We start from the raw sequence: 72,089 nt of genomic DNA on the forward strand, positions 1-72,089 counted from the left end.
TCTCTGTTGGCCAATTATGTGACCTTGGTTATGAAATTATTTTCTCTTCCTCTGGATGTCGTGTGCAGGATCCACGGACCGGACAACTCATAGGCACTGGGCGTAAGATCGGAAGGCTATACAAGCTCACTGAACTGCATATTCCTATTGAGTCCAACATTTGTGCCGCTACCACAAATTCTTCCATTCAACTTTGGCATCGTCGTCTTGCTCATAGTTTGTTTTATCTTGGTTTTCGGGTGTCAAACATTGATTATGCTTGAACCTTTTAAACCGGTGATATCTTATTTTTTCTTGGGAAGGGAAAAAGTAAGCAAAACCCTTGAGAATCGAGGTCCGGGAGTTGTTTTCGCTACGGGAAGGTGTTAGGCACCCATAACGACTATAGTAACCTATAGGAACCGTCTTTAATTTCTACGCGCGCGCTTTATTTTTAAATGCTATTTGAAAATGTTATTTACACCTAATAAGTTACTAAGTGAAGAATTGAAGGGAGAAGAATGTGTTTGAATTTTTATTTTAGTTGAATTGAAGGAATTTTGTTCCTTGCCTACGTACCCGTTTAAGGGATCAAATCCACCGTAGTTCTCTCTCAAAAAATGCTTTTGTTTTTGTTGGTTGATTTTAAGTTTGAAAATGAAATTTTGAAGAATAGAAAGAGGCCTCAAGGGCATGAGATTGGAAAATAGTGAGGTTGAATTAGTGAATTGCAAAATATGGTCAAAGTAGGATTAGAGTTCATTGAAATTTGATTAAGAAAATGGAAAAGAAAATACAATGGGATGTTGGATCCCAAGGTTTATTTGGAAAAGCTTTGAGTGAAGTTGTTCACATTTGTTTGGAAAATTGGTTTTTTCTAAGTAGAAGTCCTAGGCATTCATCTAAACATACAATCCTAAACATACATCTAAACATGCATATTCTAGCTATATAGTGATGTGTGTGCGTGTGTCGGTGCTTGTGTCGGTGTACATTATTAGAGTCCATTGTCCCTTACATCATACCCTAGATACATTCTATGGCCTCTTTGCCAAGAAATTAAAAGCATAAGAAGAATATTACAAAATTTCCTAAGTGTTTACATTCTAACTTTGGTACAAATTAAATTGCAAGAAGAAATAGAGATGAATATGGGATGGAATGAAGATGCTTATGAAATGATGGAACATGAAATGAAAGGGGTTAGTAGGACATGACAATATCAAAAGGAAATGAAGTAAGAGAAATGCTAGAATATAAAGGATAGAAAATAAGGGCAAAATGAGTGCAAATATGGCTAAAATTTATTCATAGAATGCAAGAACCATATGACCTATAATTCTCACATTCCAATGCATTTTTAAAGGTTTAGAAACAAGTCTTAGAATGGGAATTAAGGCAACATGATTTACTTGGCATTTTAAAACAAATTTTGAGCATATTTACATTATTTAACTATTCAATGGCTTGTAAGCTAAGTAGCCTACCAAAATTCACAATTATGCAACAAAATTAAACACAAACAGTAGCTAAACCCTATGAAATCAAGTGGTATAGGTCACCAATATTCATCAAGCAATTTGGATTAAAACCAAGCAAATTTTCATTCACTTTTAGTACAAAATATCACAACAATAGTAGAAAAAACTAGCCACATTATTTTTACCAATTTTTATTATGTAAAGATCATCACAAAATGCTACAAAAACTATCAAGAAACCTATATGAATTTTTTTTGGGAATTTTCAAGGGTTTTTTAAGCTAAAAATTACAAGAAAATTGCTAATTCTTAGTAAAAATAAAAAAATGTTATGCATATTTTTTTTGTCAATTTTATTATGTAAAAATGTCATGAAAACACCAAGAATATCATCAAAAGCCTATGGAAATTTATTTGGAGTTTCTTAGAGGAATTTTAACATGCAGAAGGTATAAAAGACATGCAACATGGTGCAAATAGCAAGAAAAAGGGAAGAAAAACGAAATTCAGCAACAGAGACCCAGGCCCATGGTCTTTGATGGATCCTGGATCATCCATTGGCTTTACAGCCTTCAGATTGATCCAGGTCCAATTTTGACCAAGATCCAAGGGCTGAAGACGCACCAAGCAAAGTGGATCAAATCAAACACACATCAGGACCATACAAACTCACAACAAGACAGATCTAACGGCCTAAACATGAAAGAACACAGAACGAACACAACACGCGCGCGCGTGGGATCAAATGCACGATATATAAGCAGTTTGCAGAGAGAGAGAGACATAATACACATATACTTCTCTCTCTAACATGAGTTAGAGAGAGAAGCTCTGCAACAACGAGTCTTCTTCTCCGATCTTCTTCCGGCGAGTTCAAACATGCCGGTACGGTGGTCCGACGGTGGCGCCGCCGTACCGGTGGAGTTTTTCAAAGATTTTTACATCCTTGAACTCGTCTTCTCTTCCTCTTTACGGTTTTGAAACTATTTTTCGCAAAGAAGGCTTAGATCGGAGTAGATCTAGATTCGAATCCTATGGTTCTTCAGATTTTCAAAGATTTTCGAAACACCTTGAATTGAAACCCTAATCTACACTATTTTCCTCACTGATTATGATTATGCACTTGAATTTGCGAAATAAACGGCGGATTTTCACAGACTGCATTTCTAGGGTTTCGGTTTCAAATCTTTTCGAATCTTTTTTGGAAATTCTGCTTTGATTCACCGTTTATTCATGCTTATAAACTTTCAATGATGATTTGAAACCTAAACGAGAAAGTTTTTTGAGAGTTTACCTGGAGATTCAAGCGATGGTGTGACGAGGATCTTCGTGAATATTTCCTTTGAGCTTCTGGTGAATGATTTGTTGAACTGAATCAATGAACTTCCTCTTCTCTGATTCGAATCTTCTTTGTTCCTTCTTCTTCGTCCTCAAACTTCTCTGTGATCGTGCAATTCGTCAATCCAATGGCGAAATTGCGCTGGAATTGCAGAGCTAATGGATTCGATGATGATGACTTCGTAAGAAATCTCTGAGAATCTTGCTTCAAATTTGTTGAAATTGTTGGATTCTGTTGTGTGTTGAATTCGTATTCTTGCGAAATCTGAGGAAAATTAGCGTGAATTTGTGAAATATTGACCTGGAATTTGATGTGAATTGATGATTTGGTGTTGGATTGGTACTGGTTTGATATGAATTTCTGAGATTCTGGACAGTTAGGGCTTTGAGATGATGAACTTGTTCATCATTGTTCTTGAGATTTTCAGAGTTTGTTACGGTTTTGATTCATTTTGGGTGGAGAGAGAAATTGTGATGTGTTGGTGATTTTTTTGCTGAGTTGTTAGCATCTCCATGGAATGGCAATGATTGGAGTCTTTTATAGGCTGCCATGTGTAGCTCTGCACCAATGAAATGGTGCCACCTGGACTTGGATTAAAATTCGGACCCAAAGGACTGAAATTGGACCTGGGGACTTCCCTGCAATTACCAAACAAAAATGGACTGGACTGCAAAATTAAAAAGGACTGAAACGTAAAAAACATGACTTTAAGGACTAAAATGCAAAATTAGAAACTTTAGGACTTAAAAAAAAACTAAAATAAAATTGGAATAAAAAATGGTAATTTTGACTAAACGTAAAGTGAAACGAATAAAAAAACACAGAACGGACTAAAACGAACCAATGGCCTAAATGAGGTACTTTAAAGTACCTCTCTGCCGAAATTTCGTGTGAAATGACCAAAATGCCCCTGGGTCTGAAAATGACTCAGATGCAATTGAGAAATAGATTTTTTAACAGAAATTAAATCAAAGACTCATAAAAGCAAAATTAAAAGACTCAGGAACAAATTTTTAGGATTTAAACAGGGTTTTAACACGTGAAAAGACTAAAATGCCCCTAGGGGCAAAGCTGACCCAAAATGACTTCAAATGCAGTTTTTTGAAATGGATTTTGACATAGAATGAAACAGAGGCTTATTCACACTACTTGAAAGGACTCAAACAAAATTTTGAAAGACTGAGAGAAATTTGACAGAGGAAATGACTAAAATACCCTTGCATGTGAATTTTGCAAATAACATTGAAATAAAATGCAGAGAGAGATGTAATTGATCAGAGACAGTTCAAATGACTTATAATGCAAGAAAAGAAAAATTGACTGGTATTTTTAGGTCCAAAATTAGGGTATAACAGCTGCCCCTATTTAAGTTTCTTTGTCCGGAGAGTCAAGAGACGAAGTCTTAGAGTTGACGGGACGAAGATACTTAAATATTAACATTTGCACTGCTTTTGGACATAAAAATACGCTTTCAGAGTTTCAAAGATATGAATGTTATGCAATACTTTGATTATGAATGCAAGACAAACAACTGGAGTCTATGGAACCTATCATGTCACTAGGGATTCAGGTGGACATTGACAGGGTAGACAAACCAGGGAGTAGAAAATAGGGTACAAGTTGTTCTTTGGGTCGAACTAGCCACTTGACCAAGGAATACAAAACAAAAGATAGGTGCAAGCTGCTCTTGGGATTGAACTTGGCACTTGACCGAAAACATAGACATATAGGCAGATACAAGCTGTTCTTTGGATCAAACTTGACACTTGATTGAAAATACAAACAGATAGACAGACACAAACTATTCTTCGGATCGAACTGGCCGTTTGGCTGGAGCTATAGACAAAAGGGTTGATACAAGCTGTTTCTTTGGATCGAACTTGCTTGTTGGATTATCACCACATCATGTGGGAGAGTGCAGACTGTTCTCTTAGAACGAACTTGTCGTTTGACCGATAACAAAGCATAAGCTGGATACAAACTGTTCTTCAGATTGAACTTGTCGTCTGACTGATAACAAAGCATGAGCTGGGTACAAACTGTTCTTCAAATCGAACTTGCCGTTTGTCCGGAAGCATAGGTATACAAGTAGGTACAAGTGGTTCTTTTTGGATCGAACCTGGCACTTGACCAGTAACAAGATACAAATTGAAAGTCTGGTTTAACAAGATACCAATTGAGGGTAAATTGTCATTGACTTAATTCAAAAATAGACATGACCATTTTTGTTGGCCCAAGAGTAAATTGAGAGTGAATTGACATTGGTTTGAATTGAAGATTGCCATTGGAAGAGGGATTGAAAGTTGAGGTTGAACGGAGACATAGACATAGACATTGGATTGGAAAGTTGCAATTGACATTGGAATTGAATTGAAAATTGACATTGACATTGACACTGACATTTGACATTGACATTGGAGATTGTCATTGGAGATTGACCTTGAAATTGGAATTGAAATTGGAGATTGACATTGACATTGACATTGGAGATTGTCATTGAAATTGGAATTGAAATTGGAGACTGACATTGACATTGACATTGGAGATTGTCATTGAAATTGGAATTGGAATTGGAGATTGGAAATTTGGCATTGTCATTGGATACTGACATTGGAATTGGAAATGAGATTGCTTCGAATTTGACAGTTGAAATTGAAATTGAGATTGGAAATTGCTTCGAATTTGACAGTTTGACATTGAAATTGGAAATTGCTTCGAATTTGACAGGTTGAAATTGAATTGAATTTGGAATTGGAATTGAAATTGAAATTGAAATTGAATTTGGCAGTTGGAATTTGGATTGAATTTGACAGTTGACAGTTGAAAGTTGGATATGCAACATGTATGTATGGTATAGCAAGATTATTGGATGTATGAGCACATAGAATGTATGATTATGCATGTATGAATGCTTGAAATGCATGATTGGCTGGCAGTTGGACAGAGAAAGTTTCACAGAGATGGACAAGACATTGGAAGATTGGGCACGTAGTGGCTCGTGCTGCAACATATTCACAGGGGAAAACCTCTTTGGAGAGACCGTCGTTGGGAGACGTATCAAAACCATGGCTGAGGGCAATAAAACTTGTAGAGGAGGGACCCTTGGAAAGTCCTTGGATACAGGTCGCCGTTGCTAGGCGTGTCAGTGCTGGGTAAACATTGGATGTTCGCATCTGTGGTCAATGCTTTTTCAATATTTCATTCTTTCATTTTTCATTTTCAAACCCATTTTTGCCTGAACCGCCCTTTCGGGTTTTCGATTCACCGGGGAATAAGATTCTTTTCATTGCCCCATTTTTGCCTGAATTGCCTTCATAGGTTGTCAATCAGCGGGGTGCTCATTTTTATCTAAGCCGCCCTTTCGGGTTTTCAACTTAGCGAGCTTTTTACTTTCATTTTTTTTCAATTTTTTCATTTTCATTCTGTTTTTTCATTCTTGCCATTGACCACAGATCATCCTGGGGGGTAACCTGCTTGTAACATGTATTGGAATAGACATTGATATTCATTTATTCATGCATGTTTCATTGAAATGTACCCTGTTGCTCAGGTTTGCTTTCAAAATAGACAGGAAAAGATTTTTCAATTTTCAAAAAATGTTTGTTTCAGACATTGACATTATCAAATAGAAAGGAAATGTTTTGTATAAAGCATTGAAAGTAGAGAGAAAATAGAGTTTCAAACAGTAGAAAGGCTCAAATTGATGTAGAAGAGTGAGGGTCAGCCAAAGGCATGACTTCACGGATTTACAAAGCTTGGAAAATGGTAATTTTATTGGTTGGTGATACATTGAACACGATGACTGCTACATTTCATAGAAATTTTGAATTCACAAATACAGAAGCCTCTGATGAAGACGATCATTGACAGTTGCAGATGCCCCGAGGGGTGATGGTGATTTGCCAGATATAGTTACTTGTCTTTTATTGTCAACCTCATTTTTGCATGAACCGCCCTTTCGGGTTTTCGGTTCATCGAGGCGCTCATTCTTGCCTGAGTTGCGTACAATCTCAGCGAGCTTTTTCATATTCATTTTTTTTTTGTCCCTAGCTTTTGCCTGGATCGCCCTTTCGGGTTTTCGATCCACCGGGAAGCGCATTTTTGCCTAGGCCGCCCTTTCGGGTTTTCGACCTACCACGCTGTTCTTTTCTTTCTAGACAAAGTATTTCTTGACTATATCGGCATTAACAGGGTTTGGAAGCTCCACACCATCCATGTGTGTAAGAATCAAAGCACCACCAGAGAAAGCCTTCTTGACAACATAAGGACCTTCATAGTTAGGTGTCCACTTGCCCCTTGGGTCGGGTTGCTGACTAATCCTCCTTTTCAATACAAGTTCGCCTTCCTTGAATTCTCGAGGTCGGACTTTCTTGTCAAAAGCATTCTTCATTCGCACTTGATACAACTGTCCATGAGTCATAGCATTCATACGTTTCTCTTCAATCAGATTCAATTGATCATGACGACTTTGACATCATTCAGCCTCAGTCAATTTTGCTTCCATGATTACTCGAAGAGATGGAATCTCCACTTCCAGAGGGAGAACTGCTTCCATACCATACACAAGAGAGAAAGGGGTTGCCCCGGTTGAACTGCGCACTGTAGTACGGTAACCATGCAAGGCAAACGGTAGCATTTCATGCCAGTCTTTGTAAGTAGTGACCATCTTCTGAACAATCTTCTTGATGTTCTTGTTAGCGGCCTCAACTGCACCATTCATCTGAGGTCTGTAAGGAGAAGAGTTGTGATGTTCAATCTTGAATTCTTCACATAAATCTTGCATCATGCTATTGTTCAGATTAGAACCATTGTCAGTGATAATTTTGTTGGGAACACCATTTCGACAGATGATGTTATTCTTGATAAACTTGACAACCACTTGCTTGGTCACATTTGCATAGGAAGCAGCTTCAACCCACTTGGTGAAATAGTCAATTGCCACTAGAATGAAACGATGTCCATTGGAAGCCTTCGGTTCAATTCTTCCGATCATGTCAATGCCCCACATAGAGAAAGGCCATGGGGAAGATATGACATTGAGGGCATGGGGAGGCACATGAATCTTGTCAGCATAAATTTGACACTTGTGGCATCTCTTAGCATGTTTGTGGCAGTCACGCTCCATAGTTATCCAGTAATAGCCGGCTCTTAACAGTTTTCTTGACATGGTGTGACCCGAAGCGTGGGTCCCAAAAGTACCGTCATGTACATCATGCATCAACTTCTCAGCTTCTTGTTTGTCAACACATCTCAACAAGACCATATCATAGTTCCTCTTGTATAGGATTTCTCCGTCCAGAAAGAATCTGCTAGCCCATCGTCTCAAAGTCTTTTTATCCCTGTTGGAAGCACCAGGTGGATATTCACGATTCTGCAAGAATTGTTTGATGTTGTAATACCAAGGCTTTTTATCATTCACATCTCTATTAGCTTGATCTGGCATGTTTTCAATAGTAAACACATGAGCGGGTCTATCAAGACGCTGCACTTTGATTACAGGCACATCATTCCAGTGGTTGACACGAAACATAGAAGACAAAGTAGCAAGAGCGTCAGCCATCTGGTTTTCATCCCGAGGGATGTGGTGCAGCTCAACCTTGGTAAAGTATGTCAACAGTCGTCTTGCATAGTCACGGTAAGGGATCAGCTTCTCATGATGAGTCTCCCATTCACCCTTTATCTGATTAATAACGAGTGCAGAATCTCCATAGATGTCAAGGTGCTTGATTCTCAGGTCAAGGGCTTCTTCAATGCCCAAGATGCATGCTTCATATTCAGCTATGTTGTTCGTGCATTCAAAAGTTATTCGAGCAGTGAAAGGAATGTGGTGCCCCTGCGGAGTCACAATGATGGCTCCAATTCCTTTACCGTAAGCATTAACAGCACCATCAAACACCAATCCCCATTTGCTATTGGGATCCGGCCCTTCATTGATCAGTGGCTCTTCACAGTCCTTTGCTTTCAGATACATAATCTCTTCATCAGGGAAATCAAACTTAATTGGCTGGTAATCATCAAGAGGTTGGCAAGCAAGATGCTCAGCAAGGACACTTCCTTTGATTGCTTTCCGGGCTTTGTATACAATGTCATATTCAGACAACAACATCTGCCAACGTGCGATCTTTCCAGTAACAGCGGGCTTTTCAAAGATGTACTTGATTGGATCCATTCGGGATATCAACCAAGTTGTATGATTCACCATATAATGACGCAGGCGTTTGGCAGCCCAAGCTAAAGCACAACAAGTCTTCTCAAGCATTGTATACCGAGTCTCGCAGTCGGTGAACTTCTTGCTTAGATAGTAGATAGCATGCTCTTTCTTACCAGTCTCATCTTGTTGATGATGAAGTAATTTTGCATCAAACAAGATAAGTATTTGTGTATCGTCTCCACAGGGAATAGTGCGTTATCAATGACAGTTTAACATCGATTATCATTCAAAGTATTAAGAGTACTTGTTTGTTTGAATTGAAATGTATCTAGCTAAACTAATTGCAAAAAGTAAAAGTTGAGATAAATAAGGATTGAAACTTGTTAGGAGTAGCGTTCCTTAACCAAGCGTCACACGTAACCTAATTGATCCATATGAATTCTAGCTTCATAAGCAACATTATCACAATCAATTCTAAACTATCCTTCGTGTCCAAAGTGATATAATTATTTCTAAGTTATCGTTTAAACATTCGTGTCCAAATTCCTTAAACGATAACAAAGTCGATCGGATAACCTAATCGACCGTGTCCAGCCTGGTTAAGTTATACGAAAGCATTTAGCTCTTGATTATGGTGATTATCGCAAGATTAACAAAGATGTCAAGTAAGTTAACCTAAGATATATTTCTATTCTAGCTCAAGATTCAAGAGTTTGTGTCCAAATCATCTTTGAATCTCATTGAAAGCATTAACACAAGAATAACAACAATATTGAATATAAATTGCTAGAACCATATATTGCAAGATAAAAAGGATTACATGTTTAGCAAGATCAAGTACCTCTCATCCCAACAAAGGGGATTTAGCTACTCATCATCATGGAAGCCATGCAAGGATGGATTGAAAAGGAAGGATTCATTACACTTGTGATGTCTCAACAAAGTATTAAGATCCAACTTCCAAAACCAATCTTACTCAATGAAGAACTACCTTACTTCTCTCTATGAAAATATCTAAACTAAAACCTAAGAGAAGCTAAGAAAATATCAAGCTAAGATATCACAAGACTCTCTCCAAAGAGTAGCAAGTGGCTATATAAAGACTTCTGCCCTGCCTGAACTCGCAGATGCGAGCTACATCACTCGCAGATGCGAGTTGCTTGCCTGGACCAATGATGCGCTGCCACGTCATAACTGAGGGGATCAAACCGCCCTAACTCGCAGTTGCGAGTAAGGGAGCTCGCAGTTGCGAGTTGCTCGCATTGGCACTCGCAGATGCGAGTTTGGGTGCGAGCTGCTTGCTTCCTGGATCAGCTTCTGCCCAAATAGTGTTTTTCCATGGTTTTGGTCTTTAAGCTCTGTCTTGAGGCTTATTTCTGCACAAATGGATAGAGTAATGATAAGTAAAGCGTAATAAGGCATTTAACGCTTATTTCTCGGCTTTTCCTTCAATAACTTGTAAAACAAGTAACAAAAAGTGTATGAAATATAACATGAATTTAACACTTTTATGACATTCATCACTCTCCCCAACTTAACTCTTTGTTTGTCCTCAAACAAAAGATTGAAAATCAAACAAGTAAACGACAAGACACAAGTACACAAGGCTTTGAAAACATCTTCAGATGAATGATTTAAAAGTGAATGCGCGGGCAAGTCTAAGTTTCCAACTAATCTAAAATTCCACTACTAACATGAGTTGAGTCCTAAGTACAAAGTTTATGTCAAACATTTCAAAACAATAATATATTTATTTACGAACCATACCTAACACACTTCTATGAAAGTAGATAAACAATTGAAATCAAATGAATGAGGGTTATGAACACACATCCGGCAATCAAGTTAACATTCCAATCAAGTTATGTGTCCATCCAAATATCGTTTCAAAAGCACAGAAGCACGGATCAAAAGGTCTTTCTAGGGTTATAACTTGGCCGGGCTACAAGAGAAATGTCATATGTGGGGCAATTGAAATCAAAAAGCCTATCAAAGAGGAACATTTCTTGTAACAACAATTGAAATTCAAAATCTTCCCTACCAACCATTACAAACCCTTTGGTGATTAACAATATAACCAATAACCTTGACAACTTATTCTATTTTTGGTTTTTCTTTCTTTTTCTTCTTCTTTTTTTCTTTTCTTTTCTTTTTCTCAAATGTACAAACTAAGTATATACACTTCAATGTTGTCAGGTTATTCAAACAATTTCACCAAGATACTTGACATAAGATTTACATCCACCTTCTCTCCCCAACTTGAATCAAAATACACCCTATTTGAATGTTCCTTTACTCTAAGGCAAAAGGGACAATTTAACAATAAAGGTTAAGGGTTCAACAATTAAAATCATATCAGAGTCCTAAAGTGCATCAAGAATGAACTGGATTTTGAAAACTTCAAGGGCAAATTCATCAAGCATTGTGCTTATGAATTGACAGTTCATAATTGAGGACTCCGATTCATTTGGCTCAAGTGGGTTAGCAAATACTCACTCTTCTCACAAGGTAGGCTATTTTGTGGTCAAGTATGTTTCACTCAAAAACAAAAATGTGCCTTGATCACTTCCATGCCTTCACACAATTTAAACAATTATTGGATTTAACATAACACAAACGAGTTAAACAATGAAAGCCGGTCTCCTTGCATATGTACAAACATTTGAGGTTTCCTCACTTTTGGCTAGTACTACGTGGTTCACAAACGAATAAATTATTGTAAAGAACTAAATGAAATGAAATTTGCGCAAAGTACTCATCCCATATTCGAGTAAAAACCTAGAAAAACTGGAAACTTGTACCTTGGCTTTGCGCTTTAATCACAATTATGAATTGTTATCAATCATCTGAGATTTGAAAATGAAGCAAGAGTGATACAAATGAAACTTCCATGATTTTCAAAACAAAATGAAATACTTAATCAACAAAAAGCGCTAACACATTATTCAACATAAAACAAAGTACTAATAAAACAAAATTTAAGTCAATGTGCTAAAATGAGCAAACAGCAGAAGCAAACAGTCAGAACTGCACTAACTCGCAGTTGCGAGCAGATTTACTCGCAGTTGCGAGTGAATTGGTAGTCAACATGGTCAATGACCAGTTTACTCGCAGTTGCGAGCTGTTTTACTCGCAGTTGCGAGTTAGGACAGTTCAGAATTCTGCTCTCTGTTAAACTTCTGTTTTTGAATGTTTTGGCTTATGCACATGACTCCTAAACTATATTATGCATTTAAAACAGTAAAATAAACTTAAAAAGTTGGGTTGCCTCCCAACAAGCGCTTGTTTAACGTCGTTAGCTCGACGCCTTTTTCGGTAGGGTGGCCAAAATGAGACGGACAACACATCATCCTTTGTGTTCCTTTGCTTTGGGAGGAATTCCATGAACTTTAAGTACAGATGATGTGGAGTCCATAACCTCCCTATCTTGGTTTTGAACAAGGCACAAATTTTATCAATGACCCGGTCAATTTCAGCCTTGCTCACTTTCTTCCCCTTTTGTTCACATGTTTCTTCCTTGCTAAGTAACCGTTCCTGTTTCTCTGCCATCTTCACTTCTTCTCCATTATCAACAGCTTTGGCCTCTACAACATATGACTTTTCTTGAGGAAGTTCTGGTTCATGTGGTGGCTCTATTTCTATTGCATTCTCTAGTACACCACATTCTTCTAATGTTGTGTCTTCCTCAGTTTGAACAACACCTTCTTCAACAATCTCTCCGTCATGAGTGGATTGAATGTTGGATTTGTTCTCCATGATTTGTGCTTGAATCATCTCCAACTGGATTGATAAATTCCTCAATCTTTGGTTGGTATTTTGCATGTTTGTCATGGATTGTTGTATGAAGATATTCAAAGTATTTTCCACATTGGAAATCTGCTCCTCTTCATAAGGATATTGTTGATACTGTTGATATGGCTCAAACTCGGGTGGAGTGTAGAAGTTACTATAACCATGATCAGCCATGATTGTGGCTAGGTGAGGATCCTGAAACGGAAACAACTAACAAGAAATTTTTCTTTGTATATCAAAGAGGGGTTAGTACAAACAACTATCAAATAAAGAAAAAATATTTACAGATTATATACAAATGCTTAAAACGATAAATCAATCGTTCTATCTATGATAACTAAACACCATTCCCCGGCAACGGCGCCATTTTGATGAAGTAATTTTGCATCAAAAAAGATAAGTATTTGTGTATCGTCTCCACAGGGAATAGTGCGTTATCAATGACAGTTTAACATCGATTATCATTCAAAGTATTAAGAGTACTTGTTTGTTTGAATTGAAATGTATCTAGCTAAACTAATTGCAAAAAGTAAAAGTTGAGATAAATAAGGATTGAAACTTGTTAGGAGTAGCGTTCCTTAACCAAGCGTCACACGTAACCTAATTGATCCATATGAATTCTAGCTTCATAAGCAACATTATCACAATCAATTCTAAACTATCCTTCGTGTCCAAAGTGATATAATTATTTCTAAGTTATCGTTTAAACATTCGTGTCCAAATTCCTTAAACGATAACAAAGTCGATCGGATAACCTAATCGACCGTGTCCAGCCTGGTTAAGTTATACGAAAGCATTTAGCTCTTGATTATGGTGATTATCGCAAGATTAACAAAGATGTCAAGTAAGTTAACCTAAGATATATTGCTATTCTAGCTCAAGATTCAAGAGTTTGTGTCCAAATCATCTTTGAATCTCATTGAAAGCATTAACACAAGAATAACAACAATATTGAATATAAATTGCTAGAACCATATATTGCAAGATAAAAAGGATTACATGTTTAGCAAGATCAAGTACCTCTCATCCCAACAAAGGGGATTTAGCTACTCATCATCATGGAAGCCATGCAAGGATGGATTGAAAAGGAAGGATTCATTACACTTGTGATGTCTCAACAAAGTATTAAGATCCAACTTCCAAAACCAATCTTACTCAATGAAGAACTACCTTACTTCTCTCTATGAAAATATCTAAACTAAAACCTAAGAGAAGCTAAGAAAATATCAAGCTAAGATATCACAAGACTCTCTCCAAAGAGTAGCAAGTGGCTATATAAAGACTTCTGCCCTGCCTGAACTCGCAGATGCGAGCTACATCACTCGCAGATGCGAGTTGCTTGCCTGGACCAATGATGCGCTGCCACGTCATAACTGAGGGGATCAAACCGCCCTAACTCGCAGTTGCGAGTAAGGGAGCTCGCAGTTGCGAGTTGCTCGCATTGGCACTCGCAGATGCGAGTTTGGGTGCGAGCTGCTTGCTTCCTGGATCAGCTTCTGCCCAAATAGTGTTTTTCCATGGTTTTGGTCTTTAAGCTCTGTCTTGAGGCTTATTTCTGCACAAATGGATAGAGTAATGATAAGTAAAGCGTAATAAGGCATTTAACGCTTATTTCTCGGCTTTTCCTTCAATAACTTGTAAAACAAGTAACAAAAAGTGTATGAAATATAACATGAATTTAACACTTTTATGACATTCATCAGTTGACCGAGAACACAACCCACTGAATCATCCAATACTGACAGATACATAATCAAAGGCATTCCTTCCACTGGTGGGACAAGGATAGGTGGCTCTAACAGGTATTCTTTAATGCTATCAAAAGCTTCCTGACATTCATCATTCCATACAACAGGCTGATTTTTTCTGAGCAATTTGAAAATTGGTCCACAGGTAGTAGTCATATGGGATATGAATCTTGAAATGTAATTCAGACGTCCGAGGAAACCTTTGACTTGCTTTTCAGTTTGAGGGGCCGACATCTCTCTGATGGCTCGGACTTTGTCAGGATCAACTTCAATGCCTCTTTGACTGACAATGAAGCCAAGCAATTTCCCAGATCGTACACCGAATGTGCACTTGTTAGGATTCAACCGCAGCTTGTACTTTCTCAGTCTTTCAAACATCTTTTTCAAATACACAACATGCTGCTCTTCATCACTTGACTTCACAATCATATCATCAACATATACTTCAATTTCTTTGTGAATCATATCATGAAATAGAGTTGTCATACCCCTTTGATAGGTAGCACCAGCATTTATCAAGCCAAACGGCATCACCTTATAGCAGAATGTTCCCCACGGAGTAATGAAGGACGTCTTTTCTCTATCTTCAGGTGACATTCGTATCTGGTTATAGCCAGAGAAACCATCCATGAAGGAGAATACTTTGGATTGAGCAGTACTGTCAACAAGCACATCAATATGAGGTAGTGGGAAGTTATCCTTTGGACTAGCTTTATTCAGATCTCTGTAATCAACACACATTCGAACTTTCCCATCTTTCTTTGGTACTGGTACGATGTTGGCAATCCACTCAGGGTATTCAGCTGTCATGAGGAAACCCGCATCAATTTGCTTTTGTACTTCAGCCTTGATCTTAAGAGCCATGTCTGGACGAGACCTTCTCAATTTCTGTTTGACAGGAGGACATTCAGGTCTTGTCGGTATCCGATGTTCCACAATCTTGGGATCTAGACCCGGCATATCTTCATAGGACCATGCAAAGACATCTGGATAATCACGGAGAAGCTGAATGATTTTCTTTTTCACCTCTGGCTCGAGTGCAGCACCAATCTTGATCTCTCGCTTGTTCTCTTCAGTACCCAGGTTGACGAGTTCAATCTCTTCCTGATGAGGCTGAATGGCTCTTCTTTCTTGCTCAAGCAGTCGAGTGATCTCATACGGTATCTCTTCATCATCATCCTCATCTTCAGCTTCATATACAGGGAATTCAAAATTTGGAGGAACCATAGGGTCACTGTGTTCAACGGGTTTATTGTGGTTCAATCTGCATAATATGATTGGGATGATTTTAGAAAAAGTTTTTCATGCAGATTTTTGAAATTAATAAGAAAAATACAGATGTTTTGGTTTTTTCTGGCATTACCATTATTTCCAAGAAAAAGGCACTAAAAAAAGTAAAAAACAAAGAGTCGTGAGAAAGACGACCACTTTTTATTGATTAACGGCAATGCCGAAACAAACACGCCCTTACAAAGATATCACTTTCGCATTGGGCAGAGCGAAAGGATTGTTATTTTGAAAACAAGAAACATGAGCAACAAAACACATTACATGGAAGCATGCATGACTAAGGGAACATCAATGGCTTCCCAATTTCTCACAGTGCCTCCTGGTATAACAAATGCAGGCACGTGACCACCTTCAGCAGCATCTTCAGTAATAGCATTGATGAACCCAGCACTGTAGAAAGTTCCCTTTGAAACAGCAGATGTCGGGGAGAACCCAAGGCCCTCTTTACGCTTGTTTTCCAGAATCTGAATCACTTTGCCCCAGCCAGCAGTTTGCCCTGCTTGAACAGCCTTCTGGGCGTCCTTTAGTGAAGCCATGCTAGCACCAGCCCTCCAGGGCTCTGCACCCTCAACAGTCAATCCTTGAAACGACGTCCCTTCAGCGGACCCTGCTTCAACACAAGAGAACGATGATACCTGGCTAACTAGATATGCTTCCTCACCATGCACAGTGACAATCTTACCATTCCTCATGAACTTGAGCTTCTGATGCAAAGTGGAAGTTACCGCTCCAGCGTCGTGGATCCACGGTCTTCCGAGGAGACAGCTGTAAGAGGCATTGATATCCATGACTTGGAAAGTTATTTGAAATGTCTCGGGACCAACGGTGATTGGCAGGTCCACTTCCCCGAGAACATCCTTGCGGGATCCATCAAAAGCTTTAACCAGATAGCTGCTACCCCTCAGGGAAATTCCATGATGGCTCAATTGTCTTAGCGTGGATTCGGGCATTACATTCAGGGATGATCCAGTGTCTACCAATACGTTGGATATCAGGTCAGATCCACAATGTACTGAGATATATAGAGCCAAGTTGTGGCGTTTCCCTGCTTCGGGGAGCTCATCGTCACCGAACCCCAAGTTGTTGCAGGCAGTAATATTACTTACTATCCCATCAAACTGATCCACAGAGACCTCGTGGTCAACATAAGCTTGCTCGAGTATCTTCATTAACACTTTCCTATGAGCCTCAGAGCTCATGAGCAGAGACAGGATGGATATCTTTGAAGGAGTCTGTAGCAGCTGGTCAACAATCTTATAGTCACTTTTCTTGATAAGTCTCAGGATTTCGTCCAGATTGGACTCTTCAATAGATTGGCCTGATGGGCCGGTGTTCTTGTCAACAGGGGGAGCAACTGGTGGAGTTACCGTGGCAATAGGTGTCACCACCTTCTTTTGAAACAAGGGTGGACGGACTTTTCCACTTCTCAGAGTTGTAACTTCACTAGCAACATTATCAACTGTAGCTGGGGATACGAGAGGCACCTCCACTCCGTTCTCAATCATGGTTGCATTGTATTTGTAGGGAATTGCTTTGGTAGAGGTATAAGATACCGGACCAGGTAGCCTGATTACCAAAGGCTCAACATTCTTTACCTGAGATACACTTTCAACAGGAGAGTCATGGAATACTGGCACAATCACACATACATCACTGGCAATCAAGTACTTGTCATCCATCAGGCTCTGGATATCATTTTGCACAACACAACAGCCCATAGGATTCTGCAGACATTCTGAACAAGAATCATGATCATGTTTGAACAGAGAAGCCTGGCAAAGCTTGACATGTAATGGCACCAAGGGAGTAACGACATTGCGGACATCCAACATGGGATCCTCTTGAGGAACGGGAACCCTTTCAAAGGCCTCAATCATATTAACGGCAGCATGGTTCGGAAGCGGATTATCAAGGACATGAGGAACACTGTTCTCAAAAGTCAACCGTCCCTTTTCTATCAGATCTTTCACAATATATTTCAGAGCAAAGCAACCTTCGACATCATGGCCTTGAGCACCCTGATGGAATTCACATGTTAGGTCCTGTCGGAACCTGGGAGGCAATGGATTAGGCGGAGGCTTGCCTGGTCTGGTGACGCAGTGTCCCTTGGCCAGTAGAGTTGGGAGTAGCTCACCATACCGCATTGGTATTGTTGGAAAAGAAGGTTTGGGTCGGGGACCCTGTTGTTGCTGCCGTTGCTGTTGAGCAGGAGGCTGTTGTTGTGTTTGCTGAGGGATAGCATTGACGGGCATTGGTGGTTGACCCGGTGGTAGAGGATATTGCTGATAAAATGGTGGGAAGAAAGGGTGTTGAGAGTATTGCATGTAGTGATAAGGCAGGGGTAATTGTGTAGCAGCTGCAGATGGGTTACCAGACACCATCCCTACGTCAGATTCTTTCCTCTTGTGATGTCCGTTACCGTACTTCTTTGGTGCACTGTTTGAAGATTCACCCTTCTCAAGGACAATAATACCATCTCGGACAGCCTCTTCTAGACGGGTTCCCATTGTAACCATATCAGAGAAGTTGTTAGGAGCAGAGACTATCATTCTCTCCTTATATTCCTTCTTCAGAGTCTTCAGGAATGTCTGTGTTAACTCTTCCTCATCAAGTCGAGGAGAAACACGGGCAGCTGCCCCTCTCCACCTTTGAGCATATTCACGGAAGGTCTCATCTGATTTCTGAGATAGGGCTTTAAGAGAGTCCCTATTTGGCCTTAGACGGGTATTGAACTCATATTGACCTTCGAAAGCAGCAGCGAGTTCCTCAAAAGTATGGATGTTATCTTTGCTCAGACTAGTGTACCAATCTGCTGCATCATCTGTCAAGCTACTCTGAAAGCAGTGGATCATCAGTGCATCATTGTCGGCATAGTTAGCCATCTTTCGGACATACCGGATAACATGGTTATGTGGGCAAGAAGTCCCATTGTACTTGTCAAATTCTGGCTCTTTGAATTTCTTAGGAACCTCAAATCGGGACACCAAGCACAGATCACGAGCTTTAGCAGGAGCACCATTGTTTTCTCGGCTAGCCTTGACCTCACGGAGTTCTCCAGCCAACTCCCTCAACTGTCTCTTCATAGCTTCCATTGCGGGATCTTGTCCACGCGGAGTGTCAATATCAATCACCTGTTGCACAGTGTGTACGATAGGGTCGGTAACAACAGTAGTTACTTGAGGCATAGCAGTAGACACAGGAATCTGTCCTTGACCGGCAACACCAGAAACACCAGCAGCAGTATTAGGAGAGTAGTAAGCTGAGAGGCCATAAGGACGGCCGTTGGGCATAACAAAACGAGCATCAGTAGCCACAGTAGATAGTGGGATAGAGGGAACCACCTCAGTAGTAACTGGAATAGAAGTGGCTGGATGTTCTTGTGAAGCCATCATAGCGGACATAGCGTCATGAGCCTTAGCCAAGTCTTCTTTCATAGCAGCCAATTCGGCACGGAGCTGAGCATTTTCTTCTTCAAAGTTAGCCATTATCCTTCTCTTGTGAAATCTTGTCTGATGAATTCTATCTGGTTGGTAGACTTTGCGAACACGAGCCACTTTTCAGACTGCGGCGGACAAAACCAGGAGGCAATGAGCACGAGAGAAGTTTTTTTGTGGTCAATGAATGCATATGATGCATGAAATGTGTTAATGTATATGCAAAAAAGACTCTTTTTAGGTTATCGAAGGGTTTTAGACAAATTATAAACTCGTAAACATTGCTAAACAACAATTAACATAAGCGGGAAACAAACACCAACATGTAGTTTTACAAGACAATTTTAACATAAACAAAAGGAAATAACAACAGGAAATGGAAATCCTCAAGCATAGGAAGTGGAAGCGTCGTCCTCAGAGTCGGACTCATAGTCGCAGTATCGTGCGTAGAAGTCACGGGCACCCCTAGCTCTCTTGGAGTCCCTCATAAGCAGCCTATCTTTCTCCTCAATCTCTCTCTTAGCCTTAGCTAACTCTTTCTTCAGTGTCAAGACCTCATGAGTCTGCTGCTCACCTTTTCCATCCAAAGTCATGATCAAGTTCTCAGCCTCATAGTATCTAGCCCTCCACTGATGTTTCTCCCGACTCTCCATAGCTAGATGCTCCTGATACATCTCCTGGGTAGGTGGGAGTAGAGGCAAAGGCATGGTAGGAACAGATGCAGACACATATCTCATAGAGGGGTAAGGCATACCAATTTCCTCAGCTTGGTTTATTACCCACTGTGTATAGGCCTCATGAGCAATACCGGACCTTACACCCATATGCTTTACCTCTTTCTTCCGGAGCTTAGTCCAAGCTTCCATGAAATCCTCTCTTATTCCTGTGGGAGCATTGGAGTAGTGAAAGAAGTAAGGAGCTGTAGCAAGATTGATGGGCTTATCTTTCATCGGGAACCCAAATTGTCGCAAAGCAAGCTCCGGGTTATAGTTGATTCCACCTCGGGTACCAAGAAGAGGTACATTAAGAAACTTACCACCACCAAAGATAATTTCCTTAACCCTAGAAGCGGGAGTGAGCCAAACCACTTCATTAGGAGTGAGAGCCATAATCCTCTGTGAAATAGACCAATTCCTCGGATTGTCGTGGAAAGACTGCGGAAGGTGTGAAATAAACCACCTATAGAGAAGAGGCACGCAACAAAGAATGTATCCACGACCTTTGTTGGAACGATCGTGAATAGCATGGTATGTGTCAGCTAGCAAAGTAGGAACCGGATTCTTGGAGTGGAAGATCATAATAGCATTCATGTCCACGAAGCCATCAAGATTCGGAAAGAGAATAAGCCCATAGATGAGAAGTGCAAGAATAGCCTCGAGAGTGTCCTGACAAGTGGTGTTGAGGTTGGCTTTCCCAAGAAGATACTCTGAAGTGAACCCTCGGATGCGTGCCTTAGTGATAAGATTCTTGGAGACATCGGTGGTCTTGAGATAGAGATCCTTAGCAATAACCAATGGAGGAGGAGGATTTTCAGGTCCTGAGAAAGGTATCCCCTTCGCAATAGATAAACCCATCAAGGAAGAATAAGCCTCTAGAGTAGGCACCAACTGAAAGTCTGGGAAAGTGAAGCACCGATACCCCGGATCATAGAATTGCACTAGAGTGTGCACAAGCTTCTCGTCCACATTAGTATGGAGAATAGGAAGTAAAGCCCCGTAACGGTGTCGGAAACCAGTCGGATCCTCAATCTTGAGTGCCAAATCTCTCAAACTAGCCAAATCCACTTCCTTGAACTTGTAGGACTTAGTCATCTTCATCCCTACAATGTTTACAAATTCAACTTGTCTAAGCCCTTCGATAACAATGCATGGAAAAAGTTTATGCATGTATGCATGTATGCATGAATGCATGATTATGTTCAAGTTCGGAGAAAACATGGTGGGTTTGAAGTTGAGGAGTCATGGGTGGACACGGTGTCCGGTGAAACTAAGACTTTAGGATAATAGTAACCGGGTTCTAAAAAGGTTCCCAAGTTGCAACCTCTCCGACGTATATCGTGGTGTCACGAGACAACACTCGCTCCATGATTATACGTGGAAGGTCTAACTTGAGTGTAGTATCGCGTGACGACTAAAACTCGAGACAACACTCGGTTTAGCCTCCGCACTACATCCTAGAAAATGGCCATGGATGGGTTTGGTTATCTACGGTTCATAGCGTCATAGAACAATTAGAAGTAAAGTGCCTAAACGCGACAACACGCGCCGACAACATCACCCCCAAAATGCCTCAGCTATGTGGGATTGATCGCATAATCCAAAACACGAGGCAACCCCCGGAATGAATTGTCGATTATATCCCTCCTAAATCCTAAGTTCACTCAGCCCGGGTGCAGGACTTTTGATATTCTCACCTCACACGTTTGCAAGAAATTAAACATTTATTCACATAAGAAAGCAAGTAAAAGAAGCAAGTAAAAATACAAGCGCAAGCGTGGAAATAAAAGACTAGGCGTAACTCTCGAATGTCCCCAGTGAAGTCGCCAGCTGTTTTATCTTGGTTTTCGGGTGTCAAACATTGATTATGCTTGAACCTTTTAAACCGGTGATATCTTATTTTTTCTTGGGAAGGGAAAAAGTAAGCAAAACCCTTGAGAATCGAGGTCCGGGAGTTGTTTTCGCTACGGGAAGGTGTTAGGCACCCATAACGACTATAGTAACCTATAGGAACCGTCTTTAATTTCTACGCGCGCGCTTTATTTTTAAATGCTATTTGAAAATGTTATTTACACCTAATAAGTTACTAAGTGAAGAATTGAAGGGAGAAGAATGTGTTTGAATTTTTATTTTAGTTGAATTGAAGGAATTTTGTTCCTTGCCTACGTACCCGTTTAAGGGATCAAATCCACCGTAGTTCTCTCTCAAAAAATGCTTTTGTTTTTGTTGGTTGATTTTAAGTTTGAAAATGAAATTTTGAAGAATAGAAAGAGGCCTCAAGGGCATGAGATTGGAAAATAGTGAGGTTGAATTAGTGAATTGCAAAATATGGTCAAAGTAGGATTAGAGTTCATTGAAATTTGATTAAGAAAATGGAAAAGAAAATACAATGGGATGTTGGATCCCAAGGTTTATTTGGAAAAGCTTTGAGTGAAGTTGTTCACATTTGTTTGGAAAATTGGTTTTTTCTAAGTAGAAGTCCTAGGCATTCATCTAAACATACAATCCTAAACATACATCTAAACATGCATATTCTAGCTATATAGTGATGTGTGTGCGTGTGTCGGTGCTTGTGTCGGTGTACATTATTAGAGTCCATTGTCCCTTACATCATACCCTAGATACATTCTATGGCCTCTTTGCCAAGAAATTAAAAGCATAAGAAGAATATTACAAAATTTCCTAAGTGTTTACATTCTAACTTTGGTACAAATTAAATTGCAAGAAGAAATAGAGATGAATATGGGATGGAATGAAGATGCTTATGAAATGATGGAACATGAAATGAAAGGGGTTAGTAGGACATGACAATATCAAAAGGAAATGAAGTAAGAGAAATGCTAGAATATAAAGGATAGAAAATAAGGGCAAAATGAGTGCAAATATGGCTAAAATTTATTCATAGAATGCAAGAACCATATGACCTATAATTCTCACATTCCAATGCATTTTTAAAGGTTTAGAAACAAGTCTTAGAATGGGAATTAAGGCAACATGATTTACTTGGCATTTTAAAACAAATTTTGAGCATATTTACATTATTTAACTATTCAATGGCTTGTAAGCTAAGTAGCCTACCAAAATTCACAATTATGCAACAAAATTAAACACAAACAGTAGCTAAACCCTATGAAATCAAGTGGTATAGGTCACCAATATTCATCAAGCAATTTGGATTAAAACCAAGCAAATTTTCATTCACTTTTAGTACAAAATATCACAACAATAGTAGAAAAAACTAGCCACATTATTTTTACCAATTTTTATTATGTAAAGATCATCACAAAATGCTACAAAAACTATCAAGAAACCTATATGAATTTTTTTTGGGAATTTTCAAGGGTTTTTTAAGCTAAAAATTACAAGAAAATTGCTAATTCTTAGTAAAAATAAAAAAATGTTATGCATATTTTTTTTGTCAATTTTATTATGTAAAAATGTCATGAAAACACCAAGAATATCATCAAAAGCCTATGGAAATTTATTTGGAGTTTCTTAGAGGAATTTTAACATGCAGAAGGTATAAAAGACATGCAACATGGTGCAAATAGCAAGAAAAAGGGAAGAAAAACGAAATTCAGCAACAGAGACCCAGGCCCATGGTCTTTGATGGATCCTGGATCATCCATTGGCTTTACAGCCTTCAGATTGATCCAGGTCCAATTTTGACCAAGATCCAAGGGCTGAAGACGCACCAAGCAAAGTGGATCAAATCAAACACACATCAGGACCATACAAACTCACAACAAGACAGATCTAACGGCCTAAACATGAAAGAACACAGAACGAACACAACACGCGCGCGCGTGGGATCAAAGGCACGATATATAAGCAGTTTGCAGAGAGAGAGAGAGACATAATACACATATACTTCTCTCTCTAACATGAGTTAGAGAGAGAAGCTCTGCAACAACGAGTCTTCTTCTCCGATCTTCTTCCGGCGAGTTCAAACATGCCGGTACGGTGGTCCGACGGTGGCGCCGCCGTACCGGTGGAGTTTTTCAAAGATTTTTACATCCTTGAACTCGTCTTCTCTTCCTCTTTACGGTTTTGAAACTATTTTTCGCAAAGAAGGCTTAGATCGGAGTAGATCTAGATTCGAATCCTATGGTTCTTCAGATTTTCAAAGATTTTCGAAACACCTTGAATTGAAACCCTAATCTACACTATTTTCCTCACTGATTATGATTATGCACTTGAATTTGCGAAATAAACGGCGGATTTTCACAGACTGCATTTCTAGGGTTTCGGTTTCAAATCTTTTCGAATCTTTTTTGGAAATTCTGCTTTGATTCACCGTTTATTCATGCTTATAAACTTTCAATGATGATTTGAAACCTAAACGAGAAAGTTTTTTGAGAGTTTACCTGGAGATTCAAGCGATGGTGTGACGATGATCTTCGTGAATATTTCCTTTGAGCTTCTGGTGAATGATTTGTTGAACTGAATCAATGAACTTCCTCTTCCCTCTCTCTGATTCGAATCTTCTTTGTTCCTTCTTCTTCATCCTCAAACTTCTCTGTGATCGTGCAATTCGTCAATCCAATGGCGAAATTGCGCTGGAATTGCAGAGCTAATGGATTCGATGATGATGACTTCGTAAGAAATCTCTGAGAATCTTGCTTCAAATTTGTTGAAATTGTTGGATTCTGTTGTGTGTTGAATTCGTATTCTTGCGAAATCTGAGGAAAATTAGCGTGAATTTGTGAAATATTGACCTGGAATTTGATGTGAATTGATGATTTGGTGTTGGATTGGTACTGGTTTGATATGAATTTCTGAGATTCCGGACAGTTAGGGCTTTGAGATGATGAACTTGTTCATCATTGTTCTTGAGATTTTCAGAGTTTGTTACGGTTTTGATTCATTTTGGGTGGAGAGAGAAATTGTGATGTGTTGGTGATTTTTTTGCTGAGTTGTTAGCATCTCCATGGAATGGCAATGATTGGAGTCTTTTATAGGCTGCCATGTGTAGCTCTGCACCAATGAAATGGTGCCACCTGGACTTGGATTAAAATTCGGACCCAAAGGACTGAAATTGGACCTGGGGACTTCCCTGCAATTACCAAACAAAAATGGACTGGACTGCAAAATTAAAAAGGACTGAAACGTAAAAAACATGACTTTAAGGACTAAAATGCAAAATTAGAAACTTTAGGACTTAAAAAAAAACTAAAATAAAATTGGAATAAAAAATGGTAATTTTGACTAAACGTAAAGTGAAACGAATAAAAAAACACAGAACGGACTAAAACGAACCAATGACCTAAATGAGGTACTTTAAAGTACCTCTCTGCCGAAATTTCGTGTGAAATGACCAAAATGCCCCTGGGTCTGAAAATGACTCAGATGCAATTGAGAAATAGATTTTTTAACAGAAATTAAATCAAAGACTCATAAAAGCAAAATTAAAAGACTCAGGAACAAATTTTTAGGATTTAAACAGGGTTTTAACACGTGAAAAGACTAAAATGCCCCTAGGGGCAAAGCTGACCCAAAATGACTTCAAATGCAGTTTTTTGAAATGGATTTTGACATAGAATGAAACAGAGGCTTATTCACACTACTTGAAAGGACTCAAACAAAATTTTGAAAGACTGAGAGAAATTTGACACAGGAAATGACTAAAATACCCTTGCATGTGAATTTTGAAAATAACATTGAAATAAAATGCAGAGAGAGATGTAATTGATCAGAGACAGTTCAAATGACTTATAATGCAAGAAAAGAAAAATTGACTGGTATTTTTAGGTCCAAAATTAGGGTATAACATAGTTCTATCGGTAAATTGCGTCCTCTAGTGTCTCAAGGTTATTTAGGATCTGTCACTAATGAGTCTTTTGATTGTACTGCTTGTCAAACTGCTAAACAACCAGCCTTATCTTTCAATAAAAGTACTTCCATTTCAGCTTCACCATTTGATCTAGTGCATTCTGATATTTGGGGCCCTGCTCCCACACCTACCATGGGAGGTTCTCGGTATTTTGTTCTATTTATTGATGATTATTCTCGTTTTACATGGATATATATGATGAAAAATAGGCATGAGCTTCCTCAAACTTACATTAATTTTGCCAAAATGATTCGAACACAATTTTCTAAAGTCATTAAAGTTTTCCGACGAGATAATGCCATGGAATATCGTGATTCTAAACTGTTGTCTTTTCTTAGTGAGCAGGGTACATTGTCTGAATTTTCTTGTCCATACACATCTCAACAAAATGGTCGCGCTGAGAGAAAGCATCGTCACATTCTTGACTCAGTCCGTGCCATGCTTATCTCAGCCTCTTGTCCTGAACGTGCTTGGGGTGAAGCTGCTCTTACTGCTGTCCATATAATCAATCGTCTTCCTTCCTCTGTCATTGGTAATGTCTCTCCTTTTGAGCGTCTTTATTCCACTACACCAGATTATAAATCACTTAAGGTGTTTGGTTGTGCTTGTTTTGTCCTCCTTCAGTCTCATGAGTATACTAAACTTGAACCGCGTGCTCGGCTGTGTTGTTTTCTTGGTTATGGCACTGAACACAAAGGTTATCGATGTTGGGACCCAATATCCCAACGTATTCGCATCTCTCGTCATGTTGTCTTTTGGGAACATATAATGTTCTCTTCCTTATCAAAGTTTAAGTCGATCCCGTCTACTTCCACTCCTCTCTTTACTAACCCTGATGTTGATCTTTTTCCTAGTGACACACATGCAGGTTCTGAGACATATGCATGTTCTTCTGGTGAGCTTCCAACCCCTTCTGATGTTCAATCCACTTCTGATGACGTTGTTCCGACCGTTGATCCTGCACCTCCCACCGTTGAGCTTCCTCCGAGGGTAAGCAATCCACCTCTCCTTATCTTCGTGATTACCATTGTTATTCCACTATGCTTCATCATCATGAACCAGAATCCTATAAGGAAGCCTCCACAGATCCTCGTTGGCAGCAAGCTATGCAGGAAGAATTATTGGCATTGGAGAAAACCCACACATGGGACCTTGTTGATCCTCCTTCTGATAAGACTCTTGTAGGATGCAAATGGGTGTACAAAATAAAGACTCTTTCTGATGGATCAATCGAGCGTTACAAAGCTCGTCTTGTAGCAAAAGGGTTCACTCTGGAGTATGGAATTGATTATGAAGAAACATTGGCCCCTGTTGCCCGCATCAACTCTGTTCGAACTCTTCTTGCAATTGCTGCCACTCGCAAATGGAAACTCACTCAAATGGATGTTAAAAATGCCTTTCTCAATGGCGAGTTAGAAGAAGAGGTTTACATGCGTCCTCCTCCAGGATATACATGTCAGGAAAACAAGGTATGTCGACTTCGCAAGGCTCTTTATGGTCTCAAACAGGCCCCTAGAGCTTGGTTTGCTAAATTTCACAAGACTATCAATCAGCTGAATTTCTCTTCCAGTGCTCATGACTCTGCTCTTTTTACTCGAAAAACTGAAAATGGCACCGTTGTCTTACTTCTTTATGTCGATGACATGATTATCACTGGTGATGACTCCATTGGAATTGAAGAACTCAAGCAATTCTTATGTCAACATTTTGAGATGAAGGATCTTGGGCCATTAAGTTACTTTTTGGGGCTTGAAGTATTATCTTCGAGTGATGGTTTGTTTCTCTCGCAGGCTAAGTATGCTTCTGATCTTGTCTCCCGAGCAGGTCTCACTGACTGTAAAATCGAACATACTCCTCTAGAACCAAATGTTCGATTTACTCCTCAAGATGGTAATTTACTTAATGATGCTACTCTTTATCGGCAACTTGTAGGTAGTCTAATATACCTCACTATTACTCGTCCGGATATTTCATATGCTGTTCATCTTGTTAGTCAATTCATGACTTCTCCACGCACCACACATTATGCAGCCGTCCTTCGGATTATTCGATATATCAAGGGTACTTTATTTTATGGTCTTCATTACTCAACTACATCCCCATTAATTCTTAGAGCCTACTCTGATGCTGATTGGGCCGGTGATCCTAGTGATCGTCGTTCCACCACTGGTTTTTGTATTTTTCTTGGAGATTCTCTTATATCTTGGCGTAGCAAGAAACAAACATTGGTGGCTCGCTCTAGCACTGAAGCTGAATATCGTGCTCTTGCTGATACTACTTCTGAGATATTGTGGCTTCGTTGGCTTCTTGCTGATTTAGAGACATCACAATCTTCACCGACTGATCTATATTGTGACAATCGAAGTGCGATTCAAATTGCCCACAATGACGTTTTCCACGAGCGAACCAAACATATTGAAATTGATTGTCACTTCATTCGTCAGCATCTTCTCCGTGGTGAACTTCATCTTATCTCCATTGGCACTCTTGATCAACCGGCTGATTTGTTCACAAAATCTCATTCTCCAGGACGTTTCCGCACTTTAGTTTTCAAACTCAAGTTGGTTGAAGCTCCGCCCACTTGAGTTTGAGGGGGGATGTTAAGATATATAATAATTCTATATTTATTGTAATTATATTGTAATTATGTTAGGAGTAATTAGTCTTTATGTGTAATTATTCCTTGTGTTTCTTTGTCTCCATTCCTATAATATAAATAGGACAATTTCCTTGTACTTGAAACACACAATGAATATACAAACATTTTCTTGTATCTTCCTGAGTTTCTACACCTTGATTCTGATCATAGAGAAACTTGTGATCCAACTGTCCACTTCCATCAATTTCAGCTGTGCGTTTGTTTCAAGTTAGTATTGTAGATTCTCGGAAATAAAATGATAGAAATAAAGTTCCCATGAAGATGAAAATAAATTGATACATAACTATCTTTTAACCTCACTGTTATAATTGTTTATGAGAATAAATGGAAACAATTTTTTTATTAAGAAATAAAAATTTGTTAAAAAAAATAAAAGAAAGCAACGCATGCAAAAAGATTGATATCAATCACAAAGGTAAGGTGTTTTCAAAAAAAGTCGAAGAATACTATGTTTGTTGGTGCAAAGAATTTTGTCTTTCTTATTATTGTACTCCATTCTTTCTACTTCGAGTTATCAATTTGGGTCCACTGCAAATTATTGTCCTCCATTCTTTCTACTTCGAGTTATCAATTTGGGTCTACTGCAAATTATTGTACTCCATTATTTCTACTTCGAGTTATCAATTTGGGTCCACTGCAATCATGTAAGATTTTGAGTGACAAAATTACAACTTTTCATAGATTGTGATAATGGTTAACCCGTAAGTAACGTTATATTCAGAGGATATCGAGTCACACAAAAAACAAATGCAGTGAGCAAAGAAGCAAATGAACGTGTGAAATCTCTAATAGTTGACACACAAACTGAAAACATGACATTTTGTTGGAAAAATTAGACATAGAATTATTATAAGGTAATAAACAACAAGAAATATTAACATCAAAATAATAGAACACTAAATACAATAGAATAGAGAATAAGTAAACTTATCTATTATTGACTGAGGCGTGCACGAAGCACTGGGCTTAAGAGTATTTCGCCACCCCGGATAGGTTACCCGATGCGATAGGTCTCATAGTTAATACTCCCCAGGATACAACAGTCACATCTTGCTAGCACCGCACGTGAATTAGCAAGGTCTCAGGAACTCTTTTGGATGCTCATGGGAACTTATAATAACTTGTGATGTGTGACTTTGTTATTAGAAAAAACAAGTAGCCAAAACTATGTTGCTGAGTGCTATTACATTTTCGTATCTCTCTTAGCCAATTTATTATCCATATATATAACCCAATATCAAATAAATGTGAGAATAACCGTTCCAACTTTTCCTCAAAGCAAAACCATAAAAGCTATAAAATAGTATTGACTTGGTAATGTAACGTTAGTATAGGCATAAAAGAAAAACGTGCAGGCACCATCAAGTAACCTTAAAATATCATTACCAAGTCAAAACCTTAATTAAATATAGTAATTACATTTTAAATAAATAATAAATAACTTTAAAATAAATTATAAACTAAAATATCCAACAATCCCCCACAATTTATTTTAAAGTTTTAGGTGTTCCCAAGAGCGTGAAAAATCAATGCATAAGCACTAGTGTCTTTTGGACTATGAACTAGCACATAGAGCAAATGAAATTTGACCCACTAGAATGTCGGTGAGATTATAACCTCTATGAACCTCATTCCGTATGTGAATCAGTGACATCATCACTCACATTGATCTCTCGTCCAAAGTTTGTTCAACGCGGTGTGGTGCATTTTGGCCTTGCACCTATGCCTGGATTTCATGAGTGGCTCTAGAAAGTCTGCCTAAGCTTTCATAGAGGCGGCCCCACCTCCAACACTCACATAGGTAAATCTATCAAGTGTACACCACAGTCAAGCACACCACTCAAATATATGAGCTATAGATTTATTAAGAGTTTATAAACTCAACCTTCAACGCTGTAGTATACACTATCCTACACCATAGGGATGAATTCTCAAAATTAAAATGGATAGTGTCTCAACAAATTGACAAGCGACTTGTTTTTACCCATATGAACACAGCCTTGCGAATTTTCACAATCTATGTTGGGTTACCATCACTCTCAATTTTTGTATTGGACATAATCCATCCCCCTTCGATGTATAAATAATTTTCACTAAACAGCAGCTGTATTAACAAATCACAAATAATACATTGACGAAGACGTCTCTCAGTCAGTATCTCATATATATTATCAAATAATCATCCATGATATATTATCATAGGTTTGCTTAAATAAATTCTAAGCCACAACACCCCCACATCGGAGGAAATTAAATCTACATTTAGATTTATTATACAGGTCTACTTGAAAATACTTTCAAGCGACTACGCCCCCACATTGGGTTAATATTGATCTATGTGTGAATTTTTATTCAGGTCTGCTTGAATTATTTTTCAAGTGACGGACACCCCCACATTGGGGAAAATAAATCCACACATAGGTAAATCAAACATCATTGTATTATTTTAATACAATGGATAATCCACAATATGTCACCAATATTTTAAGGTGTATGTCAATATATATCTCATGAGTTCATCAAGTGCCACAATAATATATTCAGGTCTACTTATATTATTTCTAAGTGACAACATCTCAATTGCACTTATTTCACTCATGAATATCATACATGTATCTTAATGAATTTATCTTTATTTGTCATGTATGTATTTTCATGCTTCAATGGCAACAATCTTACTGCATCCCTTAAAATGACAATTAGAGCATAATATAAAAAATGGACAACTAAGTATCTCTATCAAAATTTAAATTAAAGAGATAAAAACAATTCCAAGTAACTCTCATGAAATTTTTATGTGATGCTCACATAATAAACAAAACAAGTTTATACAAATGTTGACTCAAACAAAGCTCAAAAATATCCGAATCTCATAGAGTAAATAACTGTCAAAATGAAGCATATAACATAGTCATATGTATAAGTAAACCTAGCATTAGAATTACACCAAAATTAGGCACTTGTACACATCAATTTACAACAGCTTAAACTTGAACCAAATAAACTTGAAAATTTTTATCATGACTATGAATCATTTATAATTGACACAAGTAAATCATATATAATAATGAGAAGTAGGATGAAATTGATAGAACCTACATGACGACATCTATCTAATATAATTGGCAGAGAATCATTTTCCATTTCCTTCTACACCAAGTTCACCACTATTAAAAACCTTTAGTTTTAACAATCATCTTTAAATCCGAGTTCTAATCACATACACCATCTACTTAGTAACATTCAATTGAAGAAAAACAAAATTCATGATCATTTTCACGCATTCAAGAATTAGCATGTAAGCTAAAAAAGCATTCGAAGATTTCAACAATAAAATCATTAATCATTATCAAAATAGAACTCAATAGCTAATGTAGAGACATAAAAGAAAGTTACAAGAGCTCAATTTTAGGAAAATCACAGAAGAACTATTTTTTTTTCCCAACCTTTTCAATAAAATACTCTCGCAATTTCAACAAACAAAAACAACATTTGTGAGGTTTAAAATTTAGAGTGCGTACCTGATCCCTTGTGGGTGATTTCAAGGGAATAATAGTTTAAAACTTACAATGAAGTCGATCACACCATACTCTTCTAGTTTTTTTTTTTTTTTTGGCAACCAAGCGGAAGAATGCGCTCCGTGAACTTCAACCGAATAGACTAATAGAACGATTATTTCATACCATAATTGAGCACATCAGATTTCTATTGATAATGATCAAAATCGTAATAATAAAACTTATGTTAAGAGAATATTGGTATTTCAAAATAAAGACATGCCACAGCCACTACTCCCATTCACAACAATATAAACAGATGTATATAAATTTAACATCATCTTATTAAAGTAGGCTTTAGTTTTGCATGCTATATTACGGCACAGGAGAAATACTCAACAAACAATTACAGGAACATCAAGCATATGTATACAACAATTACTAGCCTTAGATCAATTATATGAAGAAGAACAAAATACTTCAATTACGTAAGGGCACTTTCATTTCTCATAAATTCATTTTCAAAAAAAATAATTCAATTGACAAATTCAAAACAAAATTAATAATTCTATATCAAAATACTCTTAAGATTGTTGGAAAAATTAGACATAGAATTATTATAAGGTAATAAACAACAAGAAATATTAACATCAAAATAATAGAACACTAAATACAATAGAATAGAGAATAAGTAAACTTATCTATTATTGACTGAGGCGTGCACGAAGCACTGGGCTTAAGAGTATTTCGCCACCCCGGATAGGTTACCCGATGCGATAGGTCTCATAGTTAATACTCCCCAGGATACAACAGTCACATCTTGCTAGCACCGCACGTGAATTAGCAAGGTCTCAGGAACTCTTTTGGATGCTCATGGGAACTTATAATAACTTGTGATGTGTGACTTTGTTATTAGAAAAAACAAGTAGCCAAAACTATGTTGCTGAGTGCTATTACATTTTCGTATCTCTCTTAGCCAATTTATTATCCATATATATAACCCAATATCAAATAAATGTGAGAATAACCGTTCCAACTTTTCCTCAAAGCAAAACCATAAAAGCTATAAAATAGTATTGACTTGGTAATGTAACGTTAGTATAGGCATAAAAGAAAAACGTGCAGGCACCATCAAGTAACCTTAAAATATCATTACCAAGTCAAAACCTTAATTAAATATAGTAATTACATTTTAAATAAATAATAAATAACTTTAAAATAAATTATAAACTAAAATATCCAACACATTTGTCTCTATGATAGTAAGGTTATATTCAAAGAACATATAGTTTTGGTACCCTTTGCGGTACTACGTGATTCAAAAGATTAAGTCTTTGTAGTTGTGCATGTTATTCTATTCACTAGAGGTCGTAGGTTAGAAGGTCGTAGGTTAGAATTTAGCTCTAGAAATGTAATAGTGTTGAATGTTATGAAGGAGAGTTTTGCCACTCATTATAGTCCTATTCAACTCAAAGATTTTACCGCGCAGAAGATAATGGTTAAAAAAAAAATATGGAGTGAGCAAAGAAGCAATTGGACATATGAAATCTCTAAAATAGATGACACACTAACTGAAAACGTGGCATTTATCTTTTATGAGTATCTTAATCACATGAGTGCATTATACAAAACACATTCATTTTACATAAATTCTTGAATTCTATGATTTCATAGCCTAATGAACTTATCGTTGCGCGGTAAATCTTCAAAAGATCAATTAACTAGCTATACTACAACGGTGATTGTTGTGAATTCGTTGAAAAATCACCCAATAAAATACTTGATGTGTGGATCAAGTAATAATCAAGCAACCAATACAAGTGGGTAACAATTATAATCACAAGGAAAAGTAGAAAACAACGAGAGAAAAGAAGGAGAGAACACAAGAATTTGTTTACCCAATTTGGTCTAAAACTGACCTAGTTTGGGGGAGAGAGCAGCCCTCCGTTCCACTATAATGATGAGTAACTTTACAAAAGAGATATCAATGGGTTACAAGAATAAGTCTCCCGCCTAATATTGAGAGAACTATAAAATCAATTTTTCACAGATTTATGAAATGAAATTCTTATCTGAATAATCAAATTAGAATGATACATTGAACTTGGGAAATTGTCACCTATGGACAGACAAATTCTTTGGTTCAACATATATTCCAATAACTCCATCTCATATAAGTTAATCAATGAGCATGCATATTATCCATTGAGGAAATATATGAGACAAAACATGAATGCATCAAAATATATCAATTGACAAGATATAGCTCAAAATAAACAAGCTATCACAATTAGGCCAATATAATTGTACAATCACCTTTGGGTAGAATGCACAAACTAAGGCAAAGCCTAAGTCAAAACCTCAGATAAGTTAATCAATGAGCATGTATTGAATTCGGGAAATTGTCACCTTTGGGCAGGCAAGTTCCTTAGTTCAAAACATTCTCCATTAACTTTATCCCAAATCAATTTTTAATTGTAAAAAGCAATAACCACCTTTGGGCAGGAAACTACATGTTACAATTAAAAACATTCCTCAAGCTACAAAAAGAAATTTCATCAATCAATCAATAGAGGCGGTCCCACTTTGATGGTAATGGCCTATATCAACGCATGAAATTCATTTTGCATAAGAATCAATAACTCTTGTCAAAATACGACACAGAAAAATATGCATTATTTAAATACATCTAATCTGGTCAATATCGTTTCAATTTGCATTCATCATACATTTTGTTTCATACAACGCGGTAGAATAGTAATTTAAAAGCACATAAAAGAAAATCTAACATATAATTATGTGCTACCTTTTGGAAGAGTAACTATTACCGCTAAAGTCATAATCTCACTAACATGTAGTAATTATTTATTTATGCAGCGGAAATAAACGAGACTTCAGTTTCAATACAATTGAGGGTAAAAGACAAAATAGTCACAAAAATATATTTAAGAAAAGACTAATATCCTCAATGTAAGTCTCCATAATAAACATAAGTGTATTCAACAAAGGATATTTATTTCTCATTTATAGATAGTTGACATGTAAGATTCTCCCACTTGATAGAGAATGACAGTTGGATTATCAATCCAAGACTTTTAAAATATTTCAACAAATATTCAACTATATTCTCTATCACACAATGGTCATGTCAATTAATATTACACCAATATGCCCGTCCCCTAAATAATAATGGAACGCGTGTAATCAAATTCAATAAAAGAATTTAAATTAATTAAATCATGACTAACCTCGAAAAGTGTAATCAATTCTCCTTGTATGTAGAGTCATTATTAAGCTTCAATGACTCAAAGAAAGTTTCACACAATTTGGCATATTGTCATCTCAATTGGTTCATAATTCAACAACAACCAATGAAGCAAAAGATAGTTTATAATAATAGATCAATACAATACAAGGATAATGATTTTCAATTGCCTTCAGTATTGCTCAAGAATGATCTATTATGATATTCCACAAGAGCATACAAATAAGAACAAGGCAATATAGAATTTCTACATTAACTATAAATTCATATACAAAAATATTTGGTGTTATTGACAAAATTGAGTTTAAAGTAATCTCACAATTACAACACTTTGATAGAATAATTCACTTTTATAAAAGAGATTTTCGCATATAATATTTTAGACTCACATCCTTGAAAATATATGAGTTCAAATTCTATAAGATTCTCATATTTAATTGACACCAAATATTTACACATTTCACAAAACAAAATTTATTCCCATAAATAAAAAATTATATGTTTGGAAATTAATCCCAATCAAATTACTTAAATTTCAAAACAAATCAATCCACCAAAATTTTAGTCCCTATAAATATTCACAGTTTTGTTTTTAGTCCCTATAAAATAAAATCACACTTTTTAGTCCCTATAAAATTTTCCATCAGCATTTTTAGTCCCTATAAAATTTTTCCATCAGCATTTTGGTCCCTGTCAAAAATTTAACTAGTTGCTATAGTTTGTTTGGCTTGGTTGGAGCATTCTTCTAACTTATCAATGTTTGTGAACAATTTTTCATGAACCAGTATATTATTATCATCGACACACATAAGTAATTTTTTTTTCATTTTATTGACATATTATAGCGTCACTTTGTCATGCATTTACAATATCTCTTACCCAAAAAGCCTTTAACGTTACTTTACATGAGCCATCTCATCATCACTCAATTTCTTCCTCTTTTATTTTCCTACATATTCTGATCAAACACATAGGACTATATATACCCCTTGTTTGTTATCAACACTCACTCATATTCCATACTCATTGCACTCATTTTATTCTCTCCTATATCTCATCTTTTGATTTTATTTTAAGGAGAAAATGAACATACTTGTTGAGCATGTGGAATTTGGTAATGATTCTTTTTTGTTTTTGTTTTTGTTTATTTTATTGCTTCTAGTATAGCATTGCAAAAAAGTCCCATCATATAACAAGCCACATTATTACAGGGTCCCAATTTGATGATAAAAATGTGCATTCTGAAGACATCAATAAACTTGTTCTTGATGGTGGATTTCCTCAACCAAAAAATGCTTCTCAGAATACATTCTGTTGGAACAAAATATGTTTAACAATGAACCTTTAGAGTTTTGATGATAACAAGGTATTAAAAAGTTGACAATTGGAATTGCTAATATTTGTTCAAGTGTATGGGACCATAGACAAAAATTTAAATTATACAAAGGTTCTGAATGAGCAAATAAAGAGCAAAGGAATCAACAAGAAATTTGAAGCTTAGAAGCTCCTGAAGGCAAAGCGCTCCTCAAGACCAGAGTGCTCCTGAAGGCAAAGTGCTCCTGAAGACGAGTGCTCCTGAAGTGCTCCTGAAGACGAATGCTCCTGAAGACTAGAGGTCCTGAAGTGCACGTCATCAGAAGCTGCCTCGTCAGAAGCTGCCTTATCAGAAGTTGTTTCACCAGAAGCTGAAGATCAATTGGATTTGCAATTTTCAAGGATTCAAGAGTTGTTTCATGGATCGAAATTCATCTAAAAGACAGCAGAAGACTAGTGGAATTTTGCAACGGTCATTTCAACAGTGTTTGAAGGCATTTGCTTGCAAAAGGAACAAAAGCGTTGACATTGTACTTTGTACGAACTGTACAACCACCTTCTCCACTACTCTGTTTTGTGTCTCTGCTACAAGACAAAATAACAGGTCTAAATGTACAACCAAGCCTGCAGAATTGTTCTCTCTCAACTGGAATGGATTTGAAATTGGTTCTTCATAGAACAACAACCAAATCAGACAAAAGATCATCAATGAAAGATCAAGCTTCAACAACGACTCTATTGATGTGCTGGCAATTTCACAACGTCTCTTTCACACCTCTATATAAAGGAGTGAAGACTTAGAGATTTGGCAATGCTGAACGAAAGACTCTCAATATTTTTACAAGTGCCAAACCTCTGCTGAAATTGTTCTGCATTCACTTAGAATTTCTGTTTCTCAAGTCTCATCTTAGAAATTCTTAAGTCTTAGAGTCTGTATCTGATTTATATTGTGAGCACCTCTGATTGTATATCAAGTGTTCAACCTCAAACAATTTTCTGTGTAATTTTGTTTGTTTAGAAGTCTCTTGCAGTTGTGCTTGAGCATAGAAGTCTCTTGATTGTGTTCTTGAGCATAGGAACACTCTTGCAAAGTGTGCTTGAGCAAAGGAAGTCTCTTGCTGTGTGCTTGAGCAATTGTAATCAGATATTACATTCTAGTGAAATCTCCTTGGAAGTGCAAGGGGGACTGGACTACTTCCGGATTGTGGAAGGAACCAGTATAATTGCTTTGTGTCTTTCTTCTTCTCTCTCTGTTTTTTATCCGCTGCATTCAGACTGTGATTATCACTTCAGAAGCTGTTTCACTTAGCTTCTGACCAGTGTGTTCATTTTAGGAGAAACGAAGAATATTTCAAAACACAATTCAACCCCCCTTCTTATGTTTTTCTCACCTTCACATTCTTCCCCCCAGAAATCAATGCATTTGGCCATTCCTTCAAGTTGATTTCAATTCCATTTCATTGTTTTATTTATTTTTTTGTCTATAACCGTAATTTTATTTTTTTGAAAATAAAAAAGAAATTAATAGACATGGGTGATTGGAATTATTTGGCAGGAATTATGATGAAGAAAGTGAAAGGCAAAAAGGGATTGAGGAATTCTATAGGTTGCAACACATCAACCAAACATATGATTTTGTAAGCAAAGTTTATGATTATTTCCATCAAATTTGTGTCTATTTCACATGAAAGAAATGTAATTATGACCAAAATTCCAATTTGCAAATGTTAATTAATGCAGGTGAAGAAAATGAGGGAGGAATACAAGAAATTAGACAAAGCAGAAATGAGCATATGGGAATGTTGTGAATTGCTGAATGAGGTTGTGGATGAAAGTGATCCTGATTTGGATGAACCACAAATTCAACATTTGCTGCAATCTGCTGAAGCTATTAGAAAAGATTATCCTAATGAAGATTGGTTACATTTGACTGCTCTCATCCATGGTACATAATCACCTTTTCAATATTTATATTATATTTTAATTCAAAATTCAATCCCGAGTACAATCCCATACATACCGATGAAAACCTAGCTAGGGTTCATCAGACTCCCTCAGTGAAGTGCGGGCCCCCCTTGCGGAGCTTATCCCGTTCCCATGCCACCTACATCATTCATTAAGTCATAGTCTTAATCCTTCATGAAAGGTTTCTAACCTATACATGCTTACTCATTTACCTCGGATCCGGGGTCGATCTGATTAGCGGTAAACTACCTTCATAATCATTCATGTCCTATCATACATAAGCTCATTCATGTTCATGCTTATTCTTAGTGGAGAGAATAACTTATCAATCCACGACTTGTCTTACATGCATAATCATTCTTAGTCATGTGCGAAGAAAATATACTTCGCGTCTTAACCTACATAAGGTTCATACTTAACATTCTAGTTCTCGACAAACTATATCGAGGCTTTACATTCATACCTTTTCTTAATTCATCATCTACCCGATTATCTCGGCTTAAACTCTCATATGACATCCTTGCCATACATGATAAGATTACCATGATAGCGAGTTTCTTCGGGTCTGTGGTGCAGATTTTGCAATTTTGACCCAAAACTCGTCCAAATCGATCATGCAATGCACTATGAACATCCATCAACTTAAATATCATTATAAAACATCTTTCGTGGCAATTTTAATATGAACAAAGCAAGATCAAAGGCAAGGGTTCAAAAGTCACAATTTCCTAAACTTAACACAATTCATGGATTTCTTGCAAATTAAGCACATAATCCCAAAGGATGGTTCTATCTAAGAACTCACCTAACATAATCTTGCAATTTCTTCAAGTTCCTAGCTTTCCCAAGACCAAACCCTATTCCAAGAATCCAAGTTCAATCCATTCTCTTTGTTGTTTCTTATCCTTGAAGCTTCCATGATTCATGCTTGATCACCAATTTCTTGTATTTGGAAAGCTTTGGATGGATTGGAGAGGGGAGGGTGGCACCATCCTAGAGAGAAGGAGGAGAGAATTCATTCTCTCAAAAACCTAGAGAGAAAGAGAATGGAAAATGAAGGAAAATTGGCCCTTGTAGCCTTAAATAGCCCTTGCGGCTTAATCGCGTCTGGCCTGGCACTGATACATAACCTCATACTTAACTGATATCGTCTGAAAAACATATTAATATCTTCCGTCGTTTTTATCATTCTTCATCACCTAACCTCTGATACGTTTGATAGGTAAAATTTCTATGGCTGAAGAGTGGGATGTTACACTCTACCCCCCTTAAAAAAAATTTCGTCCTCGAAATTTAGAGATCACTTAACATTTACCGAGTTCAAAGCATAACATCTTGTAGTAATCCTCTTAATGTCGAAATTGATTCTCTCAAGTCTAGGCTTAACTTAAAACATCTTAGTCATAACTTATCCTTACGGCATGTTGAACTAGTTATCTCGGTTCCATATCTTTTCTGCTTAGCATAAATCATTCATATTAGCAACTTATCATAAATTGGAACACTCAGGATTTGCCTTTTAACTGGGGTCCTACTGGATTCCAGGTTTGCCCTGCAGTGCTTGATTGCATCTAAAGCATCTTATCATGCATACGCATAGTTCAAACATAAATTTTCTTTACTGTACTTGAGACTCATGCCTCTTACTTACATTACTTATCTTGATGATTCTACGAATCTCTTATCTCTCTTCAGAGTCTTAAGAAATCTCCCGATCTCATCACAATCTCATTGCACCCGGATTCATGGGTAACTCATATAACTTGTCCAAGAGAATCGGAATCAAACTCGTCGATACACCTGGCATCCATAAACCAGTCTTCTATTTCGCATGCTCTTGAAACTTCCGTCTTAGACCACTTGCACTTGAACATTCATAAAAAAAATCCGTACATTCCATACGAGCTTTAAACAAACATTGTTGTTGACTTCGTCAAACTTTAACTTCCATGGTGTCTTACATACTCTCAAGGGTCGCATCTTGTTAGATAATAACGATACTTGTTCTAACATTTTGGTTTAAGAATTTTTTTTTAACATTGGTATACGGGTTCTTGCAACGTGGGATTCACATAATGAATGTGAGGCAAATATTAGAGCATCACTTATTCTTACATAACTTACAATCATCAAAACTCAAATAAGAGGTCATTGTTATTCGACCTATTTTTGGTTTAACAAGAAGGGACGGAAATTGTCCACTTGTTTAATAAAAAATTATATTTCAAGCGAAATAGCACTATATCGAGAATTTCTAGATACGTTTAGTGTGGGTGTTACAATTTTACAACTATTTGGAACTTTTAAAAGAATTTTTAAGCTAACAAGACAATTATTACTGAACAACTTTTACTTTATTTTTAAAGCTCTTTCTTTTAAATTTAGCTTTAAAATAACTTTTAGACCCTAAAAAAGTCAGGCCAAACGCACCCTTATTTAAAAAAGAGTGACTTTTATTAAGGTAAACAAACGCAAAATAGATTACGTTGAGTTAGGCCCAATTTCTAATATGGTATCGGAGTCTTCATTAAGATCCATTGAGCCACATGTTTCAGTTGTCGGATCGTCCGCCATTTATGTCAACGAACCAAACCTAATAGTGTCGGTCGTCAATGCCAGCCTAAGACCCAAGCCACTAAAGCATCCAATTTTTTTTTGTTTTTATCCAAGTAAAGAAGGGCCTCTAATATTTTTTTAAAAGTGCCTCTTAACTAGTAGAATTCTGCTCTTCTCCCAACAAAAAACGCTCCCTCCCAATTGAACTGTCCAAAATACCCCTGCTTTTTAACTCACATTGGATGTCTTTCAATATTTGCTTTTGATGGTGAATAAAACCAAGATTGATGACACTGAAAGCAGAAGCTATAGAAAGAGTGATGATTGATTCTAGTGTTTATTTACTGATACAAATCATAATGAAAATTGAAATCATCCTACAAATCAATCGTAAAATGACATGAAGGAACTAAAATTTGTAGAGATGGGGAACTAAGATTTGTAGAGATGTTCACATATTTACAATCGTAAATTGAAAAGAAAAATCGTAAATGGACACTAAAATTGAAAACTCACACTAAATTGAAAATTGATATCTTCTTTTAATTCTTCAATGTTCACATATTTCAACATGTGACATCTAAGGTTATTCTTCCCAAAAAGAAAGCCATATCGGTGAAGTTTCTCACCGTTTCTGGTGACAGATGAAAGATTTCGGAAGGGTGTAGTTTTCCCGATAGCAATTATATCTCTGCAAGCTGCTATAATAATTTAAGCACAGGCATCAGATTCTTGTCGTTTTTGTACGAGCTCCATAAATTATTGTTGATGACTACAATAATAAAGTACTACAAGTACAAGAGAATCATATAGATAACAGTAAATAGTTTATTTATTTGACTGCATACGGACTGCAAGAGAGTACATATATATTACACCAAACATAAAGAACTACAAGAGAGTACATATAAATTAACTCTAATCTCATAATAATCTTGTAAGTCGCCCCCAGAATAATTCAGCATATGTTTGTTTCCTTCAGATCTTTGATCCCTCAATCCTTAATCTCTACTCTCTAGTATCACCATCTAAGCTTTGCAGGGAAATACTTCAAAACAAAGATCAAAAGAACATAAGTGTCATGCAGAGGAAAACAATAAGAGGGAAAAGAAAACATGACCAATTCATAAAGATTGGTGTTACCTTCTCAATAAGTGATAGATAATATGGTTTAACTGCTTCGACATCAACTAGAACTTTGCTTTTGGTGTAGAGATCATATTTGCTGTATAAAATTACATCATTAGTAATTATTATGTAATTAGGAGAAGCAAAAGATGTGAGCAAATGAATAAAAAAAAATGTTAGAAACTAAAATAGAAACATACTTAAATATGTGGAGCCACTTCAAATTCTCAAAATCTTCTTCATTCATCAAGTGAGTGTATGCACCTTCCTTATGCAAAGCTGCAAGGTCATCAAGGTTTTCGGTAATTAAATTTTCTGTACAGAGAATGAGGTAGGTTTTCACATAACAATGAAAATACTTACGGTAAAAGGAATGGTATCTGATAATGAACAATCCAGCATTTGGCAAAGTGGAGCCATTTTCCTTAGCAACCTGCACATTGGAATGCACAGTGTATTAGATCATAAGTAAAGGGTTGTAGAATCATAGAAAAAATTATTCGAATTTCCTCGGAAGCTAAGACATCACAAATTTGTCACAATTTAGACTATTGGATCAAGATCGAACCAATTCCAACTATTCGGTGAAAAAATGAAAATTTAATACTACTATCACGTGATGAATTATTTATGGACTCGCCATAGTCATATAATCATCATGTCCCCATGACATCATCACATTGTCTAGTCCACAGCCTTCATTGTAGATCCCATTTTTAGTGTTATAAGCAGGGGATTTGATATCAGGGTTCTCCTTGAAATACTGCAGCAAGAACAATATTTAGGTAAATTGAATGATTACTTAAGATTAAACAATTGTCTCATTCATTGTCATAATTTTACAAAATATTTATAATTACCTTGTGGTGTACATTTGATTCATCAAAAGCACAACCTAAGGGAAATGTGTCTCCTGCAAATATGTCAATAACCATTCAGTTCAAATGTTGAATTCAATGTTCAATACAAATAACTAGTAATGATATGAAAATAAGTGTAAGGAATAGTTTCTGACCAACAACAGCCCATTGAGGTAATTCACCAAATTTAGGAAGCAGAAGAATTTTTCCAAGATCTGAAACAAGACAATAATAATAAAGAAAGGGATGTTAGACTACGTCAAATTATGGTTGATTATTATGCCTTGAAATTGTAAATGATCTTTTGGTCAGGATCATAGTCACATAATTCGTAATTCGCTTTGGTACGCGGTGCGGGTACGGATTCGCGGTACGCCATATGAAAAGAATTTGGTACGTACAGGGGTATAGAGCTTCGGTACGCGTCGGTTTGTAGTGTTAATACTACCGGTTATTAAGTAATAGTGTAAGCTATCAATAAATTTTTAGAAAGTGTTTTTTACTACTAAACTTCATCGAAAGGTAGCGGATTAACAATACGTACTAATTTAATTTAAAACATGACTTAAAATAGTAGTAATATCATCGTAATCAAAATCTGAGACTTACATAATTACGAGTATGATCATTTTGTTAAAATAATAGCTTTTCCCAAAACATCTTTTTCGGTTTTTGTTTTGAAAGAAGCCTTTCCCAAAACAATTTATTATTGTTTGTTTCAGCTACCTAATATTTTTAATATTCTCTCCTTCATCGAGAAAAAAAAGTCTCTTCTTTCAAAAAGAAAAATTAAAGTCTCTCACTTAACCTAAAATTGCATTCGTTTCTTCCTCTCTCCTGTTTCTTTCTCTCTGAATCTTTCATACAACATAAAATTGCATCTTCACTATCTTTCTCTCATGTCTTGATGTTGAAATCGAAAGTGGAAAACGAGGAAATTGCATATTTTCTTGGTTCACTCTTCCATTTCTATGGTAAGCTGACTTCTGCGAATTTTACAGGAATTTGGACAAACCCGGTTCACAAAAGTACCGTGAACCGGTTCGCTCGAACCATTTCGCGGTTCGCTAGCAAGGGTAGCGAATTCTGTGACTATGGTCATGATATGATTGAATGTTGAATTAAAATATAATATAAATATTGAAGAGGTGATTATGTACCATGGATGAGAGCAGTCAAATGTAACCAATCTTCATTAGGATAATCTTTTCTAATAGCTTCAGCAGATTGCAGCAAATGTTGAATTTGTGGTTCATCCAAATCAGGATCACTTTCATCCACAACCTCATTCAGCAATTCACAACATTCCCATATGCTCATTTCTGCTTTGTCTAATTTCTTGTATTCCTCCCTCATTTTCTTCACCTGCATTAATTAACATTTGCAAATTGGAATTTTGGTCATAATTACATTTCTTTCATGTGAAATAGACACAAATTTGATGGAAATAATCATAAACTTTGCTTACAAAATCATATGTTTGGTTGATGTGTTGCAACCTATAGAATTCCTCAACCCCTTTTTGCCTTTCACTTTCTTCATCATAATTCCTGCCAAATAATTCCAATCACCCATGTCTATTAATTTCTTTTTTATTTTCAAAAAAATAAAATTACGGTTATAGACCAAAAAAATAAATAAAACAATGAAATGGAATTGGAATCAACCTGAAGGAATGGCCAAATGCATTGATTTCTGGGGGGAAGAATGTAGTCTGAGAAGCATTTTTTGGTTGAGGAAATCCACCATCAAGAACAAGTTTATTGATGTCTTCAGAATGCACATTTTTATCATCAGATTGGGACCCTGTAATAATGTGGCTTGTTATATGATGGGACTTTTTTGCAATGCTATACTAGAAGCAATAAAATAAACAAAAACAAAAACAAAAAAGAATCATTACCAAATTCCACATGCTCAACAAGTATGTTCATTTTCTCCTTAAAATAAAATCAAAAGATGAGATATAGGAGAGAATAAAATGAGTGAAATGAGTATGGAATATGAGTGAGTGTTGATAACAAACAAGGGGTATATATAGTCCTATGTGTTTGATCAAAATATGTAGGAAAATAAAAGAGGAAGAAATTGAGTGATGATGAGATGGCTCATGTAAAGTAACGTTAAAGGCTTTTTGGGTAAGAGATATTGTAAATGCATGACAAAGTGACGCTATAATATGTCAATAAAATGAAAAAAAATTACTTATGTGTGTCGATGATAATAATATACTGGTTCATGAAAAATTGTTCACAAACATTGATAAGTTAGAAGAATGCTCCAACCAAGCCAAACAAACTATAGCTACTAGTTAAATTTTTGACAGGGACCAAAATGCTGATGGAAAAATTTTATAGGGACTAAAAATGCTGATGGAAAATTTTATAGGGACTAAAAAGTGTGATTTTATTTTATAGGGACTAAAAACAAAACTGTGAATATTTATAGGGACTAAAAACTTAATTAACCCTTCTTTGTATATTCAAAATGATTTAATTTGATTTTGGTGGATTGATTTGTTTTGAAATTTAAGTAATTTGATTGGGATTAATTTCCAAACATATAATTTTTTATTTATGGGAATAAACTTTGTTTTGTGAAATGTGTAAATATTTGGTGTCAATTAAATATGATAATCTTATAGAATTTGAACTCATATATTTTCAAGGATGTGAGTCTAAAATATTATATGCGAAAATCTCTTTTATAAAAGTGAATTATTCTATCAAAGTGTTGTAATTGTGAAGATCATTCTTGAGCAATACTGAAGACAATTGAAAATCATTATCCTTGTATTGTATTGATCTATTATTATAAACTATCTTTTGCTTCATTGTTTGTTGTTGAATTATGAACCAATTGAGATGACAATATGCCAAATTGTGCCAAACTTTCTTTGAGTCATTGAAGCTTAATAATGACTCTACATACAAGGAGAATTGATTACACTTTTCGAGGTTAGTCATGATTTAATTAATTTAAATTCTTTTATTGAATTTGATTACACGCGTTCCATTATTATTTAGGGGATGGGCATATTGGTGTAATATTAATTGACATGACCATTGTGTGATAGAGAATATAGTTGAATATTTGTTGAAATATTTTAAAAGTCTTGGATTGATAATCCAACTGTCATTCTCTATCAAGTGGGAGAATCTTACATGTCAACTATCTTTAAATGAGAAACAAATATCCTTTGTTGAATACACTTATGTTTATTATGGAGACTTACATTGAGGATATTAATCTTTTCTTAAATATATTTTTGTGACTATTTTGTCTTTTACCCTCAATTGTATTGAAACTGAAGTCTCGTTTATTTCCGCTGTATAAATAAATAATTACTACATGTTAGTGAGATTATGACTTTAGCGGTAATAGTTACTCTTCCAAAAGGTAGCACATAATTATATGTTAGATTTTCTTTTATGTGCCTTTAAATTACTATTCTACCGCGTTGTATGAAACAAAATGTATGATGAATGCAAATTGAAACGATATTGACCAGATTAGATGTATTTAAATAATGCATATTTTTCTGTGTCGTATTTTGACAAGAGTTATTGATTCTTATGCAAAATGAATTTCATGCGTTGATATAGGCCATTACCATCAAAGTGGGACCGCCTCTATTGATTGATTAATGAAATTTCTTTTTGTAGCTTGAGGAATGTTTTTAATTGTAACATGTAGTTTCCTGCCCAAAGGTGGTTATTGCATTTTACAATTAAAAATTGATTTGGTATAAAGTTAATGGAGAATGTTTTGAACTAAAGAACTTGCCTGCCCAAAGGTGACAATTTCCCGAATTCAATACATGCTCATTGATTAACTTATCTGAGGTTTTGACTTAGGCTTTGCCTTAGTTTGTGCATTCTACCCAAAGGTGATTGTACAATTATATTGGCCTAATTGTGATAGCTTGTTTATTTTGAGCTATATCTTGTCAATTGATATATTTTGATGCATTCATGTTTTGTCTCATATATTTCCTCAATGGATAATATGCATGCTCATTGATTAACTTATATGAGATGGAGTTATTGGAATATATGTTGAACCAAAGAATTTGTCTGCCCAAAGGTGACAATTTCCCAAGTTCAATGTATCATTCTAATTTGATTATTCAGATAAGAATTTCATTTCATAAATCTGTGAAAAATTGATTTTATAGTTCTCTCAATATTAGGCGGGAGACTTATTCTTGTAACCCATTGATATCTCTTTTGTAAAGTTACTCATCATTATAGTGGAACGGAGGGCTGCTCTCTCCCCCAAACTAGGTCAGTTTTAGACCAAATTGGGTAAACAAATTCTTGTGTTCTCTCCTTCTTTTCTCTCGCTGTTTTCTACTTTTCCTTGTGATTATAATTGTTACCCACTTGTATTGGTTGCTTGATTATTACTTGATCCACACATCAAGTATTTTATTGGGTGATTTTTCAACGAATTCACAACAATCACCGTTGTAGTATAGCTAGTTAATTGATCTTTTGAAGATTTACCGCGCAACGATAAGTTCAGTACGCTATGAAATCATAGAAGTCAAGAATTTTTGTAAAATGAATGTGTTTTGTATAATGCACTCATGTGATTAAGATACTCATAAAAGATAAATGACTTGTCTTGATTGACATGATAATTATAGCATTCCGGAACAAAAACTTCTTTTATATTACCGTGGCAGTCTTTAATTACTTCATACTTATGAGACCCTTGCATCGTATCACATTTTCCCTAGTTTTACATTCAAACATATAGTTATTTCAGGCAGAGGGACGAGTAACTCACTTGGTTGAGCTAAGCAATTAAAGGAATTACTGTAAGAAGTTAAAGATTCAAGACAGTACTAATGTGAGAAAGATACATAAAAGACTCTTGTAAGAAGTTAATGATTCAAGATTCAACACAGTACTAATGTGAGAAAGATACATAAAAGACTCTTGTGTCATGCTTTCTAATTAAATAAATATTATATTGTGATATTATTCCATTTTCACACTTTGATGATGTTCATAAGCAGTTCATTTGATCTTCAACAAATCAAAGACAAGCACAAAATGACAAGGCAGCCTTCTACATATAATTATTATTTAATTTTCTATGATATATAATCCTGTTTTGGATTTTCTTTGGTACGTAAAAAATTAAAGGGACCCACTGAAATTATATTTCTTTCAAAAAAAAAAAAAATCTTGCAATGGTGGCAAAACTCTGTTGTTTGAAAATAACATTCCAGGCTAAACATTATCACAAACTTTATGAAAAAGTTGTAATTTGGTGACTTAAAATAGTAAGAATAAAGTACAATAATGAAGTATGAGTATTCTGAAACAAAACAGTGAGAATCGTTCACAATAGTCTTTGCCAAGCACTATCAAACACAGTTAAAGACTTTAAAGTTTATTGGTGGAACATTTACTTCGACTTGTTTTGAAAACAACAACTCATTGCGATTGATCTCAATCTTTTATTTTCTTTTTCACAAAATGCATTTTTCATTCTTTTTAATGTAGTATCATCTGTGTAACTGTGTATACAATTTTTTTAAGGTAGTTGATACTATTTATTTTAGGAATTTGATTTTTAAACAAATACTTTTTCATAAGCACTACTATTAAATAGTTAAAAATTCAAACATCTACCACGTGTAACATCATGTTGATATTTTTTAGTTACTTTTGTAAATATCATTATGAGACTGTCGTTGGATTGCATAAAATTATCTGCTTTACAATGTATTAAAATTAGAATAATATATAATGTCTAATGCTATTTGGAATCATTTTCATTCAATGATCTATACTTTTCAATTTTTTATTCAAATTGGGGTTTGTTTGAGGTATCATATTATTATAACATAAAAACTTAAATTAGCAAGAGAAATTTAGAAAGAGAAAACCTGCAATCTCCCTCTTATTTTGCCATTAAACAACCAAGTCCATAAAATACGTAAAACTTAGATATTTCAAGACTGAGCACTGCTATAACATTTTAGGCTAAACATTATCACAAACAACTTTATGAAGAAGTTGTAATTTGGTGAATCAAAATCACATGTCTCTGGTGGACCCAAGCTAGTAGGACTAAATAGTGAGAATGGAGTACAATAATGAAGTATGGAGTATTCTGAAAGGAAAGAAAATATTGAAACCTGTTCACAGTAGTAATTGCAGTGCGCTAACAAAATATGTTGGACGAAAATGTGGGTTACACTATTACAATTTTTGCTACTATGAGACAAAGATGTTGGATAAAATGAGACAAAGATGACACTTTTTTGAGATTAGAATCATAAAAATTAGAGATTTAAGGTCGATGAACATTTTTCCCTCCCATTGGACCATCTTATGTGCCTGCTAGTTTACTATACACTCCTATCCTATATATGGTGTATCTTGCTTGCCTAGCTTATTCTATATATTTTTATTAGGTTTTTTTTTTTTAACAAGCAAAAATGGATTATATTAACACTAAAAAAGTGATCTCTTTAGCACAATGCATACCAAGAAAACCACATTAATATACAAACAGTCAGCCAAAGAAAAACAAAATTAGTCGATGCCCAAACAAGTAAACGGGCTCGACCACAATCTCCGAGATCCATACACAAAATTACTCCATCCGTTTCAAAATGAGTGTCGCTTTAGCCAAAAAAAATTGTTTCAAAATGAATGTCACTTTCGGTTTTCAATGCAATAATAACTTTTTCTTTTCAATTGTACCCTTCAATTAATACTATGTTACACTACTTTCAAAGTATTATTTTTTCTTTAATGAAAAACAAACCAATAGTTGATTAGAATAATTTGGTAAAATTGCTATGACATTTGACTACTTTATTCCATTCCTTAATCTGTGTGCAATTGGCTAAAGCGACACTCATTTTAAAACGGAGGGAGTAGTTTTTAACCACCAAAGGGAATAATATTTTACCTTGTCCAACAACTGTGGTATGAAACACTTTAAATTCTTAAATAATTTGTTATCACGCTCGATCCACACCACTCACACACAGAGGAGACAAGTCAGCTGTAAGAATGAAGCCCTCAACGATGTCAAGAAAAAACCCATTAACAAAGTTGTTTAGGGAGAAGTATAAATTTTAAGAACATGGAAGTTCATAAAAAAAACTTTTGAGATTATCAACTTTTAGGGGGATGTATTGAATTAGGATTCTAAGGGATTTTAAAAGACTTTTTAATTATGAAAAAGTCTTGTAGTATTTAATCAAGACTCTTTGCAATTTAAAAAAAGTTTTGTGGTATTCAATCAAGATTCTTTGTCATTTTAAAAAAGTCTTGAAGTATTCAATCAAGACTTTTCATCACTTAAAAAAAGTCTCATGGTATTCAAAATCATTCAAATTTCAAAGGATTGTTTAATAAATTAGATTTTGATGGATTTTGTGAGATTGTCTAGTGAAATTTTAACAAAAAAAAGTCTTTCATGAAGACATAAGATTTCTTGGGATTGTTTTTCTTTAAAAGTGTTTACATCTCTTTCTTATGTCTTCTTCCTTCTCTCTTCTCCCTTTCCTATCTCCTCTCTTTTCTCCCTTCTCTCTTCGTCTCTCTCCCTTCTCTCTTCGTCTCTTCTCCCTTCTCCCTTCTCTCTCTCTCCTCTCTCTTTCCTCCTCTCTCTCTCTCTCTCTCTCTCTCTCTCTCTCTCTCTCTCTCTCTCTCTCTCTCCCTATATATATATATATATATCTTCTCCCTCTATCTCCTCTCTTTTCTCCCTTCTCTCCCTCCTCTCTTCCCCCTCTCTCTATCTCTCATAAAAATAAAATAAAAAATAAGAGTATGTATTCAAAATATTATGATAGAGAGTGTATTGTAATCATTTCTTTTCAACGAGTCCTTAAAATTCATAAAATCTTTTGAAATCTTATAAATCCATAAAATCCTTTAAAATCCTTTAAAATCTTATGATGTAAATCCATTGAAATCCAAATTGAAAATCCTGATTGTCTTTTAAAATCATGAAAGTCACTAAAATCCTACAAAATTTTTTAAAATCTTTGAGACTTTTTTAAGCAAAAATTGTCCTTCAAAATCCTAATCCAATAGCTGACCAAAGGTGCAAACACAACAAGTGTTGCAAAAACCAAGAACAAATGTACGTCCAGTCCACCAATCAGGGGCGGAGCCAGGTGGGTTTGAGGGTGTGCACCTGCACACCCTGGAATTTCCTATTTATTTCTATTATCATACTGATGTTGCTATTTGCACACCCTCAGTTTTTCCTTTTGCACCTGTCTCAAGACTTTAAACAATGAAGCGTATACTTTTATACATACGGACATATTCTCTATTGTTATTTGCGCCTCCTTAAATCAATTGACTTTTGATTATTAGGTGCTGTTATTTAATTTGGTGGGATCATAAATGCCAAAAATATAAGTGCTTAAGCATTTTGCAAGTAAATTATAGGTGGATTCTAGGGTGAGGGCTCAATTAAGTCCCTCACCGGTGTACCACTTTATTTAACCATTAGATTTAATAAGACCATAGGATCTAATTATTAGTGATCACACTGGATCTAATTCCTCTTCTCCGCGACCAATTCTCTCTTGTCTGACAAATCTCCTTTCACTGAACTCCGAAGCATAACCATGCTGCCGGAGCTCTGATTGCTCCCCCGCTACATATAAATATTTACTCCTGAGATCACACAATAAACCCCACAAGTGCCTATCATTTTGCCTTTAGATGTAAATAATATCCTTCGATTTGTCTCAAATGAATGATTTATTCTTCTTGGCCATTGCCCATTGATAATCATGCTCTGGTAGTGTATGGGTAGAAGATATCAATTTCACGTGATAAACAACAATTCATATGGGACTAATACTCAAAAACTACAATGGAATTCTTTTCTCTAATTCCTATAAATATTCATCTGAAATTAATTTCCTAATTGAATTCCTCGACAGTTATTGTCAAAATCCCTTTTCATTCCTCAAATATTTTTTCTTAAAATTTCCCTAAACTTGTTTTAATTTTACTTTCCATTTAGTGTGCGACGGTGAAATCTGCCATGAGAGAGAGAAGAAAATTGCTGTTGACACATTAGAGAAGGCTGGGACACACATGTAAAATACGTTTTTGCCCCCTCGGCAGTTAACTGCCGAGGAATTTGAAATCCGGCTGCAGTTAACTGCCGAGGAATTCCTCGGTAGTTAACTGCCGAAGTTTTCTGCTACAAGTCTGGCAGAAGCTCTCTCATCTCCATTATTCATCACATCTTCAAAAAAAATTTCTCAAATCTCTCTCACAAATCTCTCTAAAAAACCCAACCAAATCCAACCAAATTTATTCAACAAAATCACAAGTAAGTAATTATAATGCTATTAACTTAAATTTTAGTTGTTATAAATGTTTTTATTTTTTAGTTTTTGAGTATATTTATTTTATTTTAGTTTTTGAGTAGATTTACATAGTATAATTCATTTTTAGAGTAAAATGTTTGTATGATGTTTATGTTATAGTTTAAAGTTTATTGGTTATATTTTAATTTGGTGTTTTAAATTAATTTTTTATTTTAGTTTTTAATTAGATTTACATGTTATAAATCATTTTTAGATTAGATGTTAGTTGATTAATTTTGTTAAAATGTTTGCATGATGATTATGTTATATTTTAAAAATTTTAGGGTTATTTTTTAATTTGGTGTTTTATATTTTTTATTTTATTTTAGTAAGACTATATGATTTATTTTAAGAGTAAATATAATTTGAATAATTTTGCTATATTTTACGTTAATTTTTTTTTTTAATTTATGATTTTTAGAGTCTATGTATAATTTGCAATGTTTGAATGAGTTTTTCATTGATTCTTTTAAATTTCTATGTGTGTAGATTTGAAACAATGGCCGGATGGATCGACGTTCATGCAACATTCAACGGCGGAGAAACTCATAGGTTGAAGGTTCGGTGCCTTGATGTAGCGTTAAGAGGTCTCAAGGATCAACTGAATGAATTCTACCAAGGAGTCAACCCCAGAGACACAAGGAGGGTGCAAAATATTTTGTATAAACGTCCAAAGCTCGACGAGGGGAGCGTATCATTCACTTGGGTGGAGTTAAAGAACGACGAAAACGTGACGAGCATGTTTTGGGAGCACACCAAGTTCCAGTGGATCGATATGCGGGTGACGTTGCTGAGATCAACTGAAGATATCATCAACAACTTGATTCCACCAGAAGATCGTCATTAGTTAGGGTAAGGTGCATTCAAGCTACAACATTTGTCTCACCTCTGAAATGGGGTAATTCAAACTTGCCAAACAGCGAGGACTCAAGCATTTCGCTCGCTATTCATGTTTTTCCTTTGAAAAGATTAAATTCTTGTTAGGCTGGTTTAGATGAAGGTATTAGGTGTCAAGGAATGGACCTCATTTCGGTGGCACTTGAATACCTTCATCTAAATCAAGCCTGACAAAAATTTATTCTTTTCAAAGGAAAGCATGAATAGCGAGCGAAATGCTTGAGTCCTCGCCGTTTGGCAAGTTTGAATTTACCCCATTTCAGAGGTAAGACAGTTGTTGTAGTTGGAATGCCCCATTTATGTAATGTAACGAAACCTGTATCGCAATATTTATTGTAATATTTATTCGAATTCACGCTATCGCAATATTTATTCGAATTCACTCTATCGCAATATTTTAAATAACATAAAATAATTTTTAAAGAATTTCTAATAATTTTCTAACAAAATTCTAAGTAAACAAAATAAATCAAAAAAAAAAATTAAAAAACAAACTTCGGTAGTTTAGTACCGAGGAAAACCTCGGCAGTGAAGTACCGAGGAAAACCTCGGCAGTTAACTACCGCCGGTTTCATCTTTTCCTCGGCAGTTAACTGCCGAGTAATCCTGAAGCCAGTATTTGCAGAACCTGTTGAAGGCAGAACCTGTTACATGTGTTTTTACACATTGTAAACACATTGTTTCGATGCCAAACCATAAAGCTAGTCAAATCAAATTACATACATAACTGAAATTGAAAATATAATACGGAAACGAGCAATTGTCATAAAAAAATGTCATCCAAACAAAGTAACAACAAATGTACTGTACTAACAAAACGGCCAAATGTCATGAAAATACACCAAAGTCCTAAAAATAAATCCTAAAAATACTAGCAGTCCTAATCCTACTGCTGGTCCTGGTCATGCTGGTGCTGCTGGTGTCTCCTCCTCGGTCTCTGGGCTCTCCTCCTGGTAATGATCGGCGCGATCTGCTGCCTAACATCCTGCAAGGCCGCATACAACTGCTGAGGGGTCATGCTCATCACCTCCTGACCCAAAAACTCATCAGCATGGGCAACAGCGCCGCTAACCATGTCATAGGTGTCAGGGGAGCTTCTCGCCTCGTACCGCTCCCACTGCTCTGCAACGATCTGCTCCTCGTTTGGAGGCCTCGGAACATCTCCCGGAAGAAGTGGCAAAATCTGAGGGTGAGACATAAGCGTGTACCATCGTACATAGCCCTCTGCCATACGCCATGGTTGCTCTCCTGCCTGCTCACCCCAATCATCCGCCTTAAGCGTGTGAGTGCGGAAGTCCGTGAAGGCCTGCACAATCTCAGCCGGTGTCAGCGCTGGAACATCCGTCGGAGGTCTAGGTACGGACTGGACGTGTCCGTACTGCCTCAATACCCTCTCCGGCAGGTGACGGTACACCCTACGGTCGCCGCACATGATCCAACCAGAATACCAAAATACCTCCTCGAAAGGCTGGAACTCCCTGTGCCCTTCGTACGGCCTCCAACATACGTCATCAAACGTAATGCGATCAAGCAATGACCGATACGTGGCCCCCTCTCCATGACCCTTCTGAAGAGTCCACCTCGCCGCAACCGGTAAATTTTCAATGTAGTCCGGGTTTGGATCAACAGTGTAAAACTTAGGGAAGTGCGACAAAAACCATGCCTGCATAAACCATACAAATCACATATAAATAAATTAAAGTTAACTAAAAAAATAAAATTTACAATTAACAAAAAAAATATAACAAAATAATAATAGTTAACAAAAAAAATTAAAGTTAACGAAAAAATATAACAAAATAATAATAGTTAACAAAAAAATTAAAGTTAACGAAAAAATATAACAAAATATAACAAAATAATAATAGTTAACAAAAAAAATTAAATTTAAATTTAATTTTTACTTACAGTGAGCAGTGTCACGCTTCCCCCAAGCTGCCTGTCTCCGGGCAAACAAGCCTGAGCTAACTCATCGTACAGGTATGCAAGTGCCATCCCTCCCCATGAATAAGCACGCATCCCCGCGTAGCCGTCCGCCATAGCCGTCAAATAAATCAACTGGATGCGCTTGTTGCTTCTATCCCCAAACAACAGGCATCCAACCAAGTATAGAAGGTAGGACTTCACACAATAAGTCCTAACCCTCTCCAACTCCTCCAGCTCCTCTGGATCCTGTGTATCCGCCAAAAGGTTGGCTCTACCAAGGTGCGTCGTATAAAACTCCCTCAGCTTAGGATAACTAATGTATCCACCATACTCAGTATTGCAGATTTTCTCTGCCTGCGACCTCGACGCACCCAAGTGAGTCATCAGTAGTGCCTCTCCCTCATGTCTCAGCATCTTCTTCCGGTGGCCCAACATCCGCCCTTCAATCCGGACATGCATAAGACATGCGACATCATCCAAAGTCACAGTCATCTCCCCCATAGGCATGTGAAAAATGCTGGTCTCGGAATGCCACCTCTCGCATAGAGTCATCAGCAAAGCGTGAGGCACAGTGGCGTAGCCCAAGAAAACCAAGTCATGTAAGCCACTCTCCCTAAGCGGATCCCAAAACCATCGCTGATTGTCGTTTGGACGTCCGAGACTCAAAATCTTAGGGCCGTGATTAATAGGCTTTACAACACGCTTCTTGCGGCACTGAAAACAATGTAAACATTTAACTAATAAATATTAAACTTGATAAATGCTAAAATAAAAATAAAGAAAACATATAAAGAAAATCACATATAAAGAAAACATATAAATAAAACATATAAAGAAAACATATAAATAAAACAATTTAAAGAAAATCACATATAAATAATATAAATAAAACATATTTAAAGAAAGTCACATATAAATAAAACATATAAATAAAACATAACAATAAAACATATAAATAAAACATATAATCAAAACATATAAATAAAACAATTTAAATCAAGAAAGAAAAAATAAAGAAAATAATTAAACATAAAGAAAGGAATTAAAAAAAACATATATAAAAGTTAACTAAAAGAAAGAACACATAATTGTTTTTACTTACGTCATCCATATAAAAAAACACATATAAAAAAACACATATAAAAAACACGTAATTAAACATAAAGAAAGAACATTTAAAAAAAAAAATACTTACGTCATCCTTATTATACCAAAGCGGCAATGCCACATGATTGGCATAAGAGTGAAGCAAAGATATGTCCTGCGGTCCTCCAGGAAAGGGAGCGTCCGTAGGCAACACCTCCGGGGCAGCCGCTGCTGCAATGTCATCCTCGTCTGGCTCCTCTGGCATATGCGGCTGCTCTGGCATATACTGCTCGTCGTACCCACCGTCGGTCACATCATGATGATCCTGATAATTCAGGTACTCCACCGCCTGGGTCGGGTCAACCACCTGCGACTCTTCAGGCGGTGCCTGAGAAGCCTCAGAAGGCTGAGAACTCCCTGAACCATCCCCCCCCCCCTCCGACCTCTTCCCCTCTTTGGGATATGTGCGTTTCTCCTCTCCTTCTCCTTCCGGTAGCTTTGTGTCTGAGCACGCCTACCACCTATCATCTTAGATGGATCAATGGGCTCCTGATCGGCCATATCTACACAAATTTTTAATAAATTAACATCATTTTCCATAACATAATCAAACACATTAAACACACTAGTCATAACTTAATCATTAACATTAACAACAATCAACATTCTAAAAACCATTGACATCACATTCTAAAACCACATTCGACTTAAACATAATCTAAACATCATTTCCATCAACTACATTTATCTCTAAGTACATAACTAACTAAAAAATCAATACAATTCTCATTTGGGCATTTTTTCAAACACTTTGTGTGCAAAGTTTCAAACAAACTCAAATTGTGTTAATTTGACATCATTCAAAACCACATTGTACTTAAAACTCATTCAAACAACATTCACAACACCTACATTCAATTATAAAGTACATGCAATCATCTAAATATCAATTCCAACATCAACCCTAACCACATGCAAACTACCAATTTTATTTAAAAAAAAACTACACAAACTAACATTATGATTAAAAATGAGTCAAGATACTTACTTGTGATTAAATGGAGATGATGCACTTGATTTTGCTCAAAAATTGAAATTGGATGGGCACTTGGGGTGGTTTTGGATGTGTTTGAAAGCAATTTTCGAAACTGGAACTGATTCTGTTTCGTTTTGTTTAAGTTCAGAAAACTTCGGCAGTTAACTACCGAGGAATTCCTCGGCAGTTAACTGCAGCCGGATTTTTAATTCCTCAGCAGTTAACTGCCAAGGGGGCAAAAACGTATTTTACATGTGTGTCCCAGCCTTCTCTAATGTGTGAACAGCAATTTTCGAGAGAGAATTGGTTGCAGAGAGGAGTTGTTAAATTTAAATCCAGTGTGGTCGCGTATAATGAAACAATATGAACTTATTAAATCCAACGGTTAAATAAAATGGTACACCGGTGAGGGACTTCATTGAACCCTCACCCTAGAATCCACCGTAAATTATATATTGTATCCTACTCCAATCAAAAAAGTTGCTTCTCTAATTTCTTGTCCTTTTCTTTTGGACAATCCTTTTTCCTTTGTCTATAAAGACTATGATTATGATTAATTGAGATCAAAAAAAAAAAATGATTATGATTAATTGTATTTAATTTAAATTAAATGACATTATTCTTTCAAATTCCAAGTGATAAATACTTGAAATTATAATTTATCAAAAATAATAAGCTATAAAAATTAATGTGATTATTTGGGTAAAAGTAACAAAAGTGTGAATTTATGTGTTTATAATTTTATCATCAACATTTTTATTTAGAGAAATCTTTGAAGATTTTGATTTTCTCAAATAATATATATAAAAAATTACATAGAAATGAAGGACAAACTGACAACAAGTTGCATTTTTAATCCGTTTTATATTGCAAAATTATAATAACAATTTACGAGTTAAAATTCTTTGCACCCCTCCCTCAGAGTCCTGGATACGCCACTGCCACCAATGGACACCAAACCATCCTTCAAGTGTACCAGGATGGTGAATTCCACTTGAAGTTGTTCCTGAAATCACATCACCTACAAGTATGAACAAAACAAAACTGAATCAAACAAAACCAAACCGGATGATAACAGTAAAAGTCCATCCATACAATTTTAAAACACTAGAATAAAGAATATGGTCTCATCAATAATGATAATGTAAACAATCAGCATACGAGTGTTACCGATTACAATACATATCTCCACCGACACTTTTTCGTATTTCCCAAAGGCATCCCCCATAAGACTTCCATAGGAAAAAAGATTCCATGCCCTCAAAAACCTGATCACGAACTCAATTGACTTCTCTGTTAGTAATGCTTTGAGGATTATGGCAAGAAGACCAGGCACCATCCCCAACTTTTTGACACAAGCAGGCAAGCCCATGATCCCGGCACCAATGACTGTGGTTGACAAATTGAAAACAGCTCCAGAAAATGAAGCTCCATTAAATTCATGAAAATAAACGTTTGTTTCTTGTGTCTTAAGTAACAAAGGTGCATTTCCATCAACAACTTCCTTCTTCTTCCTTGTCTTCTTATTCTCTACAAGAGTTTCAATTGTCTTTTTCAGCTTTCAAGTTTCTATTTCTCTCTCTTCCTTTAAAAAAAAGATGGAGACAAATATGTTTCTATAATCATTTATTAAAGTGATAGTAATGATCATTTTACAAATATCTTTCATCAGTTATAAGGTCAAACTCTCACCATTACCACTGAGTTGACACCTCATGGACGAAAAATACTAATTACAGACATTATTTCAATTCTCTTCTTTTTGATGGTTCGTACAACCTATCTAAATTGGAAATGCCGATGTTGTTAAGTTGGACACCTTCATTCGAGTTCTACTTTAAGACCTTGCAGTTGTGTGTGAGTTTGTTTGCCATTTTATCTATTTAAAAAAGCAGAGTGCATACTAAAAGTAAAAAAGCAGAGTGCATACTAAAAGTATGGATTGAAATTGAAAGTCATGAAGAATAAAAAGATTGGGTGTATATTATAAAAAAAAATTGAAGAAGGGTGTATATTATAATATTCACCAAAGATTTGCGTCAATAATATAATATCCATCACGTTTCAACAACTTTTGTACAACTTTCTCTCTCATACTCACATTATCTTCTTATTTTCTCTCTTCTTTTTTCTCTCTCCATTGTTTTTGACCAATGAAAAGAGAAAAAAACAAGGTTGTCCCAAAAATTGTACAAAAATAGTTGTTCAAATATCATTGCTCTTTCATAAGAAGAGTGTTTTACAAGAATTACGTATTAAAAAAATTATTGGAACAATAAATTTGTTTGAAATGTGTCTGACTATTACTAAATTACTTATATTAGTCAATTATCTATGATTGTGTTTAATATCAACCCTACTTCTATTGCAACCTTATTATGATTCTTCTATGCATACTTGTTACCATAATCCTAATTACAGAAAAAGATGCATAAGTCCCTGAAAAATTTAATGACATTCACATTTTCAATGTCTACTCTCTCTCACATGTGTTTTTTTTAAAGAAAAAAACGTAACAATATATGTATTATTAGAAACGTAACATGTTATATATAGAGAGAGAGTCAGCATCCGTTGACACCAAGTGTAAGTCAAAAAACTTACACCAAATCTCAACCGTTATACTTATTTGATCTAACGACTCATGTTATGTCCATAATAAAAGAAAAGGAAGCACATTAAGATGCTAGTAGGAGATTATCACTATATGAGATACTCCTTAATTTGTTATTAATTATTTTCTCTTTCTTCTCAAACTATGAAGTTGTACTTTTCGCTATTGTCATGTCCATTATCATCTATGCAATTCCAATGTTTTCTTCTATAAATATTTGTATAAATGTTTTCGTTCTTTGTTCAGAAAAAAAGGAAGACATCTCTACTCCATTAAAAAAATTGAATGGTTATTCTTAATGTTTGTCTCCACAAAACATCAAAATAAAAATAAAAAAAAGTTTGAAAATTGATGACAATCATGTCCATAATAAAATCAAGTGACAAAATCATTAAACTAGTAACGAAAACTTTTATATTAACATAACACCCAATTGTACACAAAACAAGTTTGCGAGATCAAACATGGATTCAATGGATCCTGGTGTCAATTTCTCAATCCACTGTTCATGGAGATTTTGGCCAACCCACATGACCGATCGATGCTTCTGTACAGCGGCGAAGCTCCCAAAAAATTTATGCAGGGGCCAACTATAAAGAAGTTTTTTTTTTTAAACAAACATATTAAATTTAAGGATAAAATATATTTTTAGTCCCATAAATTATAATTTTTTAGTTTTAGTCCTTAAAAAAATTATCCAATTTTTGTCTCAGTTTTTTTAAATTTTACAAAAAAAAAAGTGGTTTTAGTCTTGAATTTAATCAATCTCTAACAAAAAATTAAGGACTAAATTTAACAAATCTTAGGAACTTAACATAAAAATCGCTATTTAGAAACGTTGAGAAAAATGCGTTTCAAGAACCCAATTTTATCAATAATTGTCTGTTTAATAATAGATTAATAATGTCTTTTCAAATGTAAATAAATAGGTTATTTGCAAGAAACTCATTGTCCATTTAATTTGTCTATGATTATTGTCTTGATAATTTTTATTGTTGAAAAAGGTTTCTCTATTGTTGTTATTGAGACCGAAAGTATCAAACCAATACAAATAAATATATCAATTTTGTAGTAATTTTTTTACTTTATTATTTATGCTAATTTTTGCAACTAAATTTATTTGGGGTAGCTCAATGTTTATTATTTGGGGTAGTCGGATATAAATACATACCGACCGCTTCATGAATAATATTTTTTTTGGGGTAGCCAAGGCTACCCCTCCTATATGAAGGGCTACGCCCCTGCTTCTGTATTAGCTTTACTAAGCCAAAATCATATTTATCCCCAAAGGCTACTTTAATCCAATTAGGGTGTGATGTTTTGGTGCTCTTTATTCCGTTTTCTTGATGGCTGTGATAAAGATTAATTGGGACGAAGTTTCAAGGTTTATGTTGTTTGGCGTAGGGAAAGGAGTAATGTTTCTACACACGACGATTGTTTGTTTTAAATTGTTCCATATTTTTAACCGCATGATCTATTAAATTTAATGGTTGAGATTTTGTTCAAGTCTTTTGACTTACACCTGGTGTCAACGGATCCTGACTCTATTAAATATATATGTAAGAAAAATAAAATAATTGATGTTTGGCAAACCTAAAGAAGGTTAGATGAAAAGTAGGTTTGAGTTTTCGTTTGTGCTCAAATATATGAATATGTGATAAAAAAAAATTCCTTTATTTATAGTAAACATTTGCTTTAGAATATGTTGCTAAGAGAGAGATAACATAATAACTAATCGAAGTTTTTTTTTCCTCAAAAAGAAAAACTAATTGAACGATACGGTGCTAAAAGATTACTTAGTTACTAATCGAATCTTCTTTGTCGAAAGTATTATATGTAGTTTGTTGAGATATTTCTGCTACATAAAATATTATAAATCCAATAAAAATTTAAATGAAATATTGAATGGATAAGATAAAAAGTTTGTTGATATATTTATGCCAAATAAAATATTGGTTTTAAAAAATAGAAAAAATAATAAAAATATTGAGAATGAATGTGGAAGTGACATGTGGCGTAAAAAAACCTTACAACAATCTTTATTACTATAAAATGTTGTATAAGGATATAATTGAGATTATGAAAAATTAAGTGTGTATATATATATATATATATATATATATATATATATATATATATATATATGCTCATCTAGTTTGTTACACTTTTTAAATGATAAAGAAAAAAACAGACATATATATTTATACCGTGTTTGTTACCTTTTCTTAATATTTAAATATATTCTTATCTATTTGTTTCATGTGTTAATTATATTAAAAATTGACGGCATTTTTGGAAAGAGAAAATGTGTAACGCCCCGTTTTTCAGCAACAAAAATTGTGTGTTTGTTTTTTTTTTTTTTAAAACGAAAACGAAAGAATAAAGTTTAAACCTTTTTAATCACAAGTTATAGACTTTTATTCAGAAAATATATTAAATGTTCCTTTTATAAAATGAACGTCAGAGTTATATAGAGCTTTCAATGACAATTTAATAACTTACAAAACACACTTACATCCCTACGCAGAGGGAAACTTACAAAACACACTTACATCCCTATGCAGAGGGAAAGTTTCTTATCAAGAGTTTTAAAAAAAGACCTCCTAAGCTGATCTCTAACTCTATAATACATAAAGTTGGGTACTTGACCCACCAATGCTATCAAGCTTAAGGCTTTCTACCAACCAACTATGCGAGTGGTCTTGAGTACGTTACCGGTGATAGTGACCCGTCCTGAGGCCAGGTAAAATTCCTAGGACGTAGTAGTCAAGCAATTAAGGAGCTGAACTTGGTCGCCTCCGATGGAAGCGTCTCGAGATCCCATGGTGCCGTCATAATCTATGGCATATAGCCCACACATCCACTGAAAGGGTCACCATTTCCGAAAATAACAAATATAAAGATAACATGAACAGAGCAAGTATTATACAAGGATTAAAGATCACATTTTAACCCTTGTATGGGAACAAGTAGAAAAATAAGATTAATACAAAATTTATTATGACTCGACTCCTAATGCAATGCCTATATGTCAATGCATATGTTCCGGAATTAATACACCTCCGCAGAGGGTTGTGGCAACTCCACATAAGGAGATGAGTATCTACCCATCTATTAGACTCAATGATCCACTACGGGATAAGGTGGTCTTCAACGCACCCAGTGCCACCTCTCCGGTGTGCACCTCGTGACTCCTCTCTGGTGGCCACGTTTACTATGAAATGCATGAGCATACGATTCCCCTTATATGCTAATGCAATTCAAAACATATGCAATATCTCAATTTTATCATAAGCATATGTAACAATTTATCTCAAGCATAAACTTTGAATAGTAAACATTTATTCACTTTAGCAACTAGGCATTCTTAAACACGTAAGCAAACACAAAGCAATTATAAATATGACATCCTTTCATCTTTACTGAAAAATATCTAAAAATAGAAAGGTGCCCTTACCTCGAATAGCTTTTAATCTCGAAACAAATTTGATGTTCTCCCGTTTTTTTTTTATATCTTTTGGACATCAAAGTCCCTCCAAATAAAGGTCTTTCTTTCTCTTCTTACTCACTTCCCCAACTCTCACTCTTCTCTTAAAGTTTACGACACCAACATTCAGGAGAAAGGGAAAAGAACACTAAAGGAGTACATATAGAGATGATCGGACTCGAGAGAAAGTAAGAAAACACGACTCGGGTTTGAGAGAGAACAAGAAAATACGACTTGACAATTTTCTACGAAAAATTCTACAAAGTCTCTTTTATTTTTATGTCTTTTCTCAAACTTCGTTAAGTTCATTAAAACTTTAAAGTTTAAACACGCAATATAAATTTGTCAAAAACGTCATCAACATTATTTCCCATTCTTTTAAAATAAATTGAGATCATAAATCAACCATTTATTCATTAATATTTCTAGAGGGCCAAAGACACACATAAAGAAACTATTATTTTCTAAAACGTTATTTTGAGAAAAGAAATCTAGCCGGTATTATAATTATTGGTTTTAAAGTTCTCTTCCTAAAAATATTACTATCTTTAGTGTCTACTAACTATTCTTTTAAGTCACTAACTAAATCATTAGTTTTAGACTAAAAGTAGTAAGAAAGGTAACTTTAAGTTTTCCTTAAAAATATCAAAACTAGTAAAAATATAATCATATTCCATAATCTATTTTCACACTAAAAATAAATGTCCTTCTCAAAGACCATGACTATAACCTATGAGTTTAATAAATCAATTTACCATTTTTGTTTTACACAACCTACCCACATAGTTATATATACATATTTTTTTCTTCCTTTATAGTTCGATATTAAAGGATATAGGTGATACTTTCTTTCAATGATAGATAGATTAAAGTTGTAGAAAACAAAAGGAAAAGAGGTAGCAATTAAACCAGGTTACTAAAAAAAACATAATACACAACTTCTTATTCTAAAAAAATAGTATTATTGATGCGTGAATATCCTTTTTGGCTAAATAACTACTCCATTGATTTTAGTGAGAAAGTAATAACAAAAACACAACTTTTAGATTCCCTTAGAACTAACATAAATAGTAAAATTTCAATCACCCTTCATAACTTATTTTGACATCAAAAATAAGTTTTCTTTTCAAAGTCTACGACCACAACTTAAGAGACTTCTAAATTAACTTAACATTCTTGTTTTAGACCTATCACATAGCTAAACTTTGTTTATGATGGTCTAGAGAAAAATCAAAGACTAATATGTCCAAATACTTAATAGTATGGCCTTAAGACACTTGACCAAGGAATCAAAGAAACCGTAGGATCTATATGTATATCCTTAACTCATTTCTTTAAAACTCATAAACTTATTTCTTTTTTAAAGGATCCATTAATATCTTGATATTATCCAACCAATACTTACACATCCAATATTTATATTTTATTTTAATTCCCAACAACAAAGAAACTTATTTTAATAATAAATGAATTAAAGTAGTAGGAAACAAAAGAAAAGAGTGAAAATGGAAGTTGAATAAGTAGAAAGGCATAGGTTCGGTTCTTTAGAGAGAGATAGAATGGAATATGAGTTGCTTTATGAACATGTATATATATTCCTTCCACATGCCTTAACTACCACACAAAAATCAACTAGCTTATAGTGTATGAACAAGAGAGATGAGAGGTTTTTGGTTTTGTAGAGAGAGAAGTAGGAAGAAAGAAGAAAGAAGAAAGAAGAAAAACGTGAAAGAAAGAAAGAAGAAAGAAGGAAGAAAGAAACGTGAAGGAAGAAGGAGAAAGAAGATAGAAGAAAGAAGAGTAAAGCCTTTGAGATTGATTAGCTTTGGTTGTGTATATACATATACATATATGCAAGTGAAAGAAGTTATGTAGAAGGGTGAAAAAGAAAGAAGAATGAAGAGATATGGATGAAGGAAGAAGAGGGAAGAATGAAGAGGGAAGAGAGAAGAATGAAGAGAAGAGAAGAGAAGAGAGATGAGAGAGCACGTGAAAGAAGAAAGAAGAGGGGCAAGAAAATGAATGAGATGGGTTCTCCATATATAGGGAAAAGTTGGTGTAGGTGGAGTCTCACAAAAAAATATCTCCATTCCATTTTTTTTTCTTTTCTTTGTACATATAATTATAAAAAATTGGAATATGTTAGTGTGTGTATGTGTGGTTACCGTGTGAGGAAGAGGAAAAAAACTATAAAATATTCGAGTAGCGATAAAAATTCATCGTCGAAGGTATTATTTATTTTTATTTGAACATAAATTAAAATAGACATGGAAACATAATATTATAATATTAATATTTATTTATTTTCAAAAATACGGGTCTTACAAAATGTCAGCCCAAAAGTGCTGAAAATGTTATTGTCTTTATATATAGATTATGATTATTATCATAAGAATATTTATTTTATTATTGTTGTTATTGATGTTGTTGTTACTATACTATTACCGGTTATGATAATGGACGTCCACAAATATATATATATATATATATATATATATATATACATATATATATATAGCAATTTTCTTTTTTTTAGGGAAAGAAATATATAGTAGTTAACACTCACTATTTGATAAAAATGATATTTATGTCGTTCTTATATTCGTATAAATATCCGCTAGACGAATATTAGTGAACATTAAGGTATTTACAAATATCAACGTGTAAAATAATTTTTTATAATATAACTGAAGTTATGTAGAATTTATTACTTACATTTTATTATTAATAATTGTGGCACTAATGATCATTTTACAATTGTTTCATGTAAGATTTGGACAATGTCTCTTGAAGTTACAATGTCAAGCGATAACCATTGAGCTGACACCTCTTAGACTTTTTCCTTATATTTTGATAAGACAAAAATACTATACCACTCACTTTCACTTTGACAACAAATTACTAATCAAACAAAAATCATTAATTAGAAAATCCATTATATTTTATTTCATGATGATTGAAGATTTTCATTTAAATAATACGACAATTGTATAATTTTACTAATTTAATAACATGTACGGATTTATGCGGGTTCGGATACTTAACAAATGTTTATTATATTTTATATGTGTTAATGATTTTATTTTACCGAATCCAATTAATTTCGTCCGCATGTGCATCTATTAATTTACGGCTACTTAAAATATGATTTATTTTATTTTATTTGTGTGTATCCATTAAGATATCAGTCATGTACCGGTCCATATGAATTTTATTTGTGGATACCATACATACCAAATTTTGGTCATTCTTAACACGGGCAACACTGGGTAAATACACTAGATTTTTTTCTATAAAAATGATTATCGTTAGTGTCATTAAAAAGATAAGAATTTAAATTATAGGATTAAATAAGTTTTTAGTCCCTATAAATATTCACAGTTTTGTTTTTAGTCCCTATAAAATAAAATCACACTTTTTAGGGACCAAAAATGTTGATGGAAATTTTTGACAGAGACTAAAATGCTGATGGAAAAATTTTATAGGGACTAAAAATGTTGATGGAAAATTTTATAGGGACTAAAAAGTGTGATTTTATTTTATAAGGACTAAAAACAAAATTTTGAATATTTACAGGGACTATTTACTTAATTAACCCTAAATTATATTTTTTCGTTATATTGTTGGTGCCATTGAAATAGATAAACAACGTTAGTTTGATTTGTTATAATTTGACAGCAATAATCATTTATATTTATACTTTTAATCAAAATAAAATTTTCATTGAAAACAACGTTCATAATTTTTAAACTTTAGTGCAATAAAAAGAGCGAAAAGACGGGGGCGTGAATGCTCGTCTTTTTGCTAGTATCGATATAATGTTTTTTAAAGTATTTTTTTTTAAATTATAACAACCGTATGTTACGAATTAAAATTAAAATGGTGTGTACAATCAATAATTTAAATTTTTTATAAAAACGTTACATTTTAATATCTATAAACCGTTCCTTTCCTAGGGAACATTTCCAAAACACAGTTCCCAAAACACCCTTTACTAACCATAAGGTAAGTCAAGATAACTTTAGATCACAACCAACCATTGCCTTTCAAAAATATCCGATGGCTATAATCATTTTGCAGACAAAAAAAGAAAAGAAAAGAAAAAAATATGCGCTCGTACGGTACGAGACCCATAAGGCTCGCGTACAGGAGATGGAGCCAACTAAGTGGGCTTAGTTGTTGTTGTTTGACTTTGAAATCCAGGTCTATGTTGGAAACCCAATCTATCTGCAATTTCGCACTTCTTCAACCTTCTTTTGAACAACCAGATCGGCAAATCTCCTTTATTCCTTATCCTTTGTGACATAACTAGTGATCTAACCCGTGCGTCGCACGGTCAAATAATTTTGTTCATTTGTCTTGAACCAGATCTCGTTCGGTTTCCTTCACCTACATAGCGTGATATTGATTCGTACAAACAAATGTAGAAAAAAAATATTGACTCGCACAAACAAATGTAAAAAGAGAAAATAATTCATGTATAAAACGAAAGATAAATTATATGTAAACATAAAAACAAAACAAAAAATACATGAATTTTAGAATAGAGATACAAATTACAGTCCCGTGAGCATAGCTCAGCTGGTAGGACAATGCATTATTATATGCAGGGGCCGGGGTTCGAACCCCGGACACCCCACTTATTCACCTTATAAGGTGAATTCTAGCCACTACGCTACCTGACCAAAAAAAAAAGAGATACAAATTACAAACATCGTACCAGAAAAATAATTATGACATCCAAAACCCACGTTCATCGTACCAGAAAAATAATTATGACATCCAAAACCCACGTTCAACATAGAATAAACATTCAACTAAAAATATTACATGTTTTAACACAACCTAAAAAAATCATATTTGTAGTGTAAAAAATAATGACATTAAGGTTCAAAGATGAGCTACAACAACTAAATTAATTGAGTTCAAGTGATTAATGAGCTCAACCAAATGACGAATTGTTTAGGAAAACTCGAGTTTGATTCTTAATGAAACAATTATTGGTTAGTCTATACTTACCTCACGATCAAACTCCAAATCATCAGTAGACATGGCAATATGGTGAGGTGGGGACGGGTTTTACCTTCCTCATCCAGTCTGCGATTTCCATATACCTACTCGTTACCCTGCCAATACCCAACAGGGATGAGCAGTTGAATCTTATCCCTGTTTTCGACGGGTTCGTGTATCCCCGCCCCATCCCCATACTCAAAGCGGATAATTTTTTTAATACAAAAATAAGTTTTCTCCCACCCATAGGGCAATGTTGTACCGTAGAAGAGAGAATGAGGGTATGAGATGTGGAAGAAGAAGAGAAAGCTTGAGTGAGTGCAGACACATGCTGACATGCATAATGACTGAGTGAAATGGTTTATGATTTGAGTTTTTATTTATATAAAAGGGTCATAAAATAACTTTTAACATCCAGGGACGGGTTTGGATATGGGTTTGGGGTGGGTATCTATATAGGGGAAAACTCAAACCCATATCCAAACCTAGTTAAAGCTGAAAAACTCGTCCAATTGAGATGGGTTTAGGCAGGTGCCCGCGAATACGGGTTTTAGTGTCATGCCTAATTACCAGGATTTGTTCTCCCAGAAACCAGATGGTTAACATAAAAAAAAAGGCCACGTCACATATAATTGGGAGGTTAAGTATCAACCAACATCTCAATTCAACATAACTTTTGGCGTGTTAGAGCATATAATAAAAATACAAACGTGTTTGGGTATGGGTTCGGAGTGGGGTACCAATATCCCTGTAACCCATCCCGTACCCATTTTTTGAAATCATGGAAAATCGAAACCCATATTCATAGATAGTCAAAGCAGGAAAAACCTGTAAAATTGGGGTGGGTTTAGGCGGGTACCCGTGGGTACGGGTTTTGGTGTCATGCCTAATTAACAGGATCATTCTCCTAAAAACCAAATAGTTAACACACAAAAAAAAGGCTACGTCAAATAATAATTGAGAGGTTAAGTATCAAGCTACATCTCAATTCAACGTAACTTTTGGCATGTTAGGGCATATAATAAAAATATGATAATACAAATAGCTATAATTGAAGAGCCTGAATCCACACCAGGTGTAAGAAAAAATACTTACACTAAAGCTCAACCATTAAATCAAATTGATCCAACGATTCATAAATGTTTCGTAAGAAAGGCACATGAGTCACGTTTCTGTTTCTTTTCGTCCTTCTTGTTTATCATTGAGAACAAAATGATCCTCAGATCTATAAAAAGTTAAAGAAATCGAACACCATTTGTGCAAGGACTAAAATCAATTTGGCAAAACAAAAAAACGTGATGCCAATGAACATATAAAACGCAATAACCAATTTGACCAAAAACAATTCTTTGATTTATGCTAACCCACAGTGTGACAAATTAGTCCCCTTTATTGCTCATTTGTTTCGAACGCATATGAACAGTGGAAAAAAAATCCCAACATAGGATTCAAGATGAAATTGAACTACATTGTTGTTCTCTCTTGACATATTGATCACACTATTATACGGAAACTGGTTGTTTTTGTAAAGAAAAAAAAGTTGAGTGCCTCAATCGTAAATTAGGTTCCACAAATTAAGCAATGTTTGGATGGCAATTAGTTTGCGATTAATTAGTGGAACTTAATGCCTTGACTATTCAAATTTATTTGATTTTGTCTTCCTTGATGACACACTCTCAATTTAATCGATGGAAAAGGGATATCAAGAGAAGAAAGCAAATCACGATAAATTTCTCATGTCACAATTTTTTTATAATTTTTTGGTTGAAAATTTTGAACCGCATGATCTCTTGAATTTAACGGTCCATGTTTGATGCAAGTCAGATGACTTATATCTGGTGTGTGACTCGTAATTAAATGAGACTACATTGGAATATGTCTAATATGAGGATGCAAATATCATAAAAAATAATAACAACATCATGTACACTTCACCTAAAATCAACATCACGTACACTTAAAATTAAAAATGTGATCGTTGAAGTCTGAAATAAGAATAGGAATTTCATACCGATATTATTCTCACAATAAAACTTCATCCAATCACTTTCAAAAATGACACTTGATATTAGCTACTCCTTAATCAATAACATGTAAGGATCTCAACACGTCATTGCAAGCTTTAGTTTGGTATATATAGTCGATATTATAAGGTCGATTTAATAATAAGGATACAACTGGTTCTTGAATTTCAAACTAATTTTTACTACTTAGTTTAGTAAGTTTTCAGAAAACTTGTTACCTAATTCAATCAAACTTTATTAATTTGTCTATATTAAAACACTCAATTTCTTATTTCAATCAGAACCAACCAAATCTGATCATAAACTTAGTTCATATTGGATCACAGGTGAATTATGACATATAATTTATAAAAGAATAAAAAAAAGTTAAATTAAATAACTTTCTTTTTTTTTTTTGTCAAAAAATTAAATTACTTTCTATTTAATAAAAAAGTCCAACACTCGATTATTAACTGAATCATTCCCCTAAAAAAAGTATACGCGTCTTTATGATTTTATATATTTTTTTTTGTTGAATGTGCGGAGTTCGAACTCCAGCCTTTACATATACTATATAATATCTCTATCAACTGAGCTAAACTCACATGAAATATGATTTTATATCTCTTGATCATGTTTTTTGAATAATTTTTACCTCTTTATCACACAAAAGAAAATAAATTACTATTGGTGCCGAGGTCAATCAACTATGACCTTGTACAAAACAATTACCAATCCTTGTCCTTACATATACAAAAACTGATAAAATAACTTTTCTTGTTCATGTTTCCCGTGTCCAGAGTTTATGCGATATTCTCTAATGTTTCATGTGGTTTTCTTGAATTTTTAATTGATTTTTTTTAAAATTAATCATAAAATTAATTTATCACTTTGTAGTGCATTTTTAAATAAGTCTTTTAAAAAAGTATGGAAAATCTATATTTTAACAATTGACTCAATTTAATTCATATAGTTAACCATTTACTATTTTGTTTCTTTTGGTCCGGTGGACAAAATTTTATCTTTTAAGATGGTCAAACCACTTTGCATAATACAATATATCTACCGATTGACTTAGGTGTATGAAGACATGTTTAGTATTAATTTAGTCCTATTAATAATTTATTAAGTAACCAACAATAGATTGGTTCAAGTGATAAAGAACTTGAACCTCTTAAGTATGTGATTAGGAGTTTACTTTTTTTCTTATGCTTATGGGAAAAAAAAAACTCAATGAAAGATGAGAACCCAATTTGTGTGCTCCATAATTTGTTCATGAGAAATGGGCAACTTTCAATTGTCAAGGGTGGGCTGGTTTTGTGCTGCAACAGAAGTTAAAAATGATTAAATCCAGTTTAAAGGAATGGCATTCGCAACATGTTCAGAACTTGGAAGGTAGAATGAATGAGGTAAAAGCAAAAATGTCTGTTTTAGACGCTAAAGCTGAAATTGTGGATCTTCAGGAAGCGGAGATTGTCGAGCTTCATGATTTATCTGTTTCGTTGCACTCTATGGCTCGTTTGCAAAATAGTATTAGTTGACAAAAATCTCGGATGAATTGGTTGCAGGAGGGGGATGCAAACTCAAAATTTTTTCACAACTATATGTCTCATCGTCGGCGTCATAATTCTATTCATTCAGTGTCTGT

General features: G+C 35.1%; 3 protein-coding genes across 4 annotated transcripts; all 3 read right to left on the minus strand.

Moving 5' to 3' along the window:
* Nucleotides 1–2,834: 2,834 nt before the first annotated feature.
* Nucleotides 2,835–13,960, minus strand: LOC146912495 (uncharacterized). The gene is made up of 2 exons (XM_085720735.1): nt 12,226–13,960; nt 2,835–3,062 (listed from the first exon to the last, which is right to left on the minus strand). Exons 1-2 carry the CDS (start codon nt 12,913–12,915, stop codon nt 2,835–2,837), a joined length of 918 nt encoding a protein of 305 aa, XP_085576861.1. The 5' UTR covers nt 12,916–13,960.
* A 27,868-nt stretch (nt 13,961–41,828) lies between these two features.
* On the minus strand, nt 41,829–45,153 carry LOC146912496 (inositol oxygenase 2-like). Of its 2 annotated transcripts, none has more exons than XM_085720660.1 (11): nt 44,910–45,153; nt 44,674–44,812; nt 44,475–44,556; nt 44,167–44,371; nt 43,162–43,221; nt 43,007–43,059; nt 42,787–42,909; nt 42,510–42,579; nt 42,347–42,425; nt 42,162–42,243; nt 41,829–42,066 (listed from the first exon to the last, which is right to left on the minus strand). In XM_085720660.1, the coding sequence occupies exons 1-11, from the start codon at nt 44,938–44,940 to the stop codon at nt 42,040–42,042; spliced, it is 951 nt and encodes a 316-aa protein (XP_085576786.1). In that variant the 5' UTR covers nt 44,941–45,153; the 3' UTR covers nt 41,829–42,039. The 2 variants fall into 2 exon arrangements, with proteins under 2 accessions (XP_085576786.1, XP_085576787.1); XM_085720661.1 differs by having other exon boundaries at nt 43,007–43,041; nt 44,910–45,068.
* An 8,868-nt stretch (nt 45,154–54,021) lies between these two features.
* On the minus strand, nt 54,022–55,681 carry LOC146912497 (uncharacterized). Its single transcript, XM_085720662.1, has 2 exons — nt 55,188–55,681; nt 54,022–54,942 (listed from the first exon to the last, which is right to left on the minus strand). Exons 1-2 carry the CDS (start codon nt 55,662–55,664, stop codon nt 54,166–54,168), a joined length of 1,254 nt encoding a protein of 417 aa, XP_085576788.1. The 5' UTR covers nt 55,665–55,681; the 3' UTR covers nt 54,022–54,165.
* Between the last annotated feature and the right edge of the window lie 16,408 nt (nt 55,682–72,089).

Source organism: Medicago sativa, chromosome 6 (genome assembly GCF_051527215.1).
Source record: "Medicago sativa cultivar Bolivia chromosome 6, Bolivia_mono, whole genome shotgun sequence".
Lineage (NCBI taxonomy): Eukaryota > Viridiplantae > Streptophyta > Magnoliopsida > Fabales > Fabaceae > Medicago > Medicago sativa.

What these genes read in the sequence shown, in the direction of transcription:
- LOC146912497 (XM_085720662.1), bottom strand. Translation starts at nt 55,664, where the DNA reads ATGCATGTCCGGATTGAAGGGCGGATGTTGGGCCACCGGAAGAAGATG. An exon ending in GAAGCGTGACACTGCTCACT is followed by an intron (nt 54,943 to 55,187) that starts GTAAGTAAAAAT and finishes TGGTTTATGCAG; the next exon opens with GCATGGTTTTTGTCGCACTT.
- LOC146912496 (XM_085720660.1), bottom strand. Translation starts at nt 44,940, where the DNA reads ATGAACATACTTGTTGAGCATGTGGAATTTG. An exon ending in TCAACCAAACATATGATTTT is followed by an intron (nt 44,372 to 44,474) that starts GTAAGCAAAGTT and finishes TAATTAATGCAG; the next exon opens with GTGAAGAAAATGAGGGAGGA. An exon ending in CAGATACCATTCCTTTTACC is followed by an intron (nt 42,426 to 42,509) that starts GTAAGTATTTTC and finishes ATGACCTTGCAG; the next exon opens with CTTTGCATAAGGAAGGTGCA.
- LOC146912495 (XM_085720735.1), bottom strand. Translation starts at nt 12,915, where the DNA reads ATGGCTGATCATGGTTATAGTAACTTCTACACTCCACCCGAGTTTGAG. An exon ending in ACGACGTTAAACAAGCGCTT is followed by an intron (nt 3,063 to 12,225) that starts GTTGGGAGGCAA and finishes AATTTTCCTCAG; the next exon opens with ATTTCGCAAGAATACGAATT.